General features: G+C 41.6%; 1 protein-coding gene and 3 non-coding genes across 6 annotated transcripts; 3 read left to right on the forward strand and 1 right to left on the reverse strand.

The window, feature by feature from the left end:
• Positions 1–6,232: 6,232 nt before the first annotated feature.
• LOC141425244 (U6 spliceosomal RNA) lies at positions 6,233–6,341 on the forward strand. Its single transcript, XR_012450326.1, has one exon. It is a non-coding gene; the product is annotated as a U6 spliceosomal RNA (small nuclear RNA).
• A 2,727-nt stretch (positions 6,342–9,068) lies between these two features.
• LOC141425074 (U1 spliceosomal RNA) lies at positions 9,069–9,229 on the forward strand. Its single transcript, XR_012450183.1, has one exon. It is a non-coding gene; the product is annotated as a U1 spliceosomal RNA (small nuclear RNA).
• Positions 9,230–11,774: 2,545 nt separating this feature from the next.
• Positions 11,775–11,882, reverse strand: LOC141425153 (U6 spliceosomal RNA). The gene has a single exon (XR_012450245.1). It is a non-coding gene; the product is annotated as a U6 spliceosomal RNA (small nuclear RNA).
• A 21,710-nt stretch (positions 11,883–33,592) lies between these two features.
• Sfpq (splicing factor proline and glutamine rich) lies at positions 33,593–49,150 on the forward strand. 3 transcript variants are annotated; one of them, XM_074080604.1, is made up of 13 exons: positions 33,594–34,506; positions 34,935–35,123; positions 35,520–35,821; positions 35,917–36,012; positions 37,867–38,063; positions 38,159–38,243; positions 38,514–38,631; positions 39,313–39,361; positions 39,442–39,563; positions 41,950–44,961; positions 48,053–48,100; positions 48,770–48,854; positions 49,055–49,150. In XM_074080604.1, exons 1-10 carry the CDS (start codon positions 33,697–33,699, stop codon positions 42,085–42,087), a joined length of 2,106 nt encoding a protein of 701 aa, XP_073936705.1. In that variant the 5' UTR covers positions 33,594–33,696; the 3' UTR covers positions 42,088–44,961; positions 48,053–48,100; positions 48,770–48,854; positions 49,055–49,150. The 3 variants fall into 3 exon arrangements, with proteins under 3 accessions (XP_020015232.1, XP_073936705.1, XP_020015231.1); XM_020159643.2 differs by lacking the exon at positions 41,950–44,961 and having other exon boundaries at positions 33,593–34,506; XM_020159642.2 differs by having other exon boundaries at positions 41,950–48,100.
• The last annotated feature ends 21,774 nt before the right edge of the window (positions 49,151–70,924 follow it).

Here is a 70,924-nt window from a genome sequence, read left to right on the forward strand (position 1 = left end):
GGGTTTCACACTTGCTAGACAGGATCTACAAGTTGAGCCATTCTGCCTGAGCTATTTTGTTTTTGGGTATTTTGGGGTATTTTTTTTTCTCATAAACTATTTGCCCAGTCTGGTTTTGAACTATGATCTTCCAGATCTCTGCCTCTTGAGTAGCTAAGATTACAGTCATGAGCCTCCAACGCCAGGAGAGCATTTTTAAGCAGTCATGTGTGTCTGCTGAAGCTTTAGATGCACAATCTAATCTAAACCTTATTACTATATGCTGAGGATGAAATTGAAACTTGGAAAAGTGAAGTCAACTTGTTCAAAGTCATAGCTAATAATTAACCCAAGTCTATTTGTATCCAGTGCCTATAGTCTTCTAGCCTCTTCTGCCAATTTAAAACCAATTTAAACAACAGTGACTCATGCCTGCAATCCTAGCTACTTGGGAGGCTGAGATTGGGAGGGTGATGGTTCAAGGCCAGTCTGGGCAAACAGTTCAAAAGACTCCCATATCCAAAATAACCAGAGCAAAATGGACTAAAGGCGTGGCTGAAGTAATAGAGAGCCTGCTTTGCAAGCATGAAGTCCTGAGTTCAAACCTCAGTCCCACTGTGAGGAGAGCAAATGGTAGACGTGATTTGGGGAATGGAAGGGGAACAAATAACAGAAGAATGTAAAGGGAGCAAATGGCAGAAGTGACTTTGTTGGGCGTTGGAGGTAAAGGGGTAAGGGAGAGTTATGGAAGGGGTGAATGGATCAAAGTAAAGCATACCCATAGTGGGCATACATTGAGACACCCCTTTAAACTTTAACTTCAATATTAATAATGAAAACCAGGACTGTAAAATAGGTACAGTGTGTAGGGGGGGTGGGTACTAGTGGGAAGGGGGAGGGTGAAGGAAGGAGATTAAGGTGATGTTGTATGGTAGATGGACTTCATATACCCATATGAAATAGAACTAAGAAACCTGTTGCAATTGCTTTAAATGGGGTGGGGAGGGGGTTGAGGGGGAGCAATCATGGGGGCAATGTAAATAATGTACAATATAAGTCTAATCAGAATTATCACTATGACTATATCCTAATAAAAATTTATTGAAAAAAAAAAAAGAAGTGACTTTGTCTGGATAAGAAGGAAAGGAAGTCACCCTTAAAAGCAAACACCCAAAGAGACCTGAGGAACAGGCCTCTCACCCAGATAATAAAATATAGAGGTCTTTCTCCTAGGTAAGGGAGACAGAGAAACATCTTTAAAAACAAACATCTAAAGAGATGGAAAACAGGCTCTTCAAGGAAAGTAGCACAACAAATTTCCTCCAAGATGGTAAAAGTGAAACAGGTCAGAATTAGGAAAAGTTCAAGACTCTTAGAAAATATATAACTTAATACTGTATTTCAGCGTGAATACTGTATTCCTCTCTTTCTCTGAGCCTTCTTTTCAATTGCAAATACATGTAGGTTATTCTCACCCTAGCCAGGGACAACTCAAAGCACCCTCACCTGTCCTAGGGACCATCCATCCTCACCCCACTCATCAATTATTAGTTGGGAATCACCAGGTTCTTCCCTTCCCATAGGTTAGCATAAGTTTTAAAAGCACCTGGAAAACAGAAACATGCTCTTTCTGCTTCCAGTTCCCACCTGGTCTCACCATGCCCCCTTTTGTAATTCCCCTCCCTAACTTTTAATAAACTCCATTACACCCAAGTGTCCTGCCATGGATTTTTCCCTGTGGGACACAAAGAATTTGGAAATCTTCTGATCAGAGACTGCATCATTGCTGTTAACAACAGGGAGTTGTAAATGGCGGGTCTTACAAGGATAACAAGCCGTAGTCTTTTTTTTTTTTTTAATTGTGGAACTGGGGCTTGAACTCAGGGCCTACACCTTGAGCCACTCCACCAGCCCTTTGTTGTGATGGGTTTTTTTCAAGATAAGGTCTCTCTCTACCTATTTGCCAGGGCTGGCTTTGAACCACCATTCTCCTGATCTCTGCCTCCTGAGTAGCTAGGATTACAGGCATAAACCACCAGTACCCAGCCAAGAGGTAGTCTTAAAATGTATATGACAGGCCTCAAGGACAGTGAGGACTTACAAGACCCTCCTGGAATGTCCACTTTGACAAGGATGGGGATGGTGGCAGCCAAATGGTTGGGTTCAGTAAAAAGTTAATTAGATGACATCCAATTACAAATGTAGCTTCAAAGTAGAGTAAGGAGAGGCTAAGTCAAACAGAACCCTATATTATCCCCTAGACTTCAGCCTTTCTTTGACTTGTCTCCTTCACTGAGTCCCACCCACCAGGGTGCTGCTATCCTTTCAATAAATTTTGTGCTTGCTTTACTAACTCCTGGTCTGGTGTCTTCAATCATCAACTTCAGGAGGACACGAATTCAGGATCACAATCCAGTATCACCACCAAAAAAAACCCCAAAATCCAAAAACCAATTTGATATATGGAAACAAAAAACAAAAAACACTTCTGGAAACCAGTTTTCATTGAAGTCCAGCACCCACTACTTAATAGCTCTTTAACTTTATATAAGTTTTTAACATCTCTGAGGCTATTTTGTCACTTATAAAATGGGAATAGCAATTCCTAACCTATATGGTTGTTTTGTCTTTGTATGAATTAAAGAGACAATATTGCTGGTCATGGTGATACAGTTCTATAATCCCAGCACTAGGGAGGCTGAGGCAGGAGGATCAAGAGTTGGATACCAGCCTGGGCTACATAGCAAAACCTATCTCAAAGAAAGAGAGAGAGAGAGAGAGAGAGAGAGAAACCTGGACCTCAAATTCGTAACCTCTCACCTCTTTCCCCGCCATCATATACAAACACACAAACCTCCTTCTCTGTGTTTCCTTCAAGGTTGAGGCACTGTCAGCCAATCTGTCTGAAATCAAATCATCTTTAATTTCTCTTTTTCCTTCCTTTGAACCTCATCACCAACACCTTCAAAATCAAATCAGTTATCAAGACCAATCAGTTCCTTCTTGGCAATGTCTATCGTACATGTTCAATGTCCATTTCACTGAATCTACCACAGCTAAGACTTTCACCAACTGCCATCAGAACTATTTTTTACTTAATTATTTAAGTAAAAAAGCCCTGTTTTTAGGGGTGCTGGTGATCTAACCCAAGGTGTCGCACATTCTAGACAAAGTGCTCTACCACTGAGGCACATCTCCAGCATTAAGTAAAAAACTTCAATAATAATACATATGCCAGACTTTAATTTTATATATATATATACATAAAACTGAAATTTTGGTGGGGTACTTTTCAGACAGGGTCTCGCTATGTAGCCCAGGCTGGCCTCAAACTCTCAATCCACCTGCCTCAGCCTCCTGAGTGCTAGGAATGTAGACACATACCATTGCTCCTGGCTCCCTTCAAGACAGGAGTCCAACTTTGCGATAAGTATTTTCCTTTGTAAACACTTTTCATGTTCAGAGAGGTCATTTTCCCGGGTGTTTTTTTCCCAAGATAAGTGCCTTTCTTTAAGATATCCTTGCTCAGTTCCCAGAGCACACTAATTATTTAAAATAGACAAGCAGGCCAGGTCAGAGAGAGAATGCTCTTTCTCCTTTCTTTTCCTCTTTTTTTTTTTTTTTTCTTTTTACTAATGGTGCACCTTACTGAGAGGGTATAAAGCTTCCAGCAAAGAAAATAGTTCCTGTGTGCCTTAAATCAAGTCACTCATTAATACAGAGTTATCTCTGATTTCCTGACTGCTGTTTCCCATGCCTCATTTTCCCTGTTCTATCCTGCCTCATTATCTTTTTTCTTTTCCTGCCTCATTATCTTTGTTGCCTAGGCTAATCTTTAACTCCTGGGTTTAAGCAATCCTGCCTTAGCCTCCCCAGTAGCTGTATTAAAGGGATGTACCACCATGCCCAGCTAGGTAGTATAAATTTCTGAGTGGAATTTCTGGGCCAACATGTACATTTTAAATATTGACAGATATTAGTGTTTTGTAAAATCTATAAGCATGTGTGAGATAAAGAAGAGACAGCAAACTCAACCAGTTATGTATGAAAGCGACTCTTTGTACCTTCACTAATAAAATCCATAACCATAGGCTTTTGGGGGGGGGGTTGATGCTTTGGATCAAACCCAAGGCTTTGTGCCTGCTAAGTATGCATTCTCCCACTGTGCAACACCCCCAGTCCCCATTACCAAACTTTTGAGTGTTGGCAGTCAATCATTAGTTAGATGAAAAAGGATACCTTTTTGTATTTTGAGTATTCTTGAAGTTTCTACTGAATCGAAACCTTTCTCTACACTTTGCACTGAGATTGCAGAATATTCATCAGAGCTCTTGCAATGACTTCCTCACTGGTCTTCCTACCTCTGATTTTTTTTTTAACCACTTTCAGAATTATGAAAAATGGTTCTGGTTAATGTTGTTCTTGGTTGCTGAGTTGCTGGTTCTCAAGGTCTTCAGTGCAGGGTGATGATGGCAGGCCCACCCAAGATAATTTCCCTTTTCATTAAGTTAGAGCCAACTGATTAGGGACCTTATCACATCTCCAAAATCTCCCTACCTTTCCCATATGAAATTACCTAATCAAAAAATTATGTACCACTGGACATGGTTGCTCAGGCATATAATTCTAACTACTTAGGAGGCTGAGATCAGGAGGATTGAAGTTCGAAGCCAGCCCAGGCAAATAGTTTGAGAGACCCCCATCTCCAAAATAACTAGAGCAAAACTGGACTGGAGGTGTAGCTCAAGCAGTAGAGTACCTGTTTTGCAAGCTTGAAGCCCTGAGTTCAAATTCTAGTCCCACCAAAAAAAACCAAACCAATAGTTCATTGGTATGAGATCTTTGCACTCTTGAAAAGAACTTCATTTGTATATATTTGCTATATTTGATATTAAAATGGAAAAAGTTTAAAAGCATTTATGAAGGCTGGAGTTGTAGCTCAGTAGAAGAGTACTTGCCTAGACTATGTGAGGCCTTAGGTTTGATCCCCATCACTGCCAACAACATAAATAAATACAGATACACATAAGTAAATAATTAAGTAAACAAACAAATAAACAAATTACACACATATACACTAGCTGGGCGCTGGTGGCTCAAGCTTGTAATCCTAGCTACTCAGGAGGCAGAGATCAGAAGGGTCACTGTTCGAAGTCAGCCTGGGCAAATAATTTTTGAGACCCTATCTTGAAAATACCCATCACAAAAAAGGGGCAAGCAGAGGGACTCAAGGGTTAAGAACAACTGCCTAGCAAGCATGAGGCCCTAAGTTCAAACCCCAGTGCAGCCAAAAAAAAAAAGGAATCTTACTCTATTTGACATTGAGTAAATGTCTACCAAGTATTCAAGTCTGTAAAACAACAAATTTTCTGTCAGTCCTTTTGCAGATAAAAATGGTGTTCTGTGAAAAAAATCAGAACTGGATCCAATCCCACAAAGGTATTTCCTTCAAAGACTCATTGTACTTGACTGCACAGCAGAAATGCTGTATGCCTACGCCCCATTTAAAAAGAATGCACTTGAGGGATGGTATTCAATCAAATTTAAATTAATAATTTCTACTACTTCATTAGGAATATTTGTTCGATTGTGTCTGGGTAGGTCAGGATCATTGTGAGCCACTGTGCTGAGTCAGCAGATTAGCCCAAGATTGATCTGCAGTGTGAATGCAAATGTCAAGACTGTTAAGAAGGTAAATAACTGAATGGAAAATGGTGCAGCTGATACGGAAAACAGTATAATGATCCCTCAAAAAGTTAAAATAGAAGGGAGGCACAGTGGCTTGCATCTAGAGTCCCAAAGCAGGAGGATTGCTTAAACCCAGGTATTTGCAGCCAGCCTCAGCAACATAGTGAGATAGAAAAACCTCCATTTCTTTTTCTTTTTTTGAGATAGTCTTGCTATATAGCCAAGGCTGATCTTGAACTTTCTATGTAGACAGGCTGGCCTAGAACTCACAATTCTCCTGACTTAGCCTCCCAAGTCTGGCTAAGTGGGTGTGGTAGGGTGGTGGATGTCACCACACCTACCTTAAGACTTCATTTCTTAAAAAAAAGAAAAAAAAAAGTCAATGCCAGTGCCTCACGCCTATAATCCTAGTGACTCAGGAGGCAGAGATCAGGAGAATTGCAGTTCAAAGCCAGCCCAGGCAAACAGTTCAAGAGACCCTATCTCGAAAACACCCATCACAAAAAAGGGCTGGTGGAGTGGCTCAAGGCGTAGGCCCTGAGTTCAAGCCCCAGTACTAAGGAAAGTGGTCACTTAGGCAGCACCTATATTAAAAATTGGAATAATATAGAGAAAATTAGCATGGCCTCCACACAAGGGTGACAATACAAATTTGTGAAGCATTCCATTAAAAAAGAGAGAAAAGAAAAAAATGTGCTGTATACATACAATAGAATATTACTCAGCCTTAAAATGATAGAAATTGAGGGAAGAGTAGTGGCTCACGCCTACAATCCTAACTACTCAGAAGGCAGAGCTAGGGGAGATCATGGTTTGAGGACAGCCCAGCCAAAAAGTCAGCAATATCCTGTCTTGATAAACAAGCCAGGGATGGTGGTTCACACCCCTGTAATTCCAGCTACTCAGGAGGCATAGCAGGTGGATCATGCTCTGAGTTCAGCTTGGACAAAAAGCACAAGACCCTATCTGAAAAATAACTAAAGAGAAAGGGGTGAAGACATTGGTTCAAGTGGTAGAGTGCTTGCTTAGTGAGAGCAAGGCCCTGACTTCAAACCCATTACAATACTGCCCCCCCCTCAAAAAAAAGGAAATTCTGACACACAGCACCATGAAGAAAACATGAACACATTATGCTATGCGAAATAAGCCACTCATGAAAAGACAGATAATACATGATTCCACTTATGGGAGATATCTAAAGCAGTAAAATTTACAAAAAGAGAAGGTAGACTTGTGATCACTAGGTGTGTGGAGAGGGGGAGAAACAGAGCTGTTAACACTACTGCCTTGTACATTTAGAAATGTACAAAGAGGGCAAATATTATGCTATGTGATTTTTATCATACTTTTTTTTTGGTGGGACTGGAGGTTTGAACTCAGGGCTTCACACTTTTAAAGCAGTTGCTCTACCTCTTGAGCCACACATCCATTCATTTTGTTCTGGTTACTTTAGAGATGAGGGTCTCATGAACAATTTGCCTTGGATGGCCTTGAACAGCGAACCTCCCGATGTCACCCTCCTAAGTAGCTAGGGTTACGGGCATGAGACATGGCTCCCAATTTGTACTCATTTCTGATCATGTCTCTATTACCTTCAGAAGCAGGTCCACGTTCCAAGCATGGTCTTCAAGACCAGACATGATCTGGTCTCATTTCTCCTCTCTGCTTCTATCTTCTTCAGGTACCAACCACACAGGCTTTTGCTCTTCCTCAAATACGAAATATACTTTAATGTATTTTCACACTTCCGTGACTTGAGGAAAGAAGGAACCCCTTTTTTGTTCTACTTAAAATACTACTCATCCAACACCTATCCCCTATGGAGCCAGGCCAGGTCCCTTTTCTGTAGGCTGTTTGGCATCTTACTTGTCCCATCACCTACTTACTTATTTCCTTTGTTTTATATTTAGTCATCTGTGTGTCTGTCTGGTCACTAGAAACCCTCATGGTAAGAATTGGTTTCCCACTGGGTACCTGTGACTCATGCCTATTATCCTAGCAGCTTGGGAGGCTGAGATCAGGAGAATCATAATTTGAGCCCAGTCCAAGCAAATAGTTTGAGAGACACCCATCTCCAAAATAATGTGATCAAAATGGGATGGAGGTGTGGCTCAAGTAATATAGCACCAGTTTTACAAGCATGAAGCTCTGAGTTCAAACCTCAGTCCCATAAAAAAAAAATTAAGCAAATGTAAGTAAGGCAGTAACTGTAGTTATGAGAGGTGCTTAAATTGCTTTTGCTGAAAAGCACTGACTCCTTACTCGCCCATGAGTTAACCAAAAACAGGTTTGTCTCCATTTGTATTTTTGTTGTTATTATTCTAAGCCGTGCACTTGGCAGTCACCTTGGAACTTACAGATAACATGTTTACAAGGAGGGATGGAGGAAACTTCTCCAGAAAAAGAGAACAGCAAACTCTCCTCAGGACAGACCTAATGGTCAACACCCTGGAGAAGGAGCACTCCTGATGACGCTGAGGTCATAGTCAAGCAGTCCCAACCTGACTACTCTGACCAAGAGAGTGACCAGAGAGTGTACCTGTGATCTGCACTGTTTAACTCTGCATACATTTTGTCCCCTGCCCTAACTCTTTGTCTATTTGAAGCCAAAGCTCATGCCTGTCCCAGAAGATGGCTGAAGATGGACTGTGTGTGCTTACTTTGCCTTGTTCCACCATGTGTCCCGGGCTATGTAATAAATCTCCTTTCTCTGCTATTTGGCATATGGGGGGAGTGACCAAACCTGACAAAACTTCAGTTTCATCAGGAAAACAACAAGTCAAAAACTAAATTGCAATCCCAACATACTCTTTGGCACAGGAGCAGGTAATGCCTGTGAAATCACAGTAACACAAACACTGATTACTGACCTAACAATTGTGATACTGGGAGACTGAGGAAAGTGGAAGTGGTACGTGTAAGTAGCTAAAGTCTTATTTATCTTAATAGGAAGTCAATGAATAGTGTCTGAAATGGAAAAAAATAAAAAAATGTCAGAATGAGCATATGATTACGAGATATGAAAGCAGATAGGAAAAAATACAGGTAATATAGCTGACAGTCTGGGGAGAGGAACTAGTGAGATGGACTGGAGGAAAACAATTACTGGGTTCCATCATCAACCTCATACTGACTGATGTTTTAGTTGCAGGTAAGTATGATTTAAATTTTTTACCTTAATTTTTTGAGTCTCACTAAGTTGGCCTCAAACCTGCAATCCTGCCTCAGTCTCCAGAGTGCTGGGATTATAGGCGAATGCCAGTGTATACCTGATTTCGATTAAAATTTTTAATTAGAAGGGCTGGTAGAGTGGCTCTAGTAGTAAGAGCTCCTGCCTAGCAAGCATGAGGCCCTCAGTTCAAACTCCAGTTCTGGAAAAAAAAAAAATTAAGATGACCTTTATACTTACCTGGCAGAGGAGACACCATGATCATGAAGGAGGTTTTCCCAGGGCAAGGCTTATCCATTCCACTCCAGATGTGCTGACCCTGGGATTTCCCCAAATGTGGGAAACTCGACTGCATAATTTGTGGTAGTGGGAGACCGCATTCGCGCTCTCCCCTAAAAAAAAAATTTTTTTTAATGAAAAATTAAAATTTTTTTTAATGAAAAATTTTTTTTAATGAAAAAAATTTTTTTTTCATTAAAAAAATGCTACAGGGGATGGAAGAGTGGCTCAAGTGGCAGAGTGCCTGCCTAGCAAGTGCAGCAGTGCAACAACTTGAGTTCAAACCTCAGTCCCGGAAAAAAAAAAAAGGTGCTGCATCCGGGCATCAGTGATAGGTGGCTCACACCTGTAATCCTAGCTACTTGGGAGGCAGAGATCAGGAGGATCCAGGTTCAAAGCCAGCACAGGCAAATAGTTTTTGAGACCCTATCTCCCCATCTCAAAAAATTCATTACAATGGATGGAATTGGAGAACATCATTCTGAGTGAGGTTAGCCTGGCCCCAAAGACCAAAAATCGTATGTTCTCCCTCATATGTGGACATTAGATCAAGGGCAAACACAACAATGGGATTGGACTTTGAGCACATGATAAAAGTGACAGCACACAAGGGAGGGGTGAGGATAAGTAAGACACCTAAAAAACTAGCTAGCATTTGTTGCCCTTAACACAGAGAAACTAAAGCAGATACCTTAAAAGCAACTGAGGCCAATAGGAAAAGGGGACCAGGAACTAGAGAAAAGGTTAGATCAAAAAGAATTAACCTAGAAGGTAACACACACGCACAGGAAATCAACGCAAGTCAACTCCCTGTATAGCTATCCTTATCTCAACCAGCAAAACCCCTTGTTCCTTCCTATTATTGCTTATACTCTCTCTTCAACAAAATTAGAAATAAGGGCAAAATAGTTTCTGCTGGGTATTGAGGGGGTGGGGGGAGAGGGAGGGGTGGAGTGGGTGGTAAGGGAGGGGGTGGGGGCAGGGGGGAGAAATGACCCAAGCCTTGTATGCACATATGAATAATAAAAGAAAAAAAATTCATTACAAAAAAAAGGGCTAGTGGAGTGGCTCAAGGTGTAGCCCCTGAGTTCAAACTCCAGTACTGAAAACAAACAAACAAACAAAAGATGCTGCAGTAAACATGCATGTATATACATCTTTGCCCTTATTTCTGTTTACAGCCTCACAGTAAGTTCCATGAAGTACAATTTCACGGTCAGGAGATATGCACATGTTTGTAACTTTTTTGTTTTTTTTTTCTTCTTTCCAAGCATGCTGGGCATTGAACCTGGCAGGGCCTCACACATGTTAGGGGAGCACTGTACTTCTGAGCTATACCTCCCAGCCCCCCTTCAAGCCTTTTGATCCTGGCTGCCTGCTGAATAACTCTTACAGCAATGCCAGGCTTGTTTACCGGTGACTGACTGGTCCCATCGCCTCCCCAGCAGGTGGTCGACAGCTCCAAACCAATTTAACAAGTTAGTCTTTGCTTCCTGGGCCATTCTTCTGCCCTCAGTTAGAAACCAGGATTTTGAAGTGGAAAAATTGGTCAAACTAGAAGCTTAGATTACTGGATCAGGGGAAAAAAAAAAACTGTGGATCTGGTCTTTGCATACTTTTTGCATCCCTTCCCAGCAAGGTAAGATGTAGAAATCTGGCTTGTCTGCTGCTAGCAGAGGAGAAATAATGCTCCTGCCTCTCTGTCTTTATCCAGGCAGGCATGCTCCAGTCCTGTACTATGGTAGCATACATCTAACCAACAATTTCTGTGCAGTTCTACATTATTGCAGCTGTGTCTCCAGGGACACTCAGAGTCCATGTGAGTGATCGGCCATTCAGGTAACTTCCTCTTGACCCTTGCTTTGAAATCTTCCTCCCTCCTAGTCATTTGCCCTCCCTTAGAATACATTTCAAAAGCAATGTGTTTCCTTTCTTATGCCTGCCACATTTGACAGCATGCAGTAAATAATTGTTAAATGAATAATTTAGAGGAATGAATTCTAGCCTTCCTGGTTTCCAGCCTCTGACAAGAGTGCTAACAAGCTATAAAAATTACAAAAATATGGCAGTCATAGGAAGGAGGATGACAGCCCTTCCTTGCAGTTTGTTCACAAAACCAGTGACTTGCAAACTTAGCATGCTCTAGAGTCTGATTTAAAATTCAGATTCACAGACTGTGTCTCCCAGAAGTCAGATTCAGTAGTCTGGGAAGGGATTCAAGCAGACCACATTATTTATTTATTTATTTATTTATTTATTCCAGCATTGAGGATGGAACCCAGGTCTTTTTGAAATTTAAGAAAGCACTCTACCACTGATTTATATCCCTGGCCCCATGGAGGCCCTCATTTTTATTAAGGGTCCCTGGTGATTCTGACGGTGGGCTACTTTTTTGTTGTTGTTTTTGGCTGTAATGGGTTTGAACTCAGGATCTTACACTTGCTAGGCTAGGCAGGTGCTCTACCGCTTGGACCACTCCACCAGCCCTGTTTTGTGTTGCATTCCTCACCCCACCCCCCTCCAGATACGGTCTCATGAAGTATTTGCCCCAGGCTTGTTTCTAACCAAGATCATCCTGATCTCTGCCTCCTGAGCTAGGATTATAGGCGTGAGTCACTGGTGCTGTGGGTTACTTCTTATTTTATTTTTATTTATTTATTTAAATATGGAAAGCTTCATGAATTTTCTTGTCATCCTTGCACAGGGGCCATGTTAATCTTCTCTGTATCGTTCCAATTTTTACTAAATGTGCTGCCGAAGTGAGCACTGTGGACTATTTCTTGAGAACCACGGCCAAAGGGACTGAGTTTGGTACAGAATTTACTGTTCCCTTATAAACACACCTCACATGGCTAATTTTAGTTCGGGATCTTCTAGTGACAGTTTCAGAGGTTTGGTCCCTTGAAATTGTGGCAATCCTTAATTTCTTCAGAGAAATATTCATAGCTGGGGGCTGGAGGTGTGACTCAGTGAGTACTTGTGCAGCATGCACAAGACCCTGGATTCCATCTCCAGCTCTGCAAAAACAAATAAAATCAATTCATAGCTGTTATAGTGGAAATGGTACAGATTTAGGAATTCAAACAGATCTGATTCAGATCATTACATCTCAATGTTTATAAAACAGATAATTTTTTTGTAAGAATTAAATACACCGTCTATGTGAAAATGTTGTGCACAACACCTTCGGGTGTTCACTAAAAGTTCTTTTTGGTTTTGGTGGTAAGGGGATTTGAACTCAGGGCCTCATGCTTGCTAGGCAGTTGCTCTACCACTTGAGCCACCCTACCAGCCTGGCCCTGAAATTAGTAATTAGATACCCCACTGTTATTTATATATTAGTCAAATGTGGTTTCGAAAATCGTTTTGAGAAAACAAAGGTCTGTAAGTATCATGATGGGAAAGGAAGGAGGGGAGAGGCTGAGGGAGAGAAAGGTATGGGGGAAACCCAAGGGAGCCTGAGAATAAAGTCTACCATCATTTATGGTCTTTTTTTTTTTTTTTATTCATATGTGCATATAAGGCTTGGGTCATTTCTCCCCCATGCCCCCAATCATTTATGGTCTTGTTCACTATTGTGAACAGTAGCTTCAGCCTGTGGTCCTGGTTGTCATGTGAACAACTTGCAGGGAGAGGCAAACACAAAAAATATTTTATTTCGCAAGTAGCTCATGCCTGTAATCCTAGCTACTCAGGAGGCAGAGATCAGGGGGATCATGGTTCAAAGCTACCCCAGGCAAATAGTTTGAAAGACCCTAGCTTGAAAAAAACCCATCACAGAAAAGGACTGGCAGAGTGGCTCAAGGCGTGGACCTTGAGTTTAAACCCCAGTACCAAAAAAAAAAAAAAAAAAAAATTGCCTCATCGATTGGTGGGATGATCTTAAGGTGCTGGGATTTCTAACAATTTTATTTTAAAGGAAGGTTCTTCTTTTAGAAAATATCTTGATAATCCTTTCAGAGCAGAAGGTGAAACCCTGAGGGCCTGATTGTGACTGAACAAAACACAACACTTCAAGTGAGCTGGGCACTGCTGGCTCACCCCTGTAATCCTACCTACTTGGAGTCTGGGATCAGGAGGATCACAGTTTGAGGCCTGCCCAGGGGAAATAGTGCTCTAGACACCCCCCTGCCCATCTGCAAAATAACCAGAGCAAAGTGGACTGGAGGTGTGGCTCAAGCGGTAGAGCACCTATTTGACTGAGTTCAAATCCCAGTTCCACCAACAAAAGCAAGAACACTTCAAATGAGTTGAGGAATTTGGTTTACTCCTGAAAGGGAGGGGAAAGGAAGCTGGGATGGGACAAAGAAAGATGGAAATGGCTCAGAGCAGGGGACTCTGTAGAGTGAAAGTGGTTGGTGTCAATTCCTTAATGGTGATATCCAGATGATAACAGTTGAGATTTTCAGTGGTAATGTGCATTGGATTCCTGGGGTTTCTGTATCCATCTGTCACTCAGGATGCTTGCAGCAAAGCTTTGGCAGAGACTGCTGGTTCACTCCCAAAATTCAGTCTCTTCTTTAACAGTGAGCAGAAAATAAAATGTGCAACTTCCATGTGTGTCTTCAGAAAGAAAGAATGGGAGTTTCCATTGTAGCTACAGAAGCTACTACAGAGCTGCAAGATAAAAGTAAGCTGGGCCGAGTGTGGTGGCTCACAGATGTAATTCAACCGCCTTGAGATACAGATATAGGAGGCCAGCTTGGGTGAAAAGGAAGTAAGATCCTATCTCAGAGGACAAACTGGACATGGTGGCCTAAAATCTGTTACTTAGGAGGCAGAGGTAGAAAGATCAAGGTCCAAAGCTAGCCCAAGTAAAGCTCGAGACCCTATCTGAAAAATAACTAAAGCAAAAAAGGGCTGGGGGCATGACTCAAGTGTTACAACACTTGCTTAGCAAGTGTGAGGCCCTGAGTTCAAAACTTCAGTTTTGAAATTTAAAAAAAAGACCAGAATCTCTTACCATTGTCATGAAATAAATTGCCCAACTAGCTAGACCTTTATGAGAGAGGAACTTTTTTTTTTTTTTTGAAGTTTTAGTGAGGATTTATTTTAGTATAACGGGATAAAATATGGACAAGGTATGGGTGAGAAAAAGAGAAACATTTCCTCTCCCACTCAGGAAATGGAAGCAAGGCTTTTTTTTTTTTTTTGAGACAGGGTCTCACTTTATTGTTCAGGCTGGATTCCAATTCCCGGGCTTAAGTGATCTTCCCTCCTCAGCTTCCAGAGTAGCTGAAACTGATACTATAGTCATGTACCACTACACCTGGTCATATTTTAATTATTTTGTTGCTTCTTTTTATTGTATCAGCCAAACTTACATTCTAAACTAATACGTCAGAAAACAGGGCTGGAAGGGTGCCTTAAGCACAAAGTCACAAGTTCAAAAACCAATAGTGAAAGGGGAAGGAGAAGAAAAAAAAAAAAAAAAAGAAAGAAAGAAAATGCATTTCATTTTTTCAGAAATTTAAAAGCACTTTTTTTTTGGCAGAACTGGGGACTGAACTCAGGAACTCAGGGCCTCAAACTTGGTAGGCAATTTCCCTACCACTTGAACCTCACCCAGTCCTCATTTAGTTTTCATTTTATATATATATGTATATATATGTGTACATATATACATTTATGTGTATATATACATACATTTATGTATATATACCCAAAATGATAAATGGGCTGGTGGAGTGCCTGCCCAACAAGTGTGAGGCTAAGTTCAAACCCCAGTGTCACCAAAAACAAAACAAATAAAAAAACCCACCAACAAAAAGAACAAGTGATAAGAACCCTTGTTGTGGTGTGAGAAGAATGGTACTTTGCTTCTGTGGTTTTCTTCCCCAAAGCCCATAACTGCAGTCTGAGCATAAGAAAAACTTCAGATAAATACCAATTGAAACATATCCTGCAAAACACCTAACTAGTACTCCTTGTATCTATCAAAGGAGGAAAATCTGAGAGAATGTCATACCAAGAAGCCTAAGGAGATGTGACAACTAAATGTAATGTGGTGTCCTAGACAGGATCTTGGAATACAAAAGGACATTAGGTAAAAACTAAGGAAATCTGAATCAAGTATGGAGTTTCATGAATAATAAATCAATACTGGCTCACAAATTTATAACAAAAAATGGTACAGTTTTCTTTTTTGCTGAGGAAAATCTTATGTACCCCAAGAATATAAAAATAAATGTTTTCTAATATCTCGTATTTTTGTACCTTGTTTTCTATGTTACTATCTATACAAATTGGTCAGGCATTGTGTTTATTGCTGCAGGTGCAAGGATCAGCAAGACAGAGGGCCTGTTCCTTGCCCTCCTGTAGCTTACATTGCATAGGATATATTAGTCCCGTTTCTGTTACTCCAACAAAATACCTGAGGTTGGTTGCTTTATAAAGAAAAGAGGTTTATTTAGCTTACAGTTCTAGAGATTCAAAAACATGGTGCCAGCATCTGCTCACCTCTAGCAAGGATCTTCTCACTATGTCAAAACATGAATCACAATGGCTGGAGCCAATGCAGTCATAAGGTTGGGTCAGGAGATAAATGTCAAGGCACTGAAACTCATCTTCAGTTGTCTGTGATTATGGCTTCTGCTGACCCCTGTAATTCATGAATCATCATTTCTTGGTCTACTTTATTTAGAAATACAGGGTCTTGTTATGTTTCAACTGGTTTGGATCTTGCTACGTAGGCCCAGATTGGCCTGAAATTTAACAATTCTCCTGCCTTAGCCTCCCAAGTTCTAAGATTGTAGATGTGAGCTACCATGCCTGATTTACTTAGTCTCTTTTTTGTGTGTGCAGTGGCGGGGATGGAACCCAGGACTTTGTGCATGTTAGGCCAAATGCTCTAAGCTACATCTCCATCTCCAGTCCTTAGTTACACAGCTCAGGCTGCCCTGGAACTTGCTATGTAGCTCAGGGTGGACTAAAACTTGCTATCCCCCCTGCCTCAGCCACCTTAGTGCTGGGATTACGGGCCTGCACCACCACATCAGGAGGATCGCAGTTCACAGTGAGCCTGGGCAAAGAATTCACAAGACCCTATCTCGAAAAACCCTTCACAAAAATAGGGCTGGTGGGGTGGCTCAAGGTGAAGGCCCTGTGTTCAAGCCCCAGTACTGGAAAAAACAGAAAAAAGAGGCCCAGAGAGATTGAGATGGTACAAAGCTCTTATGCCTAGTTATTCTTTCTTCTGTTTTCTTTTTTCTTTCTTCCTTCCTTCCTCTCTCTCTCTTACTCCCCCCCCACCCCCCCCACCCCCGCCGCCTGCCCAGAGCTTCACACCTGCTAGGTAAGCAATGTACCACTAAGCTGCATCTCCAGCTCTATACACTTCTTTTTTTTTTTTCTTTCTATCTATGCATTTCTTAATAGCTGTGCCACACTGCTTTTCAAAAGTGAATATGTAGGGACTGCCAGAGTGGTTCAAGTGCTAGAAAGTGGTAGAACACCTGCCTAGCAAGCGTGAGACCCTAAGTTCAAACCCTAGTACTGAAAAAAAAAAACCACCCCCCCCATATAAATAGGTTTTTTTTTTTTAAAGAGTGAGTTTGCAGCTGGGCGTGGTGGTGCAATTTGTAATCCCAGCACTTGGGAGACTGAGGTAGGAGGATTGCCAAGTTGAGGCCATCCTAGGCTACATAATGAAACCCGATGTTTTTTTTTATTGTTTTATTATTCATATGTGCATACAAGGCTTGGGTCATTTCTCCCCCCTGCCCCCACCCCCTCCCTTACCACCCACTCTACCCCCCTCCCTCTCCCCCCAACCCCCTCAATACCCGGCAGAAACTATTTTGCCCTTATCTCTAATTTTGTTGAAGAGAGAGTATAAGCAATAATAGGAAGGAACAAGGGTTTTTGCTGGTTGAGATAAGGATAGCTATACAGGGCATTGACTCACATTGATTTCCTGTGCGTGTGTGTTACCTTCTAGGTTAATTCTTTTTGATCTAACCTTTTCTCTAGTTCCTGGTCCCCTTCTCCTATTGGCCTCAGTTGCTTTTAAGGTATCTGCTTTAGTTTCTCTGCATTAAGGGCAATAAATGCTAGCTAATTTTTTAGGTGTCTTACCTATCCTCACCCCTCCCTTGTGTGCTCTCGCTTTTATCATGTGCTCAAAGAAACCTGATTTTTTAAAGTGAGTTTATTTCTAGTTTTTTATAGTAAAAATGATAGTAAGATAAGAAAGGAATTTAGTGTAACAGGATAAAAGTGGGGAGAAATGGGAAAAAAGGGAGAAACATTTCCTGCCATGTAGAGACTCCAAATGATGGTTCTTTCTTTCCTTTTTTTTTTTTTTTAGTGGTACTGGGGGGCGGGGTTGAACTCAGGGCCTACACCCTGAGCCACTACATCAGCCCTTTGTGATGGGTTTGGTTCCCCCCCCCTCCCCCGAGGTAGAGTCTCAAAAATTATTTGCCTCTTGTGGCTTCAAACTGTTATCCTCCTGATCTTTGCCTCTAGTTGCTAGGACTACAGGTGTGAGCCACCAGTGCCTGGCTTCTTTTCCTTTTTATAGCCCTAGGGTTTGAACTCAGGTCTTACACTTGCTAGGCAGGTATTTTACTGCTTGAGCCACTCTGCTGATTCTTTTTTTGTGATGAGTATTTTTGAGATAGGGTCTTGTGAACTATTTGCCTGGGGCTAGTCTCAAACCTCAGATCATCCTGATCTCTACCTTGCAAGTAGCTAGGATTACAGGCATAAGCCACGGGCACTGGCTGTTTCTATTTCTCGAAAGTTTCTCTCTCTCATTAAAAAAAAAAAAAAACACAAAAACCCTGATTTCAGACATCTGGAGCTAGGTAATTCCTTGAGAATTCTGAGAGGATAAGAAAAATAGCAAAAGGAAATTTTCTTATGGAATTTTATAAAATATCCTAAGAAAAGAGAAGTAAGCAAGTGTGAGGTCCTGAGTTTGAACTCCAGTACTGCAAAAATAAATAAATAAAATTAAATTTCTAGGGCTGGCAGAGTGACTCAAGTGGTAGAACGCCTGCCTAGCAAATGGTGACCTAAAATGGTGGTGACAAGGATTGGGTTCTGTTTTGTGAATATGCTCTTCAGGGTTGTTGACCCCTAGAGGCATCTCCTGTGTGACTGGTTGTGTCTTTTCCTACCAATTAACAGAGGCCAACTGTGAAAAACAGAGGAGTAGGCTGTCAGACTTTGTGCCAGGATCAGAGATCCTGTGGCTTCAGAAGCATCAGATTCTCACTCCCAGGAGGCCCTGAAGAGGCAGTAGGCACGTGGCTGCTCCAGATCTACACGTGATGGAGGGCCGTGAGGGTAGGGCTAAGGCAGGATGGCTTAGAGGAACAATCTGAAGAAAACTCTACTTTTCCTCTTGATTGGCCTCGCTTCTCATCCCCTGTACCCTCTGCCCAATCAGATTTTGTGTTTGTTTGGAATTCGACCCCCTCTGTCAAATTCAGCCCCTGCCATTGGGCCTGATGAATCTTGAGTGCTGTTCCCAACCTGGATCTGGTTGGGGAGAAGGAGGATGTAGTAACAGGGTCAGTGAGTGTGGGAAGAGATGCTGCTGCCTGAGGGGGGGCATTCCCTCCTGGGAGCATCGTGTCTGGAAAACCCCTGAGGAGGATGTACTGTCATCCAATGTGCTAGAACAAGAGGGGACTTAATAAATCCCAGGAATGACCCATCAGGCTTTCCTCCACTAACACAGCCATTGCTCTTGCCATAGACATCCTAGTCAATTTACATTTACTTCATGTATTCTTACTGCATGAGAATTTTACAGATGAAGGAAACTCAGATTCTAGACTTGTCTTTTCTTTACTTTAGCTTATTGGTATAAATTCCTAGAGGGGGAAGGAAACTCATTTACTGAGCATCTAAAATTGGCCAGTTCTGGGGACCACATCTTTTCCTGAATGATTTGTTTTGTTCTCTGGTGGGACCAGGGTTTGAACTCAGGGATTTGCGCTTGCAAAGCAGGTACTCTACTGCTTCAGCCCATTTTGCTCTGGTTTTTTTTTTTTGCTCTGGTTATTTTGGAGCTAGGTCTCATGAACTATTTGCCTGGGCTGGCCTCGAATTACAATCCTTCTGATCTAAGCCTCCAAGTAGCTAGGATTACAGGCATGAGCCACAGTAGCCCAACTACTACGATTATACTTAACCAGCACAACAATGCTGTGAGGGGTTATTATCACCCCTGTTTTCAGGTGAGGAAACTGATCATCTGAGGGAAGTAACTTGTGAGAGTTACCCAGCTCTTACTGGGAGGTTGGGAGTCAAACCCAGGCCTGTGAAGATTTTTAAATGCATACATTTTTCAACATACATTGCTTTAATAGTCATAAAACATTCATTAAGCACTTAAGGTACGAATTCAGGAGCTAAATTCCAGGATGAAGCACCCAGTCCTTGCTTTCACAGAGTTCACAGCATTATGAAGGGAATATGCAAGTCAGCAGACAATTGAAACACAATATATAGTGACATGGACAGTGACAAACCAAGAACAGGACACCTTAGGAGCCCAGAAAAGCAAACTATGGGTCCTGCCTAAGGATGTCAAGGAAAGTATCCACTAATCAACCAATGCCTACTGCATTTCTGGTCTTGTGGAACACGGAGGTACAGAAGAATAACGGTTACCACTTTGAGTGGGCACTGCACTAAATATGCATTATCTCATTGAATCCTCACCACCTTGGTCCTGAGTTGGGGTTTAGAAGATGGCAAAGGGATTTTCAGACATGCTGCCTCCCATGTCCTAGCCCCTTGTGTGGTACTGCGTTTATGGAGTCTTAGGATGTTACACAATAACAATGAGAGCCTTGCAGGGCACCACAGCTCACACCTGTAATCCTAGTTACTCAGGAGGCAGAGATCAGAAGAATCTCAGTTCCAAGTCAGCCTTGGGCAAATAGTTCACAAGAACCTATCTCGAAATACCCATCACACACACAAAATAAAGGGCTGGTGGAGTAACTCAAGTTGTAGGCCCTGAGTTCAAACCCCAGTACTACAAAATAATGTCAATAATAATAATGAGAGCCTTGAAGAATGTCACTAAACCTACAGCTAAGGCCCTGTTCTGGGAGGAGGCAGGTGACACAAAGGCTAACTTGCTGCTCTTGCTGCATTCACAGTGGTATAGAAGGGCAAGCCAGTGGCCAGTCTGGCTCTCACAACTGTGTCAGAAGTATAGGGAGCTGATCCCCTTTGTGGTCTGAAATATAGGAATGACAATCTTGCTTGCCCCAAATCAAACAGCAATGCATTGAATGCCTGCTCCAAACCAGAGAGCCTTGATGAATTGGCCTGGATGGCTTTACCCTTCTCGATTGTTCCCTTACTTTTTTTGGGAAATATCACTCCAATGGAGCTTTCATTGTATCCTTCCCTACTCAAACCAGTGAGGTTCTTTTCAAACCTGACCCCATCCAACCACCATCACCATGTACATTAGTTTTATTGTCTATGTAGCAAAATACTCGACAGAAACAACTTAAAGGGAGGAAAAGTTTATTTTGGCTCACGGTTTCAGAGGTGTCTTTGATAGTCCTTGGCTCTATTGATTCTGGGCCTGTGATGAGACAGAACATCATGGTGGCAGGAACCTGTGGTGGACAGGAAGCATTTCTTTTTAAAAATAGGTGTATCTCTTTAATCCATTTGGAATTAATTTGATTATATAGATAGATAGATGTATATATAGGGATGTATACATATACATCTATATATAAAGCTATATATATTAAACTATTCTAGTATCATTTGTTGAATATTTCTTACCTTCTCATTGGTTTCTGATGTCCTCTTATGGTAAAAAGTCATATATATGGGGTCTGTCTCTGAGTTTTAGGGGAACTATTTGGTGATTCTTTGAACTGTAGCTTATTTTGACCTTTAAAATCAATCCAAGTGATAAATTTAGGAGCAGCTGAAGCATGGTAAATGCCAGCCTGGTGCAGTGACTCAAGTGGGAGAGCACCTACCCTAAGTTCAAACACCACAGAGCCCAAGTTCAAACCCTAGTACCCCCCCCTAAAAAAAATAAAAAAGAATGGTAAATGGCTTCATGGTGAAAGTAACTGTGGAACATTTAGTTCATTGTGGGGGTAAGACATAAGAAATGGAACTCAGATCACTTATTGTTGTCTCTCCAAACTAAGACTAAGGAAGACCTTCCCTGTTCTCTGCCCTTCCATGATAAAGAATTGTATAAATAATTAATTAAATGTGGTCCAAAGGCAGTATGTTATCCCTAAATAAAGGAAAGCAGGAAGAGTGAGACTCTCTGTTATTAGGAGAGGCTATCCAGACACTGATTAGATCTGCTAGAAAATTTTCCCTGGGCGTCGAAATCAACCCTTCAGAAAGGTTATTTGCTTGGAGGCTCAGTAACAATGGAGTAATGGAGTGCGTGCTGCTAGCTGCTTTCCAAGAAGATGGAGGAAGTGGCACGCCACTGAGACACCTAGTGGCGAGGATCTTCACTGCACCATTAGAGTTTGCCGATTGGGCCCATCCAGGAACCATGTCCTGAAGGAGTGAAGCAGGGTGTGAATTTTGGGAGCTTAGATGTCCTTTTATCTCCACTTTTCTGTCCCTGAAAATGATTTCAGGTCTCTATTGCGTGAATGAAACTACAGAGACAAGTGCTGATCCACCCAGAAAATGGATAGCTTCAGCAAAGTTGGAAGAGAGAACTATGAAGCTAAGTTAGCACGTATTGACCAACAGGGTTTCTCAAGCCTTGGGCTACAGCTGAAGATGTATATTTAGCCAACTTAATTAATATTCATTAGGGAGAAGCCATGTGTTTCATCAAGTCTATTATGTCCATCCCTACCCTTCTAGGCCTTATAAAACCCAAACCAGAGGATAATTGTCACTTTCATTTATTGTCATTACAGAGTTTGAATTGTAAGTTTGCCCACATTTAGACTACTACAAGGTGAAGATTGTTCTACATGCTATTCAAGACAATAATTTGCCTCCTATTTGAACTATAGAGTTGTGTTTAATATCTGAAATGAATCATTTATATCTGGGGATACTATTCAATGGCTCAGAAAAGATTAATGGATTCACTTGTTCATTCATTCAAATACATTTTGAAGCTATCAGCCCTGGGCTCTGGGATTTGGTGATTAAAGAGAATCTCAGTCTTGTCCTCATGATCTTACAGTTCTGAGTGTACAGTAGTTTAGCACGTCTTTTTTACAATAAAGTGGGATAAGTACTACAAGAATCTAAGTCCAGGATGCTAATTATATGAAGCAACTTGCTACTTTTTTGGGGGGGAGGATCACAGAAGGCCTGTAAACAAGGGCAAGTATAAGTCAAGTCCTGAAAGTTGATAAGAACCAACCAAAATCTAGCCCCGATGACTCATTCCTGTAATCCTAACTACTGAGGAGTCAGAGATCAGGAGGATTGCAGTTTGAAGCCAGCCTGGTCAAATAGTTCACGAGACCCTATCTGGAAAAAAAATCATCACAAAAAAGGGCTGGTGGAGTGTGTCAAGGGGTAAGCCTTGGGTTCAAGCCCCAGTACCATTAAAAAGAAAAAAAAAAAGCCAACCAAAAACAGTGGTCAGGGAGAGGTTATTTCAGGTGAGAGCATGATAAATTAAAGGAACTAAAAGCTGTCAGTGTCACTAGGGCAAAGAATGCAAGAAGAGAGAGGAGGCTGAGGGTGAAAGTGATGGCCAGGGTGGAAAGACAGCTTAAGAGTTTAGCAGATTGTATTTTCCCTTAAGAATTTCTACTGCTAAAAAGAATTTACTCTTTTTTATTCTTAAGAGGTAAATTTTAAGGAATTTACTTTTTTTCCCCTTTATTTCTCTGTTGCACAGGCTAGCCTTGTACTCCTGAGTCAAGTGATCCTCCTGCCTCAGCCTCCTGAGTAGCTGGGACTATTGGTAATTGTCGCTATGCCCAGTCAATGAGGAATTTAAAAGAGGGGAGGGAAAGCATCAGATTTACTTTTTCAAATAATTCTGGTTGCTGCTGGAAAAGAGAAAAGATACCAGTTGGGTCTAGATAAGAAATTGTTACCAAGTTAGCTTGGATTCCAGTGGTGGTGGTTTTTCTTTTCACCTCTAAAATAGGAAAACCAATACTATCCCACAGTTGCAATGAGAACTCAATACTAAGTACCTACTAAATCAGACATAAAGTAAATGACCAGTTTTGTCTATTTTTATGATATTGGCTATTTTTTGAGGCAGACTTTTTCACTGCTAGAAATCTAACCAAAGGCACTGCACATGTCAGGCAAGCATTCATTCTACCACTGAGTTACATCTCTAGTCCCCAGACATTTTTTATTATATTAAAGGATTATCCTTTTGCTGCACACACCAAACTTTTAACAATAGGGGAACAGTAAGGGGGATAAGATTTTATTCTAGAAATATATTCATTACTTGAATATTTAATAGTTAACATGTATATAATATACTAACACACATATATATGTAGTACTGGGATTTTGAACTCAGGGTCTTACACTTGCTAGGCAAGCGCTCTACCACTTGAGCCACTCCAGCAGCCCTTTTTGCCTTGGTTATTTTTGAAATAGTATCTTACTTTTTGCCTTGGCTGGCCTGAACTATGATCCTCCTATCTGTGCTTCCCTGAGTAGCTGGGATGACAGGTACCCACCACCACACCCAGCTACTGGTTGAGATGGGGTCTTGAGAATTTTTTGCTCAAGCTGGACTAAAGCCATGATCCTCTTGATCTCTGCCTCCCAAGTAACTAGGATTTCAGGTTTGAACTCAGTGCCTGGGTCTACTTGAATAATTTTTAAACACTAATAACTGAGCCTAACCATCAACACGCATAATGAAAGAAGAAACAGCTGGGTCTGGTGGCTTATGCCTGTAATCCTAGTGACCCAGGAGGCAGAGATCAAGAGAATTGCCAGCCCAGACAAATAGTTCGAGAGACCCTATTTCAAAAACAACCCATCACATAAAACGGGGGAGGGGGGGGAGGGCTGGTAGTGTGCTCAAAGTGTAGGCCCTGAGTTCAAGCCCCAGTACCGCAAATAAATAAATCAATAAATAATAATAATAAGAAGAAACAGCAGAGTGGCTAAGAGTTGGCTGTTTAATGAGAGAGATCTGGATTCAAGTCCCAGTTCTATCATTTATTAGCTGGGTAATGCTGGGAAAATTGTTTTTCTCTAAGCCCCAGTGTCCTCATCTGTAAAATAGGATTAAGAATAGTACATTGGCCAGATGCCGTGACTCATGTCTGTAATCTCAGCTACTACAGAGGCTGATATAGGAGAATTGCTGCCTGAGACCAGTCTGGACAAAAGTAGGAGACCCTATCTGAAAAATAACTAAAGGAAAAAGAACTGAGTACGTGGCTTAAGTGGTAGAGCACCTGCCTGGGAAACCCAAGGCCCTAAGTTCAAACCTCTGGAGCACAAACACAAAAACAAAGCCCAAAAACCAGAATAGTATCTGGTTCATAGCGTTACCAACATGCTCTGCCTGAGTCTGGGGTCTTTGTCTCACAATTTTGAACAAAGAAAATCATGGACAGTGGACTAAGTAAAGAGCAGAGACTTACTAAAGAGCAGAGAGAAAAAGAGAAAAGCCTCCGCATAGGAGGGGTTTCAGAAAGGCTGAGTCAGAGAAGAGACATGGTCTGCGATTTTTATCCATTTTCCGGAGAGCATTGCTTGATCTCTGTGCTGATTAGATGAGTGGAAGGCAGCCTTCTGGTTGGCTGTGCCTGCGACGTTCTGATTGGTCTTGCCCTATCCTCATAAACCTCATTCTGAACCATCCTGTTTTTCCTTCTTTCCATCCTCTAAGGTCACAGGGAGGTCATAATGGAGGTTTCCAAGGGGATCTTCTGTCCTAGCCAAACCATCAAATTTCAGTTAACTAACCTAGCCTACATGCTCAGAAGGACTTTTGTGAGTGCTGATGAAGTTATGTAAGTAATGGGGTTCCTGACACAAAATAAATGATCCCTAATTGTGTGGAATGAAGGAAATCATTATACTAACCATATGTGGTTCGTATAATATGAACAAGTTTGGTGGGTTTTTTTGGGTTTTTTTGGTGGCACAGGGTTTCAAACTCAGGGCCTCACACTTGCTAGGCAGCACTCTACCACTTAAGCCACTCCGCCAGTCCTGTTTTGTGTTGGGTATTTTTGAGATAGGATCTCGTGAACTATTTGCTCAGGGCTGGTTTTGAAGAACCGTGAACCTCCTGATCTCTGCCTCCTGAGTAACTAGGATTACAGGTGTAAGCCACCAGCACCTAACAAATTTGTTTTTGACACAGAGTCTCACTTTGTAGCCCAGGCTGGCGTCAAAAACACTCCTTAAACTCAGGATTTTATGCTTGAGTCATGTCTCCAGCTCTTTTTATTCTGGTTATTTGAGATAAGGTCTTGCTTATGCTTGGGTCAGCTTGGACAGTGACTCTCCCATTTTACATTTCCGCCCATAACTGGAATGACGGGCACGCACCAGCTATTGGTTGATATGGGGTCTTGTGAATTTTTTTTTTTTTTGGACCAAGCTGGCCTCAAACCAAGATCCTCCCCATCTCAGCCACCCAACTAGCTAAAATTACAGGCTTAAGCCACCCCTCCCAGCTCTACAACTCTTTTTTTTTTTTCTAGTGGTACTGGAGTTTGAACTCAGGGCCTCATGCGTTGCTAGGCAGGTGCTTTACCACTTGAGCCACTCCACCAGTCCTACTTAATGTTGAGTTTTTTTAAGATAGGGTCTCACAAACTATTTGCCTGGGCTAAGTTCAAACTATGATCCTCCTGATCTCTGCCCCCTGAATAGCTAGGATTATAGGTGTGAGCTACTAGAGCCTGGCTTCTACAACACTCTTGATCCTCCTGCCTCAACTTTCTGAGTGCTGGAATTACAGGCTTGAACCACCACACCTGGCCAATCTAAATATTTTTGTACTGCTGGGTATTGAAACCAGGGCATTACGCATGCTGCACAAGCTTGCTCAATCACTGAGCTACATCCCAGCCCTTAGTTTCTTGAGACAGTGTCTCACTATGTAGTTCAGGCTGGTCTTGAATTATAGATTTCTAGATCTTCCTGCTCCCCTCTTCTCCTCCTCCTGAATGTTGGGATTGTAGGCATGGACTACCATGCTCAGCAATAATAAAGATTAATTTTTCTTTTTTTTAAATTTTTTTTTGGTGGTTCTAGGGTTTGAACTCAGAACCTTGCACCTGCTGGGTAGGGATTCTACTACTTTTTTTGTGGTACTGGGGTTTGAATTCAGGGCCTGTACCTTGAGCCACTCCACCAGCCCTATTTTTTCTGTGAAGGGTTTTTCCAGATAGGGTCTCACAAACTATTTGCCCAGGCTGGGTTTGAACTGCAATCCTCCTGATCTCTGCCTCCTGAGTAGCTAGGATTACAGGTATGAGCCACCTGTGCCTGGCAAAACTTTTACTACTTGAGTCATGCCCCAATCCATTTTGCTTTAGTTATTTTTCAGGGAGGGTCTTCTTTTTTTTTTTTTCCCTTGCACCAGCCTGGATGGAGACCTTCCTATTTATGCCTCCCAAGTAGCTGGAATGATAGATGCATGTCACTATGCCCAGCTTTTCTTTTGAGATAGGGTCTCACTAACTTTTTGCATGGGGTTACAGGTGTGAGTTGCCATGCCTAGCAACAAAAAAGACTTTTAAACTCAGGTGCCGGTGATTCACACCTGTAATCCTAGCCACTCTGTAGGCAGAAATCAGGAGGATCGCGGATCCAGGCCAGCTCTAGGGAAATAGTTCACGAGACCCTAGCTTGAGAAAAACCAACATAAAACAGGGCTGGCAGAGTGGTTCAAGTGGTAGAGCACCTGCCTAGCAAGCGTGAGACCCTGAGTTCAAACCTCAGTACCTCAAAAAAAAGAAAATATTCAACAGGAAAAGGGGCTGATAGAGTGACTCAAGTGGTAGACTACCTGCCTAGCAAACATGAGGCTCTGAGTTCAACCCCTCAATACTGCTAAAGAAGAAAAAAGACTTTTAAAGAATTATTCTGTAATTCCAAATTTTCCAAAATGCAAAAAGCTCAATGAAAATTGAATTTTACCAAATATGTTTTCAGTGCCCACATGCTTTTCCTTGGTTTATTGATGGTATGTATTAGTTTACTACTTTTCTTCCAATATCTTTGTCTTTGCATATGTGAGAGAGAGTGTGTGTGTGTGTGTGTGGTGTGTGTGTGTGTGTGTGTGTGGCGTGGTGTGTGGTATGGTATGTATGGCGTGTGTGTGGTGTGTGTGTGTGGTGTGGTGTGGTGGGTGTGTGTGTGGTGTGGTGTGGTGTGTGTGTGTGTGGTGTGTGTGTGGTGTGTGGTGTGGTGTGTGTGGTGTGGTGTGTGTGTGTGTGTGGTATTGTGTGTGGTATGGTGTGTGTGTAGTGTAGTGTGGTGTGGTGTGTGGTGTGGTGTGTGTGTAGTGTGTGTGTGGTGTGGTGTGTGTGTGGTGTGTGTGTGGTGTGGTGTGTGGTGTGTGTGTGTGTGTGTGTGTGTGGTGTGTGGTGTGGTGTGTGTGTGTGTGGTGTGTGGTGTGTGTGTGGTGTGTGTGGGTGTGGTGTGTGTGTGGTGTGTGTGTGTGTGTGGTGTGGTGTGGTGTGGTGTGTGGTGTGTGTGTGTGTGTGTGGTGTGTGTGTGGTGTGTGTGTGTGTGTGGTGTGGTGTGTGTGTGGTGTGTGTGTGGTGTGGTGTGTGGTGTGTGTGTGTGTGTGTGGTGTGTGTGTGTGTGTGTGTGGTGTGTGTGTGGTGTGGTGTGTGTGTGTGTGGTGTGGTGTGTGTGTGGTGTGTGTGTGGTGTGTGTGTGGTGTGGTGTGTGGTGTGTGTGGTGTGGTGTGTGTGTGTGTGGTGTGGTGTGTGTGTGGTGTGGTGTGTGGTGTGGTGTGTGTGTGTGTGTGGTGTGGTGTGTGGTGTGTGGTATGGCGTGTGTGTGGTGTGTGTGTGTGTGGTGTGTGGTGTGTGTGTGGTGTGGTGTGTGGTGTGTGTGTGTGTGTGGTGTGGTGTGTGTTTGTGGTGTGGTGTGTGTGTGTGGTGTGGTGTGTGTGTGTGGTGTGTGGTGTGTGTGTGGTGTGGTGTGTGGTGTGTGTGTGTGTGTGTGGTGTGGTGTGTGTGTGTGTGGTGTGGTGTGTGTGTGTGGTGTGTGGTGTGTGTGTGGTGTGGTGTGTGTGTGTGGTGTGGTGTGTGTGTGGTGTGGTGTGGTGGGTGTGTGTGTGGTGTGGTGTGGTGTGTGTGGTGTGGTGTGGTGTGTGTGGTGTGGTGTGTGTGTGGTGTGGTATGTGTGGTGTGTGGTGTGTGTGTGTGTGTGTGTGTGTGGTGTGTGTGGTGTGGTGTGGTGTGTGTGGTGTGGTGTGTGTGTGGTGTGGTGTGTGTGGTGTGGTGTGTGTGTGTGTGTGTGAGTGTGTGTGTGGTGTGTGGTATACATGCTGGACGTGTGCTATGTCATTGAGTTATACTCCAGCCCCTTCCAAAATCTTAGTAACTTTACTAATAAGACATCCTAGTCTTCTTAAGAAGAGCCCTATCTACTCACAGTGGATCATTCTTTTAACTTACTGTCAAATTCAAGGATAGACTTTCTTCTAAAATGTACTACAAAAAATGGATGATAAAAAAATTAAATGTACTATAAACTTCCTAAAACATACTAACTCAACTATTACTAGCCCATTTGTCCTCTGGGCTGTAACACTAAGGTGCCTTTAGACATTTGTGACTTTCTAAAATAAATAATATTAAGTAGTATTTATTGAGTACTTATAAAATACTGAATACTTTACACAATCCCCAGGACTTCCCCCAAAGAGGGTGTACCCTTAGGAAGAGTGTCAGAAAAGTGAAGGATCTTGGGACAACGCCCTGGAGACACAGAGCCCACTCTTCACCATCATGCTTTTATTTAGTCATTCAACAAATATTAAGTATCTCAATGCTAGTGTCTGTATTAGGTGCCAGTGTTATATCCTTAAAGAACTCAGACAAGGACTGGGGACATGACTCAAGTGGTAGAGCACATGGCCTAGCAAGCACTAGGTCTTAAGTTCAAACCTCAGCACTGCCAAAAGAAAGACCTCAGATAAATCCTAAGCTAACTGGGAGACAGACAACAGACAGGTGCAAAAACATAGCTAGACCTGTCTCAAAATTAGAAAAAAATTATGGAGAGAGTTATCATGTATATTTCATCATACGCAAGATGGGGTGACACAGGGGAGGCCTATTTTAGATGTGATTATTGGCAGAAACAACTCCTTTAAGGTGACTGTCAAGCTGATACAGAAGGAAGAAGAGGAGATAACTGTGAGCAGGGAAATAAGTCCCTGGGGCTGAGAAGACTGCAAGTTCAAATAACCCAAAGGCAAACACCTGCAGATAGGGCTGGGCATATAGCTCCATGGTAGAGCATAGGTTCAGGAATCCCTGGGCCTGCTCCTCAGCACTCAACACACAAAAGCAGGAAGGTGAAGAAGTCACTTGATAAGTTTTTTTTTTCCTCACAAATTATGGGATTTTAAGTGATGTGAAATCCCACAGAAATAATACTGAGTCATGCAGTGTAGACATACTTTTTCTTTTCTTTTTTGGTGGTACTAGGATTTGAACACTCAGGGCCTCAAGTTGCTAGACAAGGCAGGCACTCTAACACTTGAGTCACACCCTCATCCCACCACTTGATAAATCTTAAGAACAGATAAGGGTTTAGGAGGTAGGGAACTACAGATCTATTTATTTTTCAGGCAGGGTCTTGTGCTTTGCCTGGGCTGGCCTTGGACCTAGATCCTCCTACACTGCCTCTTGAGTAGTGGGGATTACAAGCATGTGCCATCAGTCCCAACTGGCCCTGGACTTTTATTCTAAGGACAATGAGAAACCCCAAGTATGGGAAGCAAATGATGTCATTTTATTTATGTTTTAAAGCTGGTGATCAAATCCAGGGCCTCGAGCATGTTCAGCATGTTCACCAACGCTGAGCTGTGTTCCCCAACCCTTCTACATTATTATTGTTATTGTCTAGCAGTACTGGGGTTTGAACTCAGGGCCTCCCACTTTCTAGGCAGGTGCTCTACCACTTGAGCCACTCCTCCAGCCCTGTTTTGTGTTGGGTATTTTTGAGATAGGGTCTCGCATACTATTTGTTGGGGCTGGCTTCGAACCACAATCCTCCTGAATTCTGCCTCCTGAGTAGCTAGGATTACAGGCATAAGTCACTAAAGCTGAGCTGTAAATTATTTTTTAAAAAGATCACTCTAAGGCTGAGCACAGTGGCTTATACCTGTAATTCCAGCAACTTGGGAGGCAGATGTCAGGAGGATTGATGTTCAAGGCCAGCTCAGGCAAAAAGTTAGTGAGACCTCATCTCAAAAAATAAGCCCAGTGTTGGTGGCTAACATCTGTGACTCCAGCTACCAGGGAAATCTTAGGTAAGGGAGGATCACAGTCTAAGACAGGTCTTCAAAAATGTAAGGGCCTACCTGAAAAATAACTAAAGCAAAAAAGGTCTGGGGGGGTGGGGCGGGGCATGGCTCAAATAACATAGACCCTGCCTAGCAAGCGTGAGACTCTGAGTTCAACCCCAGCACTGCCAAAACCAACAACAGCAACAAAAACAAAACCAGCCCAGCTGAAATGTAGAGAGAATGTTAGGGAGGCTGAGGCAGGAGGATTGTGAGTTCAATGTCAGCCTGGGATACATTGTCCTGCCTTCTCCCTCCCCTGCCCCCTAGCCAAAAAACCCCGCCCCAAAACAAAAAGCCCAAAATAATATGAAGGCTTCAGGCCCCATTAAAGGTGGTAAATCATTGGATTCAACTAGAGTCATGTTTTACCAGGCTAGTGTAATAAAGAGAAAAACAAGGATTTTATGTGTTTGTAGGTGATCATAACATTTAAATTGGATGAGACTAAATATTTTAGAAAGGTGAGAAATAGGGCTGGTAGAATGGCTCAAGAGGTAGAGCGCCTTCCCAGCAAGTGCAAGGCCATGAGTTCAAACCCCAGTGCAGCCAAAAAACTTAGAAAAAAATGTGAGTAATAAACCAGGCTTGGTGCCACAATCCTGTAATCCGAGCCCTTGGGAGGCCAAGGCAGAATGATCTTGAGTTCAAGGCCAGCCTGGGCTACATAGTAAGACCCTGTCTCAAAAAAAAAAAAAAAAAGGGAGGGGGAATAGAGAAAAAGTAATACATTTAACCATTTGGGAGGTGGTTGATGAGCTCAAAATATCATGGGGTTACTGTGGTGAGAAGAAAAAGAAGTGATCATTGAGGGATGCTTGAACTAGAGATTTGAGATGGTGTAGTTACTGGCAATAGGAAAGGAAGTGGTGACCACATGTCAGGGAGGATGGAGGTATGGGAAACTAAAATGGGACAGAAGGAAAGATTGTTACAGGTGGGGTCAAGAACTAACAGTGTGGTAGGCGGGTATTATGATCGAGTTATGTCAGAAACATGGACAGACATGCCTGTATCTTTCCACATGTCAAAATTTATTGAATAGCAATAAATTCACAAGTTATATTCACTTCATTGGCATTAATTCACCAAGTACTACTGATGTCACTTGGTAGCTGTGAGCCATTGGCAAACAAGTTCTTTTTATTCCAATCTTAATTACTAACATTAACTCAGATCACACATCACACTTCACAATATTATATAGGTTACAGTGTTGTTGAGGCTCAGTGGTGTCACAATCAGTGTGGATTCAAGGCTGAAGGCTGCTTCTGAGTCAGGATGACAGTGATTCAAGTGGGTCATATCAAATATAGGGATCATGCTGATCTGCAACCTTGGGACAGAGGTGGGAATTCATTTCCTATCAATCCATGACTCATGACTGGATGGTCTGATGACCAGTCGGTGGGTGCTGCTGTACCCATGTAAGGTATCCCTTCTTTTACACAATCCAGGTGAGGGGGTTGCATCATTCTTTGATCTGGTGTGTTGGATGAGTTCATGGGCCTTGGTTTTCTAATGAGGGCTTGATATGCCCATGTGTCCATGTGTTCCTGATTTTGTTTGATAAATTCATAGGTGGCAATCTTTTATTTGTGTCAATAAATTATCAGTTGGCCTCGTAGTTTATGCTAGACAGATGGTGGTTATTTGCACAAAAAAGATGTAGTCATTCTGCCTCAGCATTTACACTCAAAATGGAGGGAATTGTTGTATAAAATGAGGTCACTCAGGGCAAGGCACAGTCTGAAAGCTGTTGTTCTATGCAATATTGAGTAAGTTTGGAGCAGGGTACAACCTGACTTCCACAGAGGGTCCATCCCACGGATGTGGATGTTGAATGATGGATGAACAGAAGCAGATGTGGAAAGCAGCTAATAATGAGAGAGTAATGGTTTACCAAAAAGATCAGATGTAACAGTATTTAGTAGGTGTGTTAAAGGATAGGGTTAGCAGATGTCAAAGAAGCTAGAGGGGTTGGGGATGTGGCTCAGTGACAAAGCATTTTCCTAACATGTATGAGGCCACGGGTTCCAAGATATGGGGGACAACATCAGGGATTTTGAAGAAAGATGTTGCTGCCCACTGGTTGGTTTGATATAGATATTTTAATATTGTAATTTTTAAAATATCTTAATCTGTTCAGGAAGTGTTAAGCAGGGATAAAATTAAGAAAAAAATACAGGGGGGAGAAATGACCCAAGCCTTGTATGCACATATGAGTAATAAAATAATAAAAAAAAAATATATAGGGCTGGTGGAGTGGCTCAAGCAGTAAGAGTGCCTGCCTAGCAAGCAAAGAGTGAGTTCAAACCCAAGTACTGCCAAAAAAAAAGAAAAAAGAAAAAATATTCTTCCTGTGATTTGTGTTTGTAAATTATTAATGTATATATACACGCACATATGTGCACACAAAGACTTTTTTCTTTTCCAATAAAGAGTGAACCCACTCAAGCCTAAAACTGATTTTATACAGCTACAACAAACCTGTGTTCCTAAGGGGTTTCAAAATAAAATCGGTTAAGAATGCATGTTTTTGAAATCGGTGAGATTTTCTCTAACTTCATTGACCTAGCACGAAGTAGGATAGAATGGAGACGTTCAATTTATAACTGAACCAGAGAACATCTGTTTTTCTGGGCAAGAATAGCAGATTGATCTTAGAAGCAATTAAGAAAAGAGCCTCCAACCCCTCTCCCTACGAGCTGATAGGGCCCTGGTTATTTGCTTCCACAGGAAAAAAGCCTTGGCATGCCCATTCAAATTTCTCCCAGCAAATCACGATGGCCCGCAGGAACTTCTTCTCCGCTCATTGGCCAAATGGAAACTTCAACTCCTCCCTTCCTCCCGCCTCTCATCCGGGAGCCAATAGGAAAGATTTACGGTCCGTAACTTTATGGCATCAAGTACTGTACTTCCAATTGGCTACTGGAGTTGTCGATCCAGGGATAGGCGGGGCCGTGCCAAGCTGGCCTATATAAAGAGAGGACAAAGGCGGCCCGCCGCCTGTGTCATCCGCCATTTTGTGCGAAGCAAGGTGGCCTCCACGTTCCCTGAGCGTCTTCTTCGCTTCTGCCTCGACCGCCCCTTGACCACAGACATGTCTCGGGATCGGTTCCGGAGTCGCGGCGGTGGTGGTGGCGGCTTCCACCGGCGCGGAGGAGGAGGTGGTCGCGGCGGCCTCCACGACTTCCGCTCTCCACCGCCCGGCATGGGCCTCAATCAGAACCGCGGGCCCATGGGCCCGGGCCCAGGCGGTCCCAAACCCCCGATCCCGCCGCCGCCTCCGCACCAACAGCAGCAGCAGCCTCCGCCTCAGCAGCAGCCTCCGCCGCAGCAGCCCCCGCCGCACCAGCAGCCGCCGCCGCACCAACCGCCCCATCAGCAGCCGCCGCCGCCGCCGCAAGACTCGTCCAAACCGGTGGTGCCTCAGGGGCCCGGCCCCACTCCCGGAGTAGGCAGCGCCCCGCCGGCCTCGGGCTCGGCTCCTCCCGCCACTCCTCCGACCTCCGGTGCTCCTCCGGGCCCAGGACCCACCCCGACCCCGCCGCCCGCCGTCACCTCGGCCCCTCCCGGGGCGCCTCCGCCCGCGCCGCCGAGCAGCGGGGTCCCGACCACCCCGCCCCAGGCTGGGGGCCCGCCGCCTCCGCCCGCGGGGGGCCCAGGTCCGGGGCCTAAGCAGGGTCCCGGCCCCGGCGGCCCGAAAGGCGGGAAGATGCCCGGTGGGCCGAAGCCCGGTGGCGGCCCGGGCCTGAGCGCGGCCGGCGGCCACCCGAAGCCGCCCCACCGAGGCGGCGGGGAGCCCCGCGGGGGCCGCCAGCACCACCCACCCTACCACCCGCAGCACCACCAGGGACCTCCGCCCGGCGGGCCCGGCGGCCGCAGCGAGGAGAAGATCTCGGACTCGGAGGTGAGTGTCTCCAGGAGCGACGCGTCCGTTCCCCTAAGATGGCGGCGCCCCCTTCCCCAGGCCGCCGCGCGGGCCTCCATTTTGTCGGCGGCCGGAAGAGCGCCTGCGCGCGCTCGGGGGCGGGGCGGCCCGGGAGCTGCGGCGTACGAACCGCGGAGGTGGCGGGAGGCCCGCGGGTCCGGTCTCCACTCCCGTCCGCCGTGGACGTGTTGCTTGGTGCTTGGGGTTCCGGAGGTGTGCCGTGTGTCCGTCAGAGCGTTCCGGGTGATGACGGACGTTAGGACTAGTGGTCGTGTTGGAAATCCCGCCAAGGGGTGAGCCTGATTGCCTTTAAATGGAACCGAAAAGCAATCGAGAAAGGCAAAAGATAAGCTTGGGGTTTCTGTACTTCTCGCTGATGTGTGAAAATTCCCTTCCTTCTTCATTAGGGGTTTAAAGCCAACTTATCTCTCCTGAGGAGGCCTGGAGAGAAAACCTACACACAGCGCTGTCGATTGTTTGTTGGGAATCTACCTGCTGATATCACAGAGGATGAATTCAAAAGACTATTTGCTAAATACGGAGAACCAGGAGAAGTTTTTATCAATAAAGGCAAAGGGTTCGGATTTATTAAACTTGTGAGTGTAATTGGTTTTTTCCCTCAATACTGGGGCTTGAACATGGGGCAAGTGCTCTACTACCACTTGAGCCCAATTGTTGGATTTTGGTATAGTGTCGAACGGTGAGGATTTCGTTCTTTGTATTTTGCAACAGATGAAGGATTGTTTTTTAAACCCGGGAGAATAAGTTAGTCTTCACAGTTTTCAGTTTTATTACATAAAGATACACCTGCTGGATAGTGTCTTTCTTAGGGGTGGATGTCAGGCAAGGCATTAAACTGCTTTAGTGGTGTCAAGGGGGGCTTCCTGAACTGCTTGAACTGAGCTGAAGAAAACAGGAGAATGTTTACGAAAATTGACAGTAAGCATTAGGCAATTTTGAAGTTGGTAATTGAGTGTCTCCGATATTTACAGGAATCCAGAGCCTTGGCTGAAATTGCCAAAGCTGAACTTGATGATACACCCATGAGAGGTAGACAGCTTCGGGTTCGATTTGCCACACATGCTGCTGCCCTTTCTGTTCGTAATCTTTCACCTTATGTTTCCAATGAACTGTTGGAAGAAGCCTTTAGCCAATTTGGTCCTATTGAAAGGGCTGTTGTAATTGTGGATGATCGCGGGAGATCTACAGGAAAAGGCATTGTTGAATTTGCTTCTAAGCCAGCAGCAAGGAAAGCATTTGAACGCTGCAGTGAAGGTGTTTTCCTACTGACAACGTAAGTTGTCTTGGGCTAATTCTAATTTATTTATTAACTTGTGATGTTGCAATAAAACTGGAATAAAGTTAAGGTGGAACCATTTTTGTTATTAGAACTCCTCGTCCAGTCATTGTGGAACCACTTGAACAATTAGATGATGAAGATGGTCTCCCTGAAAAACTTGCACAGAAGAATCCAATGTATCAAAAGTAAGCTTGATTAAATTTTTTGGCAGCTTTTAATGTAAGCGTAAAAGAATTTGTTCTAGTGACTTTTCCAGTTTTGCTTAAGATAGATTCCTCTCCCCCTCCTCCCCCATAATTGATTAAAGGGCCTTGCTCATGCTAGATAGACACTGTATCACTGAGCTACATTGCCAGCTCCACAAAATTTCTTTGACAGGAATATGCCTTTAAGTTTATTTTGAATATGCTTAATAATGTCGGTCTCAGAGTTTGAGACTATCTTAAAGTGATTTTCTGAGATGGCTACATTTCATATGCGGTCGTGTTGATGCTTACAATTGTGTGAGTGGTGCTTCCCCACCCCAACCCCACTGGAGTTTGAACTTAGCCATACTCTTGCTAGGTAGGTGCTGTACCTCTTGAGTCATACCTCCAGCCCTTTTTGGTCTGGTAATGTTTGAGATATTTCCCAGGCTGGCCTGGACTGGACTATGATTCTCCTCCCTTAGCTGGGATGACTAGTGGGTACCACCCCACTCAGCTATTGGGGACATGGGGTCTCTTGCCTGACTGGCAAAACTGACTCTGGATTTTAGCCTCCCAAGTAGCTAGGATTACAGGTTTGAGCCACCATGCTTGGTTTCTTAGGTAAAAAAATTTTTTTTTTCCCAGACTGTGGTATGAACTGAGGGCCTACACCTTGAGCCACTTCACCAGCCCTTTTTTGTGGGTTTTTTGTTGTTTTGTTTTGGGTTTTTTTTTTTTTTTTTTTTTTTTTTTTGAAATAGGGTCTCTTGAACTATTTGCCTAGGCTAGCTTTGAACTGGGATCTTCCTGATCTCTGCCTCCAGAGTAGCTGAGATTATAGTCATGAGCCACCGGTAAACAGCTCTAGAAAGATTTTTTGGTGGATGAAAAAAATAAGCCTGGGTAAGAAATTCAGCTAGAGGAAACCAATTAGGAAATGAGGACAGTAAAACTTACATTCTACCACTGTCATTTTGAAAAAGCATTTATTTTGCAGTATGATTTTTCAGTCCTTATTAAGTTGATAGTGTTTGGGTTAATTACTCCCTTTTTAGGTTACATGTTTGTTAATAGAAGTATAAAGAACAAAACAAATAAGCAAAGGGTACAGGGCAATGGAAAGGTATAGTAAGAAAGATGAGGTTGAAGAGACAGGGTGAGTAAAGTATGGCAAAGTTGAGAACATTGTTTTGTTTTCTTACAAAGATCATTTGGGGACCACACTCAAAGATACATTCGTTAGTGTGTTTGTTTTGTTTTTTGGTACTGACCTTGAACTCAGAGCCTTCACCTTGAGCCACTCCACCAGCCCTATATTTGTGATGAGTTTTTCAAGGTAGAGGAACTATTTGCCTGGGTTGCTTTTGAAACACGATCCTCTAGATCTCTCCCTCCTGAGTAGCTAGGATTACAGGTGTAAACCACCAGCACCCAGCTAGTTACTGTATCATTCTTAGAGTATTTAATTTGCTGTGGAGCTCTTTTATGTGAACTAAGGTGGTTTTTACAAAAACCTTTTGATACTCCTTACAAGTGATGCTCTAGAAGCTGGGTGTGGTGGCACATTCTGTCATCTCAGTGCTCAGAAGCTAAAGCAGGAGGATAGCAAATTCAAGGCCATTATGGACTACATAGTGAGACCCTGACTCAAAATTTAACAAGTGATAGATAGGCAAGGGAAAGGACCAAAGTTGTTTTGTTCTCTTTTGTGGTGCTGCAGGTTGTACATGGGGTTAGTACATGCTATGCAAGTGCTCTGCCACTGAGCCACATTCCTAGCCCAGTGTGTAGAGGAATCAGGTAGTATTGCATTTACAGATTAGTTCACGTTTTAAATCTGTGTGTTGTCAGGGAGAGAGAAACACCTCCTCGATTTGCTCAGCATGGCACATTTGAGTATGAATACTCTCAGAGATGGAAGTCCTTGGATGAAATGGAAAAACAACAAAGGGAACAGGTTGAAAAAAACATGAAGGATGCAAAAGACAAATTGGAAAGTGAAATGGAAGATGCCTACCATGAGCATCAGGCAAACCTTTTGCGCCAAGGTAAAACTACCTGAGTTGTACTGGTAGAATTAGTTGCCTTTTGAACTTACCAGAACCTCAGTTAACGAAAATATAAAATAATTTGCAATGTTCAGATCTGATGAGACGCCAGGAAGAATTAAGACGCATGGAAGAACTTCACAATCAAGAAATGCAGAAACGTAAAGAAATGCAGTTGAGGTAAAATATTATTACTTTGAACCTTTATTACCACATTGATGTTCTGACATTTAGGAAACAAGTTGAGCTTGAGTGTAAGGTTTTCATTACTAAAGCTTATTTTTTTTTTTTTTTTTTTTTTTGCCAGAATGTTGCTATTAGAGTTCCTAGACTCTACAGGCTGTAACCCCTACTTTCTAAGATTCAGACAAACCACTACTAGCTTTTTTCAATCAAATTTTAAAAGATATGAATGACAGTTTGGTTTATATGCATGATAACTATTTCTAGGCAAGAGGAGGAACGACGTAGAAGGGAGGAAGAGATGATGATTCGCCAACGTGAGATGGAAGAACAAATGAGACGCCAAAGAGAGGAAAGTTATAGCCGAATGGGCTACATGGATCCAGTAAGTTAAGTTTTACTTAATCTAATTGGAGTTGTCTATAGAGTTTGTAGGTACCTAGGAAGAAATTTGACTGAAAGATAAAATTTCAAAGTGTAGTTATTACGGTTATTTCCCCCCCAGAGTTTGATTGCCATGAGTTTCTAGCTTCTATTTTTTCTGCTCCTGGGAAGGGCTGAAGGATTTCATTGGAACAGGAGAAATTTTACAGATTTTTTTTGATAATTAAATGTAGATAGTTTTCAGAAAATTGTTTTTTAAAATACTTTAACCAGGCACAGTGGTACATGTCTATAATCCCAGCTACTTGGGAGAGTCAGGGTTTGAGGCCAGCCTAGGCAAAAAAGTTAGCAGAACTTTATTCCTCAACCAATGGCTGGGTTTGGTGGTGTGCACCTGTCATCCCAGCAATGCAGGAGACATAGGATCCTGGTCTAGGCAAAAATGCAAGACTCCATTAAAAAAGAAACAACTAGAAAGTGCTGTGGGTGTGGCTCAAGTGGTAGGGTGTTTGCACTAAGCCCTGAGTTCAGACCTCATACAGCCAAAAAAGAAAAATACTTCGGTCGATAGAAAATGGTATTTGAGGCTTATAAAGTTTTATTTAGGTTTTAAATTTATTTGTACTCAAGAGTGGTTGGTGTCTGTAGAGCATAGGTAATAAAAAAATTTTTTTTCTTTCAGAGAGAGAGAGACATGAGAATGGGTGGTGGAGGAGCAATGAACATGGGAGGTAAGTGTGAAAATTAAATTAACAGTATCATAAGAGAACAGTATTCTGTTGGAGTTGTGACCATCATTTTTGTTTTCTAGATCCCTATGGTTCAGGAGGCCAGAAATTTCCACCTCTAGGTGGTGGTGGTGGCATAGGTTATGAAGCCAATCCTGGAGTTCCACCAGCAACCATGAGTGGTTCCATGATGGGAAGCGACATGGTAATGTATCCTGTGGGACGTAGTACAAAGGAAATTTCTTTTTCCTGACTTACATGTGTGTGCTTTTTAAAAAAGTAGGTGACTGGACCTGTTTTAGTACCCCTATCTTGTAAATATATAACATTGAGGAATACCTTGGCAATGTAGAACTGTGTGGTAACCTAAACAGATGGTTGCCAGCCAGGAGTCTGCTGTTAGTATGTGGAGTTATCTTTGGCAATGAGTAGATTGAGGTGTTTTTCATTTTATTGCTTATGCACTTTTGAACCTCCAGTGCATGGCATATCCAAATTCTAGATGTTAGATACTGCATGTGATTTTTCTACACCCGATTGAGGGTAATGAAATGGCAAGCTGTCATTCTAGAAGATGGTATTTGCCATAAGTAGGAATCAGACTTGCAGTTTGTAGCTTTAGACATGTGTTAGTGATGTGTAGGACTTTGACCTATGACCTATATTTGGTGTGGCTTCTATCCCATGAAAAGGGAACTGTTTAGTGTTTTGACTCGTCGTTTCCCACCTGTTGGGCCTGTCTGTAGGTGTACCTTTAAAATAAACTGAAGTCTTTTTGCTACAGGGTAGCAAAAGTCAACAATTTTAAGCATACTAATCGTGTGCATTTGATCTGAACCTTCTTGATTCTATCCTGTTTAGCTGTACAGGTAGCCTGTCAGGTGCTTAGAACAATCAAGTGAATTTTCCTTTGAGTGACTGACTGTATTAGGACTTTACAAATTCTCAGGACAGAATTTTGGTGGGTTTAGAGTGTATTTTTACAGCTGAATTGAATCCTACTAGTTCACCTATAGGACTTGATTCAAAGGAGATGCATTGTGTAGTTCATAAAATTCATTTCATACATAGAAACTTCAGGATTTAGTATGAGACCTCACTTAAAGTCTACCTCAGGCTTTTTGAGAATTAACATTACAACTGTAAATAGCTGTTGGGCTAAATACACTATAACTTTCATCGAATTTTAAAAATATGTGGGTGACATTTTGACTTATGTGCTTCCTGAAGACAAATTACTAGGTATGTATCAAATTTGTAAGCTCTAGTTTAGTATGATCCCACAGTTAAGGCTTTGCATGTCTTAGACATGTTTACATGTCTTAACAGCTTCCTTCGAAACTGTTGCTTAACAGTCCTGAAGCCTCCAAAATTTCCCTTTTGGCTCTTTGAGATACAAAGTGTAATGCATAAAAACTATGCAGTTTTTAAGGTTTTTCAAAAGTATAAAGAATTGAGATTTAGTCTTCTCAAGTAGACCTACAGTATTTTGTTTTTTAAAAAAATGTTAAAATTATGTATAGGAATAGTTAAACACTGATGCCGTTTTAGTTTACATTTCTCATTGGAGTAATACTTAGTAACTGGGCTATTGTAAATTGAATATGAAAGTGTAGGTTCTGTGTTTGCATATCTATAGAGTTGTGCTGTTTGGGTACATACATTCTATTTTAAGTTTAGAAGTACCTAAAATTACATGAAACAATGAAGTCACTGCTTTATTGCAGTCACTTTAAGCTTGGCATAAGGCTGATTTGGTAGATACCTAAAACATAAATTCATAGCAAAATGTGAGTGCACTTTTCAAACTTCTAAGGAGAGTTGTGCTGTTACAAAGGTGGGCTGTATGTTTAGTCAGTTTGCAGCAATGCAGAAACAGTATTGTGAACATAATTGTCTCTGGTTTTATAGTGATGGCTCTGAAGGTGTGGTATACCTGTGAGAATATGGCAACACAAGTTTTTTTGATCAAGTTACTGTGCCGGTTAAGTAACTAAATCTCTTAGTTTTTTGTGCTTTTTCTTTTTGTAGTCTGGTAGCATTTTATTAAGTTTCAACCTTTTAAGATTTCTGCAACTTTGCAGATGTGTCTTAAGATCTTGAAAAGCACAAGGTTTCTTATGCAGCACATGCCACTAACTGGTGAGTAGGTCTTTGTCACTTCATTGAGTGAATTGACTGTCTGGTTGGGCTTCTTAGGCTTACTTGGAGATTAAATTTTCTGTTCAGACCTTCAAGGAGAGTTTTGCAAGCGTATCAGTGGATTAATTTGATGTGAAATTTCTTAGAACTCATTTTGGAATGGATTTTCACATCTGCACTAATTCTTAAATTTTTTAGCACTACAGGGAAGATCTGTTCTTTGAAACAGGTGTATGAGAATGGCTCAAGTGGGAACATACCACAAGGCATGTATTATCGTAAACTAATTTTCAAATTACCCTTTTTTCCTTTCTATGTTCCCGGTACCTGTGGATCGACTCATTGGTGATTGTATCGACGAACGTTGACTACGGAACCTTCTAAAATATTTTCTTAACACACATGGACATCAACTACATATAATGAACTGTTAATTACTGTTCCAATAGCGTACTGAGCGCTTTGGGCAGGGAGGTGCTGGGCCTGTGGGTGGACAGGGTCCTAGAGGAATGGGGCCTGGAACTCCAGCAGGATATGGTAGAGGCAGAGAAGAGTATGAAGGTCCAAACAAAAAACCCCGATTTTAGATGTGATATCTAGGCTTTCATTCCAGTTTGTTTTTGTCTTTTCTTGTTTAGATACCACTTTTAAATTCTTGCATTTTAGTAAGAAAGCTACCTTTTTATGGATGTTAGCAGTTTATTGACCTGATATTTGTAAATGGTCTGTTTGGGCAGGTAAAATTATGTAATGGAGTGTTCAAAACAGGAAAAAAAAATTCCCTTTTTATTTCCTTTTTTTTTTTAACTGTATAATGTTCCTCAAGTTAATGGCAGTGTACCTTGTGCCACTGAATTTCCAAAGTGTACCAATTTTTTTTTTTACTGTGCTTCAAATAAATAGAAAAATAGTTCTACTATTGATCTTCAACTTTGCCATTCATGCTTCTATGCACATTAGGCTAGGTATTCCACTTTGAAAGCATGAGAGTGTCTAGGCCTGTGGATGGCATATGCCATTTCTGGGAAATGTATCTGGAAGCTAAGTAGTGCTTTCTACAAATAACTGCCCCCCTGTTTTAAGAAGAAATGCATCTTGAAGTAGTTCACGATTTGTTTGGCATTATAGGAGGAAGCAAGCTGGTGCTAAGTATTTTTAAATGGTTAATGTAAGCAAAGCTGAACTGTAAATCTTCATTCAGGAATATGTATTAAGATAATACAATGGGTGTAAACTATTGCTAGGGGGAGGAAGAATGGATCTTCAATGGCCCTATGATCTATCCTTTCCTTGAAAGTTTTTTGAAAAGTGGAAAGATCATTTTGTTGCATACCCCCAATTCTTGTTTTTAAAAGAACAAATCCCAAGCCCTACAAATGGCTTGTACTGGACTTTTACAATTGAATTAAAGATTGTTAAACATGAAGCCTTTTCATGTATTACTTGAAGTGATTTATAAAGATGGGGTTTAGTCTGAAAAATTCAACTTGAAAGTAAGGTTTAGTTAATTAAGTAGGTATAGCTCTATTTACATTTGTACTCTGTAACTTACATCTCCTTGTGCTACTTCTGTTGGGCAAATCTGTAGGACTATAAAAATACATTGGTTCTCAAGAGCTAGTAGTGACATTAATAGCAAATAGGTTGCAAATAACCATTCTTATAAACTTACCTGTTTTTACATCTTTTGTTTTTGACGTAGCACTAAATCTGGAGAGAGTGGTTCATGCTACACAGTACAAATACCCCTTCCTCCCACCGTAAAGCTTTGGCATGTTTCGATGGCGTTGTCAGTTACTTGTCAACTTCATTGAATCTCCTTGCATTAGAACAAGAGACTTTTTGACTCAATTTTAGATGTTTACTGTTGTCTGTTTAGTACAATGGAGCATGATTTCTTTCCCAGTGTAAATACGTTAGAGGAACAAGTTCCTAACAGTAGGTAAAGTAATTGAATGGTTTGGCTTTGTTCTTAGTTATGTTTCCATTCCAGTTTGACTATGGAATGTCTTCATCTTTCACCTCTGTTCTTGTTGCTAATTGGCAAAAGAAAAATTCTAAAACAAGCCTTTAACATGCTGAAGATTAGTATTGTGCCTGAGTACAAAAGGAGACATTGTTGAAACAACTGAGTACTTTCTGCATAGGAAAACAGGGTAGTTTAAATAAAATACTAGTGGAATGTAAAAGCATGTCACCAAATTCTGGTGGTGTGAATGACAGGTATATGGTGTGCTAAGTAAGGGAAAGAATCTCCTTAGAAGATAGACTCATTTTTATTCACCAACACACTTGTAAATGGGTACTTCTACCATATTACATCAGTGAGAAAGTTTTGTCCCAAGACAAGTATTAATTGGTGATACCTAATGAGATTTTCTGTATGGAAACAAGGGTCTTGATTTGAAAGGAGTCCATTACAATTTGGTTGAATTGTACAGTAGGGATTCTAATGATAAGAAGTTTAGGGGTGTTCATGGGACACCCACAGGGTGGACTGGAATGTATGTGGGTGGGGGCTGGAGGGGAAGTGGGAAAATCTGCCTATAAAATTAATGTTTCAGTTTATTTTTCAGATTTACATGCCTTTCTTTATAAGGGATGCTGGCACAGACCCCTAAAATAAGCTTTTGGTAGTAATGTACCTTTGAAGAATGGTGAAGGATGCTAATGGATAATCTGCTGAAAGTTGTGGCTCTTGATAGCCTTATGTGGGCTGTAGAATTGCTAAACGTTGTTTAGCAAATGTTTAGTTTCAACTGACATGACTTTCATCACTGAAACAGCAGTGTACCAAGGGTTGTAAGACATTCAAATGTATATGATAGTTTTTAGCCAAAGGTGAATTGAAATCATCTTGTTGAGTAGTTTCCTAAAAGTTAATAATGAATCTTAGGGTGGGAAAGGGAAGTATTTCAGCTATTTTTCTCATTTAAAAAAGAACACTTGGCCCTATTTCTTCCTCTTCACATTCTTACATAATTTTAAGAGGAACACTCGTTTTTAGAACTAGCATATTTAGTAGGAATCCTACAAGCTTAAACCATTGGCTCACATTGTTTAGTGAAACCATAATCCTTTCTGCCTAGAAAATTAAACTCCCAATAAGTATTTTAAAACCCACCACTCTATAGATGTGTTACACCCCTAATATAAACAGATAATAATTTGGGAAAGTGTAATGTTACGCCTGTGCAATTTTTGTAAGTGGCATATTATGGCAGATAAAAATTTAGATACTTGGCTTGGGTAAGCCACAAAGTTGTGGCGAAATGTTTTGTGGTGTTCTTGGACTGCAATTATGCACTATTAAAGTAGTGGCCTGCTACATAACTGCATTTAGCCAGCATTTCTGCAGTGCGTAACTGTGAGGAACGTAGTACCGCAAATGGCAATGGACATTAGGACCCGGATGTAGTATTCCTGCTTGCTCCAAGATTCTCATTGCCGACTGCATACAGGTAGGTAAAAGCAATATAATCTAACTTGGTGACTTGCTATGTACTTTTATTCCGTGGGCATTCTGACATCACACTTCTGACAATGAAATTACAGTGCAGCACCTAACACTGTATGGAAAGCTAGCTTATATCAAAACTGTGTGGGTTTGGGGTTAAAGCTGTAATTTGTTAGGCAGAATTCAGTGCTCAAGATAAAAAGTGCACACTTGATTCTTCTGTACATCTTGACTCAGTTGTGTGGTTTTCTTTAGTTGCATTATAACTGAAGATAACATGGTGTGGGGGGAGAGGGAACCAAACTACTGGGAAACCAGGGTGCTTTTAGCACCTTGATATGGACTGCATAGTATGTGATATAGTCTCAATTGTTGCAAACTGAGCTGCCCATAGGTAAGCAGTGTCTAATTCATTATGCAATCTTGGTAATTCTTCAGCTTGAGTGAATTAAGAGAAAACAGGATTTTTGGTTTTTTGTAATATGATTGGAAATTTTTTTCAAACATGGGCTTCATGGGAACACCTTATGTTACTAACTTGGGCTTAGATGGGAATCTAATGTGAGTAGTTCAAGTTATGTGAATGGTCTAAATATGTATAAACTTGGGGGGAGAGTGGTGTGAAACATGGACTTGCCTACAGTTCAATACATGTTGGGAGCCTTTCCCAATCATAAGACTTCGTCGTATTCTGTAGAATGACTGCATTTGTTCAGAGTAGCTTTTTGGACCTTGTTCCCTTAGCTTCAGGGATATGATATTACAGTCCAAAAGTTTAATTAGAAAAAGACATTAGTCTTTAAAAGCACTTTGTTTTGTTGCTTAGGACTTTTAGCCTTTGCATCGACTGTTGTTCCATACCTCAATTCAATTTAACTTTGATCTCTGAACTGGTTTTTAGCTAGCATGCATGAGAAACAGCTTTCATTTATAACGCTTTCTGCTCTGTAATTGGAAAGTTTGGTTTATTTTGCATAAATGCTGGTGAAAACTCTTCATGACTATCAGAATTTTCTTTGATTGTATCAAGAAAAATGGCTTGCTCTTTGGCAAGCAAGTCACAGGGTGGGGACACATTTGTACTCTTAATATGTAGTCCATTCAAGCAAGCAACTTTTGACTCTTCTGAAAGATGAAGAAGCAAATGGTGACTAGTTTAGCTCTTCCATAAATACAATGCAGATCAAATAATGCTCAGCTTAGTGACGTATCACTAACCTGCATAGAACCCTGATGGGGGGGGGAGTATCCTGTGTCATAATCCATTAAATCGGTGGCCAATGCTTGCTACCGTGGCTTAGTGATTTGAGTATTGAGAAAAAAATTCAGGCCTATTGCATACTAGTCAGTAACAATTCTCAAGAGAATGTACTTGGTATAATATATGGACATAAACATCATTGGGGTGGGGAGGCTTATTTTGCTTTTGCTCTGCTTCAAGATTAGGCTTTTGCACTTCAGAACAAAAAAACCATTGACTTAAGTTGATTCTTACTAGTTTTAATTTGTATGCAGCTGTAAATTGTGAATCTTAGTACAGTGGGTTTGTTAAAAACCACTCAATCAAAAAGCTGGGAATTAAGCCGGGTTCAGTAATGATGCTATATACTGAGGTGCTTGCATTGTATTTCATAATCTTTTATTGTTAACTAAAATTATTATTTTCAACGAGAACAATCTTGAGTTCAGAGGTGTGATGCCAGAATGTGTTTTCGTACTGTTAGGCCCTTGGAACAGATACTGGTGCTTTCTGAAAGATGAAAGAAATGCAATGGGTACTCTTCACAAAAGGTTGCAAACCTATAAGAATGCATAATAGTCTCACTTTCCCTAATAAAGAGATGCGTGTGACTAGTTTTGGACTTTTAACCTTAATGGGGGTTGCATGTCTCCTATTGTTAATCATTGTTAGCTGCAGTGACATGATCCACAGTCCTGCATTCACAGCCTTTCCCTTAATAATTTTGGACAGGTTTTAGAGAGCTGGGGTGTTTGTTCTGGGCCTTTACTTGGTTTTGGCTTTAGCTGATAATGTTTCAGGGCTATCAGCTAGTGCAGTTCTCAAAGGGCTGCCTATTAGAGAAAGACTTAAGAGTATTTGACTGCTTCTAATCATCTGTCATTGCTGCTAGATAATGATTGGCAATTTTTAAGACTCAGCTGTGGGAATCTCACAGTTGCTGGTAACCATCAACCATAAAAAATGCTGCTTTTGAACACCAGTGCTGAAAAGGGGTTTTTTTTGTTGTTGTTTTTGTTTTTCAATGGTGAAAAAGGGGGCTTGACATAGAATAGGACAAGGATAATCTGGAGAATGGGGGAAGAATGCAAAACAATATAGTATCCCTTATGGATGGTACATGTGCAACAGGGAATTCTATTTCATATACCCGTCTCAGTAGTGATACAGGGAGAAAGAAAAACCTGGAACTTGATTAAGGCTGAGCTTTCTGTTTGTTGTGCACTGTGCCAGGTATATATTGAAGGTGAATGTCTTTTCCCTTAGAAAAAGTTGGGTTCCTTGCTGTCCCAGTAAGGCATAGCTTCCCTACCCTAACTTAAAACTCACTGAGACGAGGGGAAAGAGTGAGGCAAATATGTAGGATTGCAGATAAAGAACTGCAGTGTTGTGTGCTGTACGAAGGGGGTAAAGCACTCTTGGACTCATACTGAAGGTGGTTAGCCCACTTGAGAATGGAAGGTATACTTGAATTAGGGGGCAGGGTATGTGATTTCATATGAAAAGAGCTGATAAAACCACCTGGTAAGGTAAAGGTTGTCACATACCTTCACATAAGGGATAGTATATTTTGGATTGCAGTCAAACTTCCTTGTGCTCAGACTGGTGAAAATAGGAGTTAGGCTTTTGCATTTTAAAGAAGTTACAGTTTTCCTTCTAATTCTAGTGTCATTATTTACATAAAGAATAATTTTAGATTTTTTTTTCCCCGTGAAGTTCTTCCTATTTTTTTATGCTATAACATCCCAATCTTTGTCTCTGGAATTTTACTCTTTAAATTTTGAGGTTAACTAGCATTTTCAAGCCTTTCTGTAACTTTATCTTTTTATATTAACTTTCTCTTATTATTCTTTAGGTAAGAATGATTGATGTTGGCTGACACTGGAGTGCTCATTGACTTGAAGTAAGTATCCTTAGAAATCTTAATTTTTTTGTGTGTGGGACTGGGGTTTGAACTCAAATCTTAACCTCTGTGAGAAAAATCTTGGACTTGATTTTCTTTTCAGTGGTTAAAATTGTTTTACTATGTGAGGTGAAACTTGTTTGGTACCTAATGTTTACCTTTCCCAAAGGATTACCTCTTTAATTTTTGTTCTTGAAAATTTTGTGAGGTCTGGAAGTATACAGCATATTAGTAGAGTGCTTACCTAGCATGCAAGAAGGCTGGGCTTTGATCCCCAGCACCAAAAGGAAAAAGTTGTGTAGTAAAGTATTTATAGGAAGAGTGTCAAACAAGAAGAATTTATTTTTTAAAAAGATACATAGTTAAGTAATGAAAACTACCAGCAGAAAAGAAAGCTTGTGTTAAATGGGAGATTTTCAGTACTCTAAATTCAGCTTAGCTTATAAGTCCATTGAAAAATCTCCATAAGATTATTTCACTGCTGTGCTCTGTGGAAAATTCCATTGACACACTTGGAAAAAAAAGTATCTATGTTTCTGTGCTCCTCCTCCCCCCGTCTTCTAGCCCCATGTGTTTGCTAGTGATGTACATACTTGATCTGTTAATGTCAGAATAAAACATACACTAAAAATTAATATGGTGTAATTTTTAATGAAACACTAATTATAGGTGGATACGGTATTCTCAAGACACCATTCAGCATAGACCAACCAAGAAGAAAAGAGCCACAAGTTTTAAGAGTGACAGTGTCTAGGTAAGTTGAATGATACTTTTAATTTTTTGGGCTGTCTTTAGGGGTGCTATATAAAAGAAAACAACCAAGCTGCCTTTTGGTGCTACATAAAAACTTTCATTAATTGCTATTAATACAATTCTAGATTAATACTAGGTTCAGTTGATACTGATAGTGTTTAAGAACTTGAAGTCATTCTGATTCCTTTTTTTAATTGGCAGGATCCAGGTGAGCTGTGTCCAGAAAACCTGTGAGGATGAGTACAAAGGAGGAATGAACAACTTATCTGCCATTAATAAAGATAATTTAAAAATTGATTGTCCTTTTCCGTTTTTTTGTTGGTGTGTGTGGTACTTGTTAGGCAAGCACTCTAGCACCTCCAGCCCTCAAAACAGTTCTTAAAAAGATGGGACTCATTTCCTGGTTTCAAACTTAAAGCAACATTAAGGGTTTGAATGTGAAACTTCCTAAAAGCCTAGAGTTGGAACTTGGTCCTCAGCACAGTTTCAGAGATGGGCTCTTGGGGAGAAGTGTGTAGATCATGAGGGCTCTGACCTCATCAGTGGTTTCATGTTGATGGATTTAAAAAAAAAAAAAATCATGGATTTTTGAATGAATTTAGGACTTGGTGGAAACTGGAAGGTGGGGTGTAGTTGAAGGACGCAGGTTTTGGGGGGGTGAGTTTTTGAAGGGCATAATCTTGCTCCCAATCCTTTTCTCTGACTTTCTCTATGCCTCCTCCTGTTCCCTATCTGGTAAGCAGCTTTGCAACACTATGCACTCCATTACATCCTCTCTGCCCTGATGCAGGCCCATAGCAATGAAGCCAACCAACTTTGGAAATAGCCAAAATCTTCCCATCTCTGAATTAAATATTTTTGTGTATTTCTGAGATGGATGTCTTACTGTATTGCCTAGACTGGCCTAGTAGAAAACCACCTGTGGAGAGCTGGGGCTCAGTGATGGCCGAGCATACACAAGGCCCTCGATTCAACCCTAGCACTGAAAGATATAGCCAGGTGTGTGGTGTATGTCTAATCTAGCGCTGAGGCAGGAGTTTGAGACCAAGGCGGGGGTGGCGGCTGGGTAGATAATGCTCAAAACAAGCGCTGGTGGAGTGGCTCAAGGTGTAGGCCGTGAGTTTAAAAAAAAGAAAAAGGATATGACATAAACAAGTGAGATTCAGAGGATCATTAGGGGAAAACTTGTATTCTAATACACTGGAAAATCTAAAATGGATCCACCGAAATTGAACCTAGGGCATAAACTACTTGGACATCTATAATGAGCAATCTGGTTGAACCAGTAAACAACAGTTTAGGATTAAATGGGTTCACTGCTAAGTTCTACCAGACCTTTGAAGTACACTTAAATTGTGTGCCAGTGCCTCACATCTATAATTCCAGCTACTCTTAAGAGGCAAAGTGATAACCAGGAGGATGGTGACTTGAAGCCAGCCAGTGCTGGTGAAGTAGCTCAAGGTGTAGGCTGTGAGTTCAAACCCTAGTACCACAAAAAAGAGCTGGAGATGGTAATGCAGGTGCCACACTCCAGGTATATGAGAAGCTTAAGTAGAGTCCAGGTCCTGGCTGTCATGGACCAAATGCAAAATGGGCTGGGGGCACGGCTCAGGTGGTAGAGCCCACCTAGCAAGCATAAGGCCCTGAGTTCAAACCCCAGTATTACTGCTTCCCCCACACCAAAATCAACTAGCATCAAAGCTGCTCAAGCTATTCCATAAAATAGAGAAGGAATGCTACCAACCTTGCTCCATTTAGCCAGTGTTCTCTGATGTGAAAACTGATAGGACACAACAATATGATCATATACCGATTTCCTTGATGAAAATAGACACAAAAAGTTTTCAAAATACTTGCAAGCTGAAGGTCTGGGGAGCTAGCTCAATGACAGTAATACCAGAGCATGCACAAGGCCTGGGTTCAATTCCTAGCACTGCAAAACAACCCCCAAATACTTTAAAACTGAATTCAACGTATTTAAAAGAGCAGATGGGGCCTGGTGACTCACCTGAAAACCCAGCAACTTGGGAGGCAGAGATCAGGAGGATTGCTATTTGAGGGGACTTGGGAAAGGAACTCGCTACACTTGGTTGGAATGCAAATTAGTGCAGCCACTCTGGAAATTAATATGGAGGTCCCTCAAAAAAACTAAAAAAGGAGCTACCATATGTTCCTGCTAATATAACTCCTGGGCATATCTCTGAAAGAATGCAACTCAGCATACGATAGAGACATCTGCATACTATATCGTTTATCATGGTACTATTCACAGTAGCCAAACTGAATCAGCCTAGCTGCCCAGCAATCAATGAATGGATAAATAAGATGTACACATGTATGGCGGAATATTTTTCAGCCATAAAGAAGAATAAAATTACATAGTTTGCAGGAAAAATGTATAGAACTGAAGATCATATTAACCCAAAAAATGTTTTCTCTCAGACTCTAGACCTAAAAAAAAAAATGACAGAATGTAAAAGGGGAATGGGGAACCAGTGGGAAGGGGAAAGATGAAAGGCAAGGGTGAATTTGATGGAAGTAACTTATGTGCATGTATGAAAATAGATGAAGCCCATTAAAATTGTAAAAAATAAGGGGATGGGAGGATAAAAAGTAATGGAGTAAATGTGATTAAACTATATTATATGCATGCATGGAAATAATACAATAGGATTCCTTTGTACAATCAAGTTACAGTAATTTAAAAAAGGGATCATGAGTTCAAGATTAGCCCAGGGCTGGGAGCATGGCTCAAATGGTAAAGCACCTGCCTAGCAAGCATGAAGTCCTGAGTTCAAAACTCAGTACTGAAAACAGAAGAACAAAAAAACCACCAGCCTGAACTCATAGGAGACCCTGTCTCAAAAATTCAAAAAGAGTAATTATTTGTCTTTTATTTTTTGGTGGTACTGTGGTTTGGATTTTGTCCATGTGGGGCAGACACTAAAGAATAATTTTTGTCTCAGAATTTATCAATATTTCACTTGGGGGCTGGTGGAGTGGCTCAAGTGGTAGAGCACCTGCTTAGTAAGTGTGAGACCCTGAGTTCAAACCCCAGTGCTGCTAAAAAAAAAAAAAAAAATTTTTTTTTACTTGGTATCTTAAGGAGTGTGGCTCTCCTGTTACTTCATTGTTTGAACATAGGGACTTCATCAAATATTAGGACAAAAGAAACATCTTTGGTTGGTATATTTAACAAAACTGTGAGAATACCACAAGAACTACCGGACAAAATTAGAAATAAATGACAATGCACACTCACAGAATTCACCTGTTTTTTTTTATTCTTCTTCTTTTCTGTTTCAAACTTTAAATGAAAAAATGTTTACAATTTCCAGGCTTACAGCTGAACAATCAGAAAAAGGACTAATAACCAGAATATATAGGGAGCCCAAAAACCAATGACCCAATGAAAAAATGGGCAAATGAACTGAACAGAGCCTTTTCAAAGGAAGAAATCCAAATGGCAAAAAAACACATGAAAAAAATGCTTGCCATCCCTGGCCGTAAAGGAAATGCAAATCAAAACCACACCAAGATTCCACCTCACTCCTGTTAGAATAGCTATCATCAAAACCACCACCACCAACAGGTGTGGTGAGAATGCAGGGAAAAAGGAACCCTCATAACCTGCTGGTGGAAATGTAAATTAGTGAGTGCAACCACTATGGAAAACAGTATGGAGGCTCCTCTAAAAACTAAAAATAGATCTGCCATACGATCCAGCAATACGACTCGTAGGTATATACCCGAAGGAATGTGAGTCAGGTTACAACAATGGCACCTACACACCCGTGTTTATTACAGCACTAGTCATAATAACCAAGATGCCCCACTACTGACAGATGGATTTAGAAAATGTGGTATTTATATACAATGGAATTTTACTTAGTCACAACGAATGAAATTTTGTCATTTGTAGGTAAATGGATCAAACTGGAGAACATCTTAAGTGAAGTTAGCCAGGCTCAGAGGCTGAAAGTCTCATGTTTTCTCTCATATATGGAATATAGACCTAATACAAATACAGCAATAGCATGAAAAACTGATCACACTAAGGGGAGATCACACATGAGAGGGGTAGGGTAAAAAGGAAACTAAGAAGTGAATATGATTGATATACTCTATGCAAGAATGACTATAGAATTCTTAAACTGGCTGAAACCATAAGAAAGAGGCTAAGGCAAAGTGAAAAATAGAGGAATCAATTGTGGTTATAATACATATATACGTGGGAATATCACAAGAGAACTTCCTGTGTAGTTACCTTTATCACAAGCAAAAATGTCATTTTTTTCTTTTTCTTTCTTCTTTTTTCTTCTACAAAATCAGAGAACAGGAGGGCAGAACAGGTTTTGGAGGAGGGGTTGGCACCAGTGTGAAGAGGGAGGTGGCGGAGAAAGGTGGTAGAAGGGTGAATATGGTGCAAAAACTGTGTACACATGTATGTAAATGCAAAAATGATACCTGTTGAAGCTATTTCAGGAATGGGATAAAAGAAGGGTAGAGGGGGTGAATTCAAGTACAATACATTTGATACAGTGTAAGAACTTTTATAAATGCCACAATGCACCCCAACCCAGCACAACAATAAAAAGAAATTCTAGGCTTATACTGACTGAAGTAACTGATAATGGTATTTTTCCATTGGTGGGTCAAAATTTTTTTCCCTTCTGCATAAAGAGATGAAAGTAACAGCATGGTTTTCTCTAATATAAGAGAAATAATGTCAGGCATGTTTTCTTCTCATTTTGCAAATTTAAGTGTTTGGATGTCTTCTTGCATTACCCTGGTACCATCCTGCCCCTTTTTCTTTTACCTTAGTAGATTTTTAATTTTACATTTCACATGAAACTTCTTTTTTTGAGGTACTTGGGCTTGAACTCAGGGCCTACTCTTTGAGCCACTTCACCAGCCCTTTTTTTGTGTTGGGTATTTTTGAAGTAGGGCCTTGTGAACTATTTGCCCAGGCTGGCTTTGAACTGTGATCCTCCTGATCTCTAGGATTATAGGTGTGAGCCACCAGGCCCTAGCCCCAAATCAAAGTTGCTTTTATTATTTTTCAGGTAGGGTCTTGTGGGCTTTTTTTTTTTTTTTGGCCTTGGCTATCCTGGACCATGATCCCTCTACCTTTAGCTTTCCACATAGCTGGGATCACAGGTCACCAGGCCCAGCTTATTGATTGAGATGGGAGGGAGGTGTCTCTCTAACTTTTTGCCTGGGCTGGCCTTGAACCAAGAGCCTTCTGATCTCTGCTTCTGGAGTAGCTGTGATTACAGACCTGAGCCACTGTGCCTGGCTTTTTTTTTTTTTTTTTTTTTTAGCTCCAATCATAGCTATGGTGGTCTGTGGTTCAGGCTGTGAAATTATGTGAGGGAAAGGGGGAAACTGGGAAACAGCTTCTCTGAGGGCCGTACTTGTCATCTCTTCCACAATGTACTTTACTGAGCACATTTCATCTAGTGCCTCACCAACATCTACGAGGAAAACTTGCCCAAGCTGCTCAGAGCAAGGTATAGTTCTGAAGTCTGTGATCTGTTTCTTCATTTCTGTTATGTAGTTCTTAGTCAGAATATTGGGTTTAATTTTCTACATCTCCATGTTTCTAAAGAAATGTCACTTTCGAACAGAATGTTGCTCCTACTTTTAAACTTAGATTTCCTCTTAAAGACTCAAATTAAGGGGTTTGTAGATTCTAAGTTACCAGGAGCTTCATTTTTCTTCAAGGCTAAATAATGTGACTAGCTCTTTGAAGGAACACCTGAAACTAATTATTCTACATCTTTCAGTTGGAATTCTCTATAAAAGGAGCAGTGTAGACTGATTCTATTATACTTCATTCTTGTAGACAACTAGTACTTAAACACCATTCATTATTTAACAAGGGCCAGGAGTGTTTTTGAGGCCTCAAGAGAAATAAATTTACTCTTGTAATACTATGTGGGAAGTTATTTCTTTTGAAGAAAAGAACTTTATGCATATATATCAAAACTAGACATTTGGGCCAAATGATGTTTATCCTACTACTTCAGTAAATCATGCCCTCCATACCAGAAATGCCAGGATATAAAGAAAAGAATATAGCTGAACACTGGTGGCTATAATCCTAGCTACTTGGGAGGCAGAGATCAGGAGGATGGAGGTTCAAAGCTGGCCCCAGGCAAATAGTTTGAGAGATCCTAGTTCAAGTGTACCCAACACAAAAAAGTGCTGGTGGAATGGCTCAAGTGGTAGAGTGCCTGCCTAGCAAGCATGAGGCCCTGAGTTCAAATCCCAGTACTGCCAAAAAAGAAAAAAATATAAACCTCAGGCAGACTCTTGATCCTTCCAACGTTCCTGGATGTTAAGACTTTACACACTGTTGTTACTGCCTCTTGTAGGGAAGGACACTTTGATTTAGAGAGGGGCTGGGTCTTAGAGTCACAATCTGAATTTGCAAAAAGAGGATCCAGAAAAATTCCACCACCCTGAGCTGTTTGAAGATCTGGCATAGTCTTTTATTTAGCATCTTATGGTAGACACTAGAAATTCTAGGAATACAGTATATGTGTGGCCAGGGGTCAGTACACAAGAATAGTTTCTAAATGTTCTTGATTTACTTTTTCTTCTTTTTATCACTGCTGGGGACTGAACTCAAGAACTTGCACATGCTCAGTGAGTGCCCTACCACACGGTCTACTGCTGGGCTACACTCCAGGCTCAATGTTCTTGACTTAGAACAAGAAAATAACTGAGTTTCTTATTTTACCCCTAGGCAAACCTGCTCACAGAATTTTTTTCTCTACATGGTTGGGTGCGTAAGGTCTTTTATAGATTAAAGTTGGCATGAAAATGGGTTAGTTTAAGCCAGGCACTGGATATAAAACAGGTGTTCCTGCATTGCTTGTCAGTTGTCCCTGAAATATCTACTTTATGTCTATATGGCTCCTGCTGTCTGAAGCCACTATTTCAGCCAACATAGATAATAGCTTCATTGAGGTATTATAAATTGATGCCTAATAAAATGCAAGTATTTGGCTGGAGGTATCACTCAGTGGTAAGAGTGTGTGTTTACCATGTGCAAGGAGCTGGGCTCAATCCCTAGCACCAATTAAGTTAAACCAAGAAATGCATAAAATGCATATATTTAAGTGCATAATTTGGTGAGTTTTGACATGTAATCACCAATAAAATTATAACTACATGAAGTTGATGGGCATATGTATCACTCCAAAGAGTTTACCTTGCTTCTTTGTAACCCAGCTCTTTCTTCCTACCCAGGAAAACTAGTGAAATGTCCTCTGTTACTCTATATATTATTTGATATTTTCTTTTCTTTTTGGCAGCACTGGGGTTTGAACTCAGGGCCTTGTGCTTGTTAGGCAGGTGCTTTACTACTTGAGCCACTCTGCCAGCCCTTTTTGTATTGTGTATTTTCAAGATAGTGTCTCTCTATTTGCCCTGGTGACTTTGAACCATGATCCTCTGATCTCTGTCTCCTGAATAGCTAGGATTACGGGTATAAACCACCAGCACTTGGCTTATTTAGTATTTTCTGGGATCTGATATAAATGAACCAACTTAATGTTTTTTTATTCAGCTTCTTCATTGAACCTAATTATTTGAGATTCACCTATGCAGTTGTGCCTGTCAATAGTTTGTTCATTGTTTGGTGGGGAGGGGGTACTGAGGTTTAAACTCAGGGCCTACACCTTGAGCCGCTCCACCAGCCCTTTTTCGTGATGATTTTTTTTGAGATAGGGTCTCCTCAACTATTTTCCCAGGTTGGCTTGAAACTGCCATCTTCCTGATCTCTGCCTCCTTAGTAGGTAGGGTTACAGGCCTGAGCCACTGGCAAACCGGTCAGTTTGTTCCTTTTTGTTGCTGAATGGTATTACATTGTATAAAAATACATGATCCCTGACTTACTATCTTGATAAACCCCTAGTAAGTTGAAAGTATTTTAAATCAAAATGCATTTAATACACTAACCTACTCAATCATAGCTTAGGCTAACTTACCTTAAATATGCTGAGGACACTTGACTTAGCCTACAGTTGGGCAAAATCATCAAAAACACAAGCTGGGATGTGGCTAAAGTGGTAGAGTACCTATGTAAGCACAAAGCCCTGAGTTCAAGTCCCAGCACTTCAAAAAACAAAAATCTCATTCAATTTGTTGAATATTCTATTGGAAGCAAACAACAGAATGATTATAAGGCAATGGTTTTGTACCATCATAAAGCTGAAATATCCTTTTGGGGTTATTGCAAGATGCTATGAATTTGTGTCCAAGTCTTTGTGTGAATGTAGGTGGTCATTTCTCTTGGGTAAATGCCTAGGTCATATGGTAGTTACATATTAAATACTTTAAGATTGTCAATTTTTCCAAAATCATCTTTCATTCCTTCCAGCAGTGTATGAGAGTTCCAATTGCCCTCCATCCTTGCTAGTACTTGATATGACCTAATTTGAATTTTAGCCATTCTAGTGATTTGGATAATGGTGATTTGGATAATGACACCACAGTGTCTTCTTTTTTCCTTTATTGCTGGGCTGGGTCTGGGTAATTGTGGCATTTACAAAGGGTCTTACAATGTATCAATTTTTTTTACACAGTGCTGAGGATGGAACCCAGGGCCTGTGCTTGCTGGTGCTCTATTTCCCAACTCCGCCATCATCCCCCACGTAGTGGTTTTAATTTGCATTTCCCTAATAACTAATCATGTTGAGTATTTTTTCATGTACTTATTTTCCATCCATACATTTTTGTGAAGAGTCTGTTCATCTCTTTTGCTAAGTTAAAAATTAGATTGTCTTTATTGAGTAGTAAGAATTCTTTATATATGTTTTAGATACAAGTCTTGTTGAATATGTTTTATTCTTTAGTCTGTGACTCTTCATTTCTATTTGCAGAATCTTTTTTGTTGTTGCTGCTGCTATTGTTTTGTTATTGTTCTTTTAAGACAGGGTTTTCACTATGTAGTCCAGGCTGATCTTGAACTTAGAATCCTCCTGCCTTTGCCTCGTGAGTACTGGGATTATAGGCAAGTGCTATCATGCCTAGCTACCAAGTCTTTTTAAGAGTAAGGATTTTAGGGCTGGCAGAATGGCTCAAGTGGTAGAGTGCCTGCCTAGCAAGCGTGAAACCCTGAGTTCAAACCCCTGTGCCGCCAAAAACATGTAGAAAAAAAAGAGTAAAAACTTTAGTGGTAAAAGAAAAATGAAAAAAAAAAAAAAAAACTTTAGTGGTGGCTCATACCTATAATCCTAGCTTCTTGGGAGGCTGAGATTAGGATGATCTATCATCCTGGGTTTCAGGTCAACCCAGGCAAATAGTTTGAGAGATCCCATCTGCAAAATAACCAGAGCAAAATGGACTGGAGGTGTGGCTCAAGAGGTAGAGCACCTGCTTTGCAAGCATGAAGCCTTGTATTCAAACCCCAGTCCCACGGGGGGAATAAAGTAAAAGTATTAAACAATGATCTCGTCCAATATTTTTACTTTTAATTTTTTGGGCATTACTGGGGTTTGAACTCAGGGTCTCACACTTGCTAGGCAGGCTCTCTACCGACCACTTTTGCCACAAACCCAGGCTTTTTTGCTTTAGTTATTTTTTACCTGGTGATGGCTTTGGACCAAGAACCTCCTACCTATGCCTCCCACATAGCTGGGATTACAGGCATGACCTGATTTGTTCTTTTCTTTGGTGGTGATTTTTATAAACTATTTATAAAATCTTTGCCAAAGCTATTCATTCATATTGGTAATTCAAGTTTTCCCCTATGTTTTCTTATAGATTTTACTGATTTATTTATTTATTTTGGCATTTTAACAAGGATTTATTTTAGTATGACAGGGTAAAGTAGGGAGAAGTGTGAGGGAAAGAGACATTTCCTGCTCCTGCTACATTTAAATTTACTTATTTAGCTGGCAGCTGATGGTTTATGCCTATAATCCTAGCTACTTAGGAGACTGAAATTGAGAGGATCAAAGTTCGAGGTTGGCCCAAGCAAATAGTTCGAGAAACCTCCATCTCCAGTATAACCAAAACAAAATGGATTAGAGGTGTGGCTCAAGAAGTAGAGTGCCTGCTTTGCAAGCGTGACGCCCTGAGTTCAAACCCCAGTCTCACCAAAACAAAACTATTTATTTATTTATGCTGAGGATTGACCCTCAAATATTGCACATAGTAGGCAAACATTCTTCCACTGAGCTACATTCCCAGCCTAGACTGTTATATTTTAAGTTACATAAAAAAATTGCAGTTTTTTAATAGTTATCATGAAAGAATTCTTTATAATAATAACTTTTTCCTTTGTACATATGATTTTCAATCTAATTTCTTTTTTTTTTCTTCTTTTTTTTTTTTTTGGTGGGACTAGAGTTTGAACTCAGGGCTTTGCACTTGCCAAGCAAGCGCTATACTGCTTGAGCCACAGCTCCCGTTTTTAGCTTTGGTTATTTTTTTTGGAGATGAGAGGATGGGTCTCAGGAACTATTTGCCTGGACTGGCCTTGAACTCTGATCCTCCCAATCTCAGCCTCCAAATAGCTAGGATTACTGGTGTGAGCCACTGGCACCCAGTTTAAATCTAGTGTCTGTTGTCTTTTTAACTTACTAAAATGTCAGTATTCTCTATTTTGTTATATAATATGTAGCCAGCAAACATTTATTTCACTCATTTAGTGATTATTCAAAGAAATAACCAGACTAGTGGGGTGCCTTACTGCTATAATCCCACCTTCTTAAGAGAGCAGGAAGATTGCAAGTCCAGGCCAGCCTGGGAAAAATGGGACTTTATCTTAAAAATAGCTGGGCACCAATGGCTCACACCTGTAATTTTAGCTATTCAGGAGGCAGAGGAGGATCTCAGTTCAAAGCCAGCCTGGACAAACAGTTCAAGAGAACCTATGTCAAAAAAACCCTTCACACACACAAAAAAAGGGTTGGTGGAGTGGCTCAAGGTGTAGGCCCTGAGTTCAAACCTCAGTACTGCACACACATACACAGAATATCTTGATCCCGGTGTGGTGGTGCACAGCTGTAATCTCAGCTATTCAGAAGGTAGGTGATGGAGATCAAGAGGATTGAGATTCGAGGCCAGCCTTGGGCAAAAACTCGAGATCCTGTCCAAAAAGTACAGCAAAAAAGAGTTGGGGATGTGGCTCACATGATAGAGTTTCTGCCTAGCAAATGTGAGGCCCTGAGTTCAAACCCTAATAGCACCAAAAGAAGGGCAAGTATTGCATGATTCTATTTCTATGAAATATGCAGGAGAGGTAAATTCAGAGACTGGAAAGAGACTAGAGATTACCAGGCACTAAAGGGAAGGTGGAAAAGAAGGATCTTATGTTTGGAGTGATGAAAAAATTTTGCTGATGGTTGTACCACATTGGGAGTATAATCACTGCACTGAATTGTACCTTGAAAATGGTTAAAATGGCAAGTTAAAAAAAAAAACCCAAGCTGGTTATAGTAGCTCATACCTGTAAGAACTCAGCTGACACAGGAGGACTGTGAGTTTGAGGCTAGCCTGAACCACAGAGTGAGACCCTGTTGCAAAAAGGATTAACCCAACAACAATAAAAAGAAGACCTGTCCACACAACAAGCAACTTAAGGAAGGCAACAAGCAAACAGGCTAACTGTTATAATGAGACATATGTAGGACATGAAGAGTCTCACAGAGCTTCCGCCTGAGTCTGGGGGGAGGGGCAGGGTGTATGCTAGGGAATTTGGAATAATCACAGTGAGTGCTGGAATCCCCCTTAGCTCAGAGTTGCCAGAGTGTGAAGAGCACAGTGAGAGGGCACAGGAGTAGAGCAGCAGGACAGACAGAGATAAGAATGAAAACTGCCTATGTGCCAAGTAAAGGGGTTTTGACTTTATCCTCATTGGAAATGAGTAGCTATTATTGACTTTTCAGCAGTGGAGTGACCTGTTCAGATTTTATTTGCCATTTAAAGATATGGCTCTGGCAGGAATGTGGAGGGTAGAGTAAGAGAGGCAAGGATGGAACCAGGAGACTCCTTAAAAGGTTAATGCAATGATCTGGATAAGGGAGGTGGTAGCTGAACTGGAGCAAAGGAAGAGGATTAGAGAAGAGAGAATGAACTTGAGACCTGGATTAGGTCCTGCATGCACAATGGAGCCCACATGAATCCTGTTTCTGCTGCTCTCCACTTTCTCACACTGTGTACTCTGCACACTCAAGGCCCAGAGGGTCTCTAGCAGCTGGCAGGGTCCAGAGGTCACTCCTTGGTCTGTCTTCCTGCCTCCTCCCAGGCTCTAGTTCCTTAGCAAAGCAGAGCAGAAACAGAAACCATCATTTGCCATTCAACTTTCAGATCTCTCTTATTGTATGGAATAAATATTCAGTTCCTCTCATTTTTTCCCGAGCTGTACAGCTTGCTGCTTCCCTGATGTGGCTCATAGCCTCAGTGTCTGCGCTCCAGGACGTGAGCAGCAATTGCTGACCCATACAGGTAGAAAGCACGGGGCTGCTGGCTCTCTGTTTAAGGCTTCCTATTCAGAGTGAATGTCAAAATGGAACTTGACGAGGAGATCACGTCTCTCTGTTTGATGCTGTCAGATGACCCACAGGGACTGAACCAAGTGAGAATGGGAAGCCTACAGAAGACAATCTCAAGGTTGGGCCATGGCCAGTGTCTACTTTCAGAAAAGCCACTGGAAATTCTTAACAAGCAGTGAAAAGATTGAGTCCAGGAATCCAGAGCAGGCTTATAAAGTAGGGAGGGGGAAATGGAAGTGTCATTTTGCCTTTGAATGGATATTATATTAAACAAAAGGAAGGGGAGAGAGAGTCAGAGACAGAAGTCAAGTTGGCTTTGAGGAGAGAAAACATAATCAGCAGAACTTTTGTTCCTGCTAGCTTCACCGTTTTATTCACGATCTCACGGTTTGAACCCTATGGTGACTGGGAAGGAGCCTGGCTGACACCCTCATGGTAAATCCTCTTGTTCACTTGTTTATTAAGACCCTCTTCTCCAGGAGAGGCCTTTTGATGTGGAGTTACATGGACACCAGCATCCTTATGGTCAGGGGCCACGCTGAGAGGGCCACCCTCATACTTCTTATCCACACCTCCTTACTAGTGATCCTCCCACATTGTTTCTTCCAAGCAGTGGCTCTCAGTTGGATAGGGGCTGATGTACAGAACTTTCGGGGCTGACGTACAGAACTTTCTGATCTCCATGGTATAAATACTCTTACCATAGCCAGCTGGAAACTAGTGAATTCAGAGTTGGCGACAGCTGTGCACACAGTGTAAGAAGTTGTACACACTGGCTCTGGTATATTTGGCATTCAAGCCCCTGACCACGCAGTCAGATCACAGGCTATTGCCTAAGAATCAGGGCAGGTCATCTCTCCTTCACAATGGGTTACCAGATGTGCTGGCTCCAAAGTATTCAAAGTCTCCACCAGGATCTCCCAGTCCCCTTGCAGGTTATTTTTTTTTTTTTTCTCAGCTTGGCAAACAAGCATGTAGGCTCCATGGTTTAGAATGCAGAATCTTGTGTTCAACTCTGTCCTTTTTCTTGTCTCCACTGTGTTGGTGCTCTCAGGTTGGGTAGCTTCAGGGACTAAACTGGTCTTCTACTCATTGTGGGAGGAAGAAATGAGTTTAGTCATTTGGCTGTGCAGAATGGTTGAGAGTAATTGGGGGCCAATTTATAAACAGAATTTCATTCTTTTTTTCAACTTCATTCTTCAACCCTGTCTGCCATGATGTCTAGTACATCCAAAGTCCTATAGGTAAATTGGCCAGCTTCTTCTAATCGGTTGTACATAGGCTGTTAGGTTGCAACATTCTGTGTTCTGTGTCGGTCATTATCTGGTTTATTTGTTAGGATCTCATATATAAATTGGGAAGTAGAATTGAGAAATGTGTAAGGTCCTTTTGTTATGTTCAACTTGGAGTCCCTGTTAATCCACTGTTGTGCCAAGAAAAAGTTTCCCCTTGTTTCTGTACAGTCAGGCAATTGCTTATTGATGGGGATATTTTCAGAGAAATGCATTGTTAGCTGGTCTTGTCATTATTCAGCATCATAAACTGTACTTAGAAAAATCTACACAGTACAGGTCAGCCACTCAACATGGACTTTTTTTTATTAGTATATTCAGAACAGCCTATTAATGCAGCCAAGAGCCATGGTAAACATGGGATGGGTTGCTGGGAGCCGGTGGCTCACACCTGTAATCCTAGCTACTCAGGAGGCAGAGATCAAGAGGATCATGGTTTGAAGCCCTGAGTTCAAACCTTGGTACCAAAAAATCCCCCAAAACATGATCTGGGTGAGGCTGTTGGCAGCATAATACAGCATACTGTTTTACAGTAAACTTTTTTTTTTTTTAAGTCAGGGTCTTGCTAGGTTGGCTTCAAACCCAAGATCCTCCTGCCTCAGCCTCAGAGTGCTAAAATTATAGGTGTGTACCACCACACCCTGCTGGATACACAATTTTAGTTTGTGTAACTTTTTTTTTTTAGTGTTTTAAAATAGTATTTCACCACCTTATCCATTGTTGATGAGAAATCTGATGTCGATTTAGTTGTCATTCTTGTAGGTGACCTGTCCTTTTTTTTTGTGGGACCCTATAGCTCATAAATGTCTCTTTTTCTTTATCTTTTATTTTTTTCTGAGAAATAGATTTTTATTATTCCACTTGGTATATATTTTGTTTCCTGTATCTCTCAATCTATGACTCTTACCAGTACTAGAAAATTATCAGCTTTTATCTTCAGATATTGCCTCTTTCATTTGATTGTTTCCCTTTTTGAGACTGGTTAGATCATGTTAGAGCTTTTCATTCTCTATCCACTTCTCTCTTTTTCCATTTCTTTGTATTTCTGCATTGATATTTTTCAGTTTTATCTTCTAGGTCATGAGTTCTATCTCCAGTTGTACTTAATCTGTCTTTACCTGCATCCATTGTGTTTCAATAATTACAACTTCTTAAAATATGATTTGGTACACTTTCCAAGTCATTTTTATAGGTTGATTATTTTTTGTTATTCCATATTTCATTATGTTTATTTTTGCAATGTTGGAGATTGAAGCCAAAGCTTTGTGCATACCAGCCATGCACTCTATATCCCCAGTCTTTTATTTATTTAGGCATTCTGTCTTTTGCTATTTTATATTCTACATTTGATAATTCCAACATCTAAGTTCTCAAAGGGGTGTCTTAATCTGTTGTTTCTACTCTTACTGAGGATTATTTTCTTGTGTGTTTCTGTGACTCATAATTCTTTGTTCTTATTCTTTTAGAATTTTGAAAACTTAAATTAGAAATACATTTCTTTAGAAATGATTTGTCTTTGCCTCTTCTATGACTGATGCAGCACTAACAAACAGAGAGCACTTTGGCTCCATTTGAGACCTTGGCCTAACTCAAGAATCTTGGGTTCCTTGTTGGAAGCCCAAAGCTAAGTCTGTCAATAGCAGTGTTACCATTAACTGGTGGGGATTACTTTTCTTAGTTCTCACTAAAATGTGTTTTTGTTCTAGAATCTAGATGTTTTGTCCTGGGAAGTACTAATTTTTGCCCTTTTTTTTCCTCTCAAAATTTAAATTACTTTTTGAGGTACTGGGTTTGAACTCAAGGCATTGCACTTACTAAACATGAGCTCTACCACTTGAACCACTCCACCAGCCCTTTTTTACACTGGCTATTTTCAAGATAGGATCTTGCGGACTATGCGCCCTGACCAGCTTCGAACTCCGATCCTCCTGATCTCTGCCTCCAGATAGCAAGGATTCCAGGCACGAGCCACTGGCATCCGGCCCATCTCAACCATTTTTAAGTGAAACGTTGAGCAGCATTAAGTACATTTGCATTGTTGTGTAATGTACAACACCTGTCTCCAGAACTCTCTCTGTATCTAGATGTTAAGTACTAACTCTCCATTCTTCCCTCACCCCTGCCCCTGGCAGCTTGCATTTTACTTTCTGTCTTCATGATTTTGACTACTCTAAGTCATACAAGTGGAATCACACAGCATTTGTCTTCTTTTTGTGACTGCTTATTTCACTTAACATAGCATTCTCAAGGTTCATCCATATGTCAGAATTTCTTCCTTTTTCAGGCTGAATAATATTCCACTATGGCACGTTTTGCTTCTTTCTTTACCAATTCCTGGACACTTGGGTTTCTTTAATGTTGTAGCTATTGTTAATAGTGCTGCTATTCAGAAAGAATGAAAAGTTGAGCACTGTTAAACACTGTTAAAAGCTGTTGAGAATGTTAGTTTTGTGTTGAGCTTTCTTCAAGTCTTTTTCTGTACGTACCTTTTGATGTTTTTCTGTGAATCAATGAAGGTGTGTCTGACAACTTTGAGCTGATGAACTGTTTAGAGAGACCTGCACTCACTCCAGCTGTAAGGGACATTGTAACCATGGCTGTTGAAGATGTGACCCCTGCTTCAGGAGGCCTTGTTCCAGTCATAACCTGCACCAGCTCCAGAAACCTTCACTCCAGGCAAGATATGACTCCATGAACTTTATATGACCCCACCTGCTGCTACTCCAGGGAGCCCTGCCTCTGGCTGCTCCCCACCTTGCAGAGCCATCCTGGACACTGCCTGTGCAGCCCCCTCCTGTTGTAATATTAGGCCCAATAAAAGTCTCATCCTGAGTGGGCTTTTCTTCGCCTGCTTATGATTTTTATCCTAAGTGGTAACACGAAGAAGAGGCAGCATTATAGCAGCGAAGGCAGAAGCAGCTATGCCTCAGAACTGGCAGCAACAACGGTGGCAAAGCTGGTGGCCAAAGAGTTCCAGAGAGCTGCTGGGGGCAGAAGGGGCAATGGAGACGCTAAAGCATGGCTAAAGTACGGAGAAGGCGAGAGCAGGTAGAGAACCAAGACTGCAAAGGGCGGAAGGCTGTGAAGAACCAAAGATGGGAGACTGTGGTCCAGCTCGCTGGAAGGGAGCGACCAAGTCTTAAAGATAGAGGGTTCCAACACCCAGGGCTTAGGAGCCATACACTCGCTGCGGCTGACAGCCAAGCCTTCACTAGCTGCCAGGTGCTGGGTTATTGGTAGTCAAAGCCCAGAGCAATAAACCTCTGGCCTGAGCACCCCGGCTCTGAGTTTCTGGTTTCTAAAGCCTAGAGACGCAAGTCTCTCATTCTTGGCACTTGAGCTGTAAGCCTATGGGTCTGTCAGCCCACCCAGCCCCCAAGCCGCCAGCACCGGAGGGCCCAGGACTACCAACCCTAGAAGAGCTAGTCCTTGCTTACCTGTGACTTCCAGCTGAGCCAGCGCTCTGGTAACACTATGAATATGTGCATAAGTTTCTTCTCAAGACCTGGCTTTCAATTCCTTTGCATATAGCCCAACCAGAACTGCTGGGTCCTATGGTAATTTTACTCAGAAGTCTGGAGGAAGCTCCATACTGTTTTCCATAGTGGCTATACCATTTCACCTTCCCACCTACAGTGTAGAGTTCTTTGTCTTACTCTATTAACGCTGCTACAGCAAATTACTTGAGACTAGGTAATTTATAAGCAACAGACATTCATAGTTTCTGGAGGCTGGGAAGTTTCAGATCAAGGTACTGGCAAGATTGGTGTCCGATGAGGGGCTGATCTCTGCTTCGAAGATGATGCTTTGAACTGTGCATCCTCTGGAGGGAGTGACTGTTATGAGATGGAAGCATGAAAGGCCACCTAGCTAGGCTTGAGTCACTCTGCCTGCTTCTTTTTTGTGATGGGTATTTCCGAGATGGGGTCTCAAGATCTATTTCCCTGGGCTGGTTTCAAACCTAGATCCTTCAGATCTCTGCCTCCTGAGTAGCTAGGATTACAAGTGTGAGCCACTGGTGCCCAGCAAACCCCTGCTCTTAATGCTATCACATTGGTAACTGAAGTTTCAACACCAATTTAGGGGAAATGCAGGCAGTCCATAGCACCCTACATCCTTACAACTATTTTTTCTGGGAATGGGTGTGAGGCGTATTTCGTAATTTTGATTCCCATTTCCCTAATGATTATTGATGTTGAGCATCTTTTTGAAACACGTGGTAGGAAGGACCCACCTCTCCCTGGGACACTGGTGTAGGAGTCGAGCATTGCTAGAGCATGTGAAAGACAGTTAAAACACTGGTCATGATAAACCTTTATTAGAAACACCTCTCATACTGTATGTTTTTTCCCCTTTAAATGTGCTAAGATATTGGGAATTGGCTTATTAATTGACAGCTGTTAGACACTTCCTAGGGCCCTGGCCACCATAAGCAAAGAACTGTCAGCTGCATCATGCCAGCATCAGCTGCTTTGAACCCAAAGTACCATTCCAGATCCAGAAGGCACTGCCCCAGCAAGCAGCTTACACTAAACTTTTGCCACTATAAGCCTAGGTGAACTCAGAAGATCCTACAGCCCCTTTGTCCAGGCCAGAGGGGGAGTACTTCCTTTCCCTGGTGGCCCATCTGAAGACCTGAGACTGGTGCAAACAGTCCTTCATTTGCCTAAGACACTGCCATGACTGGTGATGGACTGTGCCATGATTGGTGTCAACACAATTTTTCCTCTGCATGAGAGGACTGCCATGATTGGTGCCCTTTTGTCACACCCTTTCTGGCAATATAAGCAGGCTGCTTGACTGACTTTGTAAGTAGCTGGGAGACATCCTCCCGTGTTTCTCCTGGTGTTGCAACAGCAGGTCCAATAAAGACTTTTCTGAAGTAGACTTCTTTGCCTACTTTTGATTCTCATCATTAGGAAAGTAGCTGAGCTGAACACAAAGACAAGGAGAGAAGTGCCACAGAAGCAGCAGTAGTGGCAGGGCAGCAAGAGCAGCAGGAAGGAAGACAAGTAGTTCCAGGGTAGCAGAAGCCACTGGCAAGAGTGGCATTGGGGCAGATAAAGGCTGATTGGGGCCTACCCATTGGCGGGAACATTGGTGGCTGATTGGGGACCCCACAGCAATAGGACAAGCAGTGGTCAGTCAGGGCCACCCACAGAGCAGAAGCAGGACTCACCTCAGCAGCCAACTGGGGCCAGAGCAGCAGAGGTAAAAGCAGTGTTGGGGTAGCTGAAGTCACCTGGAGGCAAAATTGACAGGAGAGACAGATCCAGGCAAGCAGCAGCAAGAGTGAAGGTGAAACACACTGACTAATGGAGATCCATGGCAGAGAGACACCTCCTGCAGTGGGTCCTAGTCTGAGGCTCTAAAGAACTGTAATACTTTGGGCTTCGTCCTAACCCCTGAGGTCCGGAACCCTGTGTCGAAACCCTAGCTGTCAAAGGCCTTCTGCTGAGGTGCAAATAGTTCAAGAGATCCTATTCTCAAAAACAAAACCCCACCCCCCAAAATGGCTGGTGGAGTGGCTTAAGGTGTAAGCCCTGAGTTCAAGCCCCAGTACTGCAAAAAAAGAAAAAAAAGGACATTGGTGCAGGTCTGTGAGCTTGGGCCTGAAAAGGACATACAAGGTGTTTGGTGCTGGTGTCTCTAAAGGGAGAAATCATGATGAAACCATGTCTGCAAAGTGTTGTGAACTGCAACCTAGATTCCTGCTGCAAGGGAAGGAAGTACCACTGCCAGGACAAAGCATCAGTGCTACAACCATACTCACAAGAAAGCAGACCTAAAGCCCACAGGAACAAAAGATTGAACCTTTTCTTTTCCATCCTGCAGCCTCCCAAGTGCCCCTATTGGCAGACTCTAACAGATCCTGCCAGAGCAGAAATGTGCTTTGTGGCGTTCCAGCTTCAACCTCACATAGAAGGGAATAGATAAGGGGGCATGGGAAAGAGACAACTGCTTAACTGACATACGTGGCTTTTAGTGTTTGTTCTTCTACATTGCTTTGTAACATCTTTTCCATTGCTTTGGTTTTCTTTGAAGACTCCGAGTATGTGGATTTCTAGTCTTCTCTATTTCATAACAGTCTCAATTTTTTTTGTTTTTGGCAGTACTGGCATTTGAACTCAGGGTCTCACACTTGCTAGCAGGCTATCACTTTAGTCACTCCAACAAGTCCTTTTTTGTGTTGAATATTTTTGAGATAGGGTCTCAAGAACTATTTGCCCAGGCTGGCTTTGAACCAGATCCTCCTAATCTCCGCCTCCTTGAGTAGCTAGGATGACAGGTGTGAGCCACCTGTGCCAGGCCTTTACATTCCTTATTCTTTTAAAACATTTTTTCTTTTCTGATCTCTATTTCTTTGAGGAATTAAGCGAGATAATCATTGTGCTTACTTATTTTGTTTCTTCTAGTTTTAGTTTTCATCTTAAAAGTGATTTTTCTTTTTTGAGTGGTTTCCTGAATTCTTATTACTTTTCTTTTCAAATCTTCTAATCATTTGATTGGAATTTTTAAAAATTCTGGCTTGTTCTTTCATAGTTTTGTTATTTTACCTTTTTGTGGTACTGGAGATGTAACCCAGATCCTCCCATAATCTAGGCAAGTAAGCTACCATTGAGCTATACTCTTAACTTTCTGCTGTTTAATTTTTAAATTATATTCCAAAATTCTTTTGCTTTTCCCTTTCATGTGAAATGCATTTTCCTGTACTTTTAGGAAGGAGAGATGGGACAGAATAGCTTTTCTAGCTTCAAGGCTCATGAAATTCTCTTATTTTCACAAAGTGACTAAAATAGCCCAATACTTCCTGACATCTGCTTCTCTTCAAGGTTCTCTTTTCTTTTCCTCTATTATCCCTGCCCTGCTGAATTTGGAGTTTATAGCCTTAGTGGGGTTTTGTTTGGGAACAGGGTTTATTTCAAGTGTTCACAAAAACTTAGACCATGCCAACATTTCCAGAACTTAGCACAGTTGCACAAACCTTTCCTGTGGGGCTGTTTCCAAGTTGCCCCACTATGCTTTTCAGTGAGGACTTGTTGACTTGGAGGGCCTCATGTATATGCATATATGTGTACATAAATATATATATAAAGTATGTATGTATGTACTTTTGGTGGAACTTGGGTTTGAGCTCAAGAATTTCTGCTTGCAAAGCAGGCACTCTGTTTGAACCAAATCTCCAGTCCATTTTTGCTCTGATGGAATCAAGTGAACTATTTGCCTGGGCTGGCCTCAAAACGGCAATCCTCCAGATCTCTCAGGCTCCCAAGTAACTAGGATTACAGACAGAAGCCACCAATGCCCCCACTCTCCTACCCTTAAGGTCATCAGATACCTCATTGTCTTTCTTACGTCTTTAAAAAAAAAAAGAATACTTGCCACAACTCCAAGCAAATACAGTTAAAACAAAGCCTAAATGAAATTCTCTTTGTAGGAAAATAGCAGATTATAAAAACTGAGAAAGATAACCTGCTAGGAAAATGTGCCAGAGAAATAAATATTTCTTAAAAAACAAAACAAACAAACAAAACTGAATCAAACTAAGAAAGTTTCTGGAGCACCAAAATAAGCAGTCACTAGATTTAAGACTGCCTACAGAATGGGAGAAAATCTTTGCCAGCTATTCATCTGATAAGGGACTAATATTCAGGATCTACAGGGAGCTCAAAAACCTAAACCCCCAAAGAATCAACAAACCCAATGAAGAAATGGGCACATGAATTAAATAGGAAATTTTCAAAGGAAGAAGTACAACTTCCCTGGCTATAAAAGAAATGAAAATCAAAAACACCTTAAGATTTCATTTCACTCCAGTTAGAATGGCTATCATCAAGAAGACAAACAATGCTGGGCACTGGTGGCTCACACCAGTAATCCTAGCTACTCAGGAGGCAGAGATAAAGAGGATCGTAATTTGAGGTCATCCTGGGCAAATAGTTCGAGATCCTATCTTGAAAAAAGAGACCCTATCTCAAAAAAACTCATTACAAACAAAGGGCTGGCAGAATAGCTCAAGTGGTAAGAGTGCCTGCCTAGCAAGCATGAGGACAAGTTCAAACCCCAGTGCTGCAAAAAAAAAAAAAAAAAAAGAGAACACAAATGTTGGCGAGGATATGGTTGAAACAGGAATCCTTATACACTATTGGTGGGAATGCAAATTAGTACCACCATTATGGAAAGCAGAATCAAGATTCCTTAAAAAACTGAACCGTCATATGATCCAGTGATACCATTCCTGGGCATATACCCAGAGAAAAGTAAGT

This window comes from Castor canadensis, chromosome 7 (assembly GCF_047511655.1).
Source record: "Castor canadensis chromosome 7, mCasCan1.hap1v2, whole genome shotgun sequence".
NCBI classification, from domain to species: Eukaryota; Metazoa; Chordata; class Mammalia; order Rodentia; family Castoridae; genus Castor; species Castor canadensis.

Excerpts from the sequence above, each read along its gene's own strand:
- Sfpq (XM_020159642.2), top strand. The coding sequence starts at position 33,697 with ATGTCTCGGGATCGGTTCCGGAGTCGCGGCGGTGGTGGTGGCGGCTTC. Across the intron at positions 34,507-34,934 it reads AGAAGATCTCGGACTCGGAG|GGGTTTAAAGCCAACTTATC; the intron begins GTGAGTGTCTCC and ends CTTCTTCATTAG. Across the intron at positions 36,013-37,866 it reads AAGAATCCAATGTATCAAAA|GGAGAGAGAAACACCTCCTC; the intron begins GTAAGCTTGATT and ends GTGTGTTGTCAG.